The sequence below is a fragment of the Hemiscyllium ocellatum genome, chromosome 45, assembly GCF_020745735.1.
Source record: "Hemiscyllium ocellatum isolate sHemOce1 chromosome 45, sHemOce1.pat.X.cur, whole genome shotgun sequence".
NCBI lineage: Eukaryota > Metazoa > Chordata > Chondrichthyes > Orectolobiformes > Hemiscylliidae > Hemiscyllium > Hemiscyllium ocellatum.
Window position 1 is genome coordinate 4,286,923 of NC_083445.1, and position 71,930 is coordinate 4,358,852.

Here is a 71,930-nt window from a genome sequence, read left to right on the forward strand (position 1 = left end):
GGTTCATTTCCAGATGTTTAGTTGCCCTACAAGGTAACATCTTCAGTGGGACTCAGGTGAAGCAATGCTGAAAATTTCTGCTTTCTATTTATATGTTTGGGTTTCTTTGGATTGGCGATGTCATTTCCTGTGGTGACATCAACCCAAAGAAACGCAAACATATAAATAGAATGCAGGAATTTTCAGCATTGCTTCGCCTGAGGCCCACTGAAGATGTTACCTAGGGTAGGGTAATGAAACGCCTGGAAGTGAACCTTCCAGCTCAGTGAGCAAACCTACATCCAAAACCTCAACCTGAGCTACAAATCTTAACTCGTGGGTAGCTAGTGTCACGTTACTGAAGAGCTGAAAAATGTGTTGCTGGAAAAGCGCAGCAGGTCAGGCAGCATCAAAGGAACAGGAGACTCGACGTTTCGGGCATAAGCCCTTCTTCATGATTGATTCCTGAAGAAGGGCTTATGCCCGAAACGTCGAGTCTCCTGTTCCTTTGATGCTGCCTGACCTCCTGCGCTTTTCCAGCAACACATTTTTCAGCTCTGATCTCCAGCATCTGCAGTCCTCGCTTTCTCCTCACGTTACTAAAGACCCCTGTTTCTTCTGCTGTTTCAGGCGCTTTGCGGTTGTACGGTATCCGTCCCGACACTGGATAAGAAAACCCACATGATGGCTTTCAAGGATGTTATTCAGCCTGGCTCGCAGAGAAGGATAGCGTCCGAAGGACTGCCACTGCCAAAACAACCAGACCGCCGCGGCGATTTGGTGATCGAGTTCCATGTGCGATTCCCCGAAAACCTGTCGAACACCACAAAGGAAAAGCTCAAGGAGCTACTGCCACTGTAACTGTGACAGAAACCTTAGAGCCCAGTGATTTATGGGAATGGGGCAGACAAAGAAAGATCTAGTATTTTAGTGGACTGCAGCTACTAGCTAGTGGTCTTAAAGTAACAACCCTAACTTGAAAGGTTTACTGTTGAGCGAGTTGCTTGATGGGCTTTTTTTTAAAAAAAAATCTATATTCAAGTCTTTACATAATTGAAAACTGGTCTACAAATTGTACCTGCAGAAGACTGCGTCACCAACTGTTCAATCCCATATGTTCTGTTCAGTGTAAATAATGCATCTATTTGTAATCAAATAATATGCAGCATTATAGTATTTGCCATTCTATTCAAATGTTGACTATCTGTAACTCTTTGTTAAAACAATAAATCATTTTTTCTTTTTATCAAAAAAACGAATTGGTTTTTTTAGTCCCGTTCCAACATTTTTAACCAAAAATAGGTTTCCCTTTCAGGTAAGCGAAATGCTGGACATGGTTTTATTTTTAATTGCCCTTGATCATTTTGCAGGCATCTTTCTTGAAGATATTTCCTAATCAACCTGTTCAGAGATGTTCTGATCACCTGTGGAGCAAGGTGGGACTTGAATCCAGGTCTCCTGGCTGAGAGGTAGGCTCATTTACCACTATACCACAAGAGCCCAACTTTCCTGAACCACTGTACTCATTGTGGTGAACATGCTTCCATAAGGCTTATTAAGAAGACAGTTTCAGTATTTTGATCCAATTACAAAGAGAACAACTTTCATCAAGCCAGGAGAGAATGTGACTTCCAGGGGACAGTTTGAAGGTGATGCACCTGCTGCCCTTGCCCTCTGAGGTGTTGGAGGACAAAGGTTTGGAAGTGCTGTCCAAGGAGTGTTGACAAATTGCTACAATGCATGTTACAAATAGTACATGTTGTTGGCACAAAGGAAAGAGTGGGATTGTTTAAGATTCTTCAGAACTGTACCCATTCTAAGCAAATGGAGAATATTCCATCACATTTCTCATTCTTGCTTTGCCAGTGGTGGACAGGTTTAAGAAGGGCAGGAAGTTATGCACTCACTGCAGATTAACTAGCTTCTCACATATTACAAGAAAATGGTGATTTTTGTCTTTTTTTTTAGAATGCAATGAATCTATGGTGTTTTACCTTTCTTCCTCAAATGAAGGGAAGAACTTGCTTTCTGTATTGCAGGAAGAGGTAGCTGTCCCACAATGATGGAGGGTGGAGTGAGAAAGTAGTTTGAGAATGATTTATCTAGGTCAACTGCTTCAGTATCACCATGTGATCTTGCAATCCTACAGTTTTGGCTCTTTGTAGGAGTGACCAAGAAAGTTTCATGGATGGTGTCTCTGTCGCCTTTTCTAGGTATCAATAATAAATGCAATATCAGTGGAAGTAACTTCATTTCAAAAGCTCTTTTGCCAACCTCCACTGTTTGGGCTTGAAGTTGATTAACTGTTCAGGTATACAAGTTTACCTGTCCACTGTTGACAGAGCACATAGCCTGTCCATAATTTACAAGGCACAAGTCAAGAGTTTGGTGTGATACTCCCCACTTGGCTGGATGGGTGCAGCTCCAACAACACTCTAGAAGCTTGACACCATCCAGGACAAAGCATCCAGCTTGTTTGGCACCACATTCACAAACATCCCCATTCCTTCCACCACCGACTGTCAGTAGCAGTAGTGTACACTATCCACAAGATCCTTAAGACAGCACCTTAATTTCCAAATCCACAACCACTTTCTTTTAGAATGAAGAAAATACATGAAAACCACCACCTGCAAGTTCCCCTCCAAGCCACTCATTGTCCGGACCTGGAAATATATCACTGTTCCTTCACTGTCACTGGGTCAGAATCCTGGGATGGTAGGTCAACTGACAGCAGGTAGAAGGCAGCTCACTATCACCACCTCAGGCAACTAGGGACAGGCAATGCCAATGTTCCACAAGTGAATAAACAAAGAATACCTGACGCAAATGTTGACAATTCATGTAAATAGCTCAGTGGTTACCACTGTTGCCTCAGTGCCAGGGACTGGGTTTGATTCCTGCCTCTGTCTGAATGGTGTTTGCACCTTTATCCCAGGGTTTCTGACTAGCGCACCGGTCTCCTCCCATAATACAAAGGCATCTCTGACTTTCTGTGCAGGTTGGGTGGATTGGCCATGGAAAATTGCCCTGTAGAATCCAGAGATGTACAGGCTAGATGGATTAGCCACGGGAAACGAAGATTATGGGAGAGAGTGGGGGGCTGGATCTGAGTGGGATACTCTTTAGAGGTGATGTGTGGATTCGATGGGTCAAGTGGCCTCTTCCTGCATTGTGGCGATTCTGTGATATACCAGTATCATTACAAGGAACAAGGGATTATGGCATGTAGATGTGAATATAGTTAACGGTTTACTTGTTCCAATGTGTAAGAGAAACTACATTTATTCTAAAGCACTTATGCTAATCTAACCCTCTGATCTACTTCATTGCAATTTATAGATTTAAGGCTAACCTGTGTTTTTAATCACAAAGTTTGAGCCTCTTTTTATTCTGTACTGTCTGCTGACTGACCAACACTGGAACAACAGTGCATTATCAAGGATTAGCACAATACTTGGGACTGGTCTTTTAAATTTGATGGATAACATTGCCGTGATACTCCCAGTGATCACAAACCAGCTTGATATGTGCTATCCTGTTCAAAGTGGCAAGAGTTGAATCTGTCAGGATTTTAAGTTTTTTGTCTATAGATACTTGGGAACAGGAGCAAGTTAGAGAAAGATGGTCTCTACAAAGTGACACCATGACATAATGGGAACTTCCAATCCACGTAATTGGGAGAATTTGGATGGGGTGAACTTAATTTTGTAAGTACTCTCTCTCAAAAGTTTTTAAAAAATTAATTTTATCTACAGACTAGTGCAAGATATGCAGGAAACGTTGATAATGTCTTATATTATTGGTCTTTATGAGATTGCTTGTACAGTATGGTGAGCAGAGTTATAGTCATACTCCGAACACTTTAAAAGCGCTGGTGTTGTGACAGAGTGGGAAATGTCCCTGCCTCAGTCAGAAGTACCAGGTTTGAGTCTTACCCCAGGTCTTGAGGAGGGGCAGTTAAATGGGCTGAGTATCAACCTGCAAATCTGATTGTGGGTGGTGGCAGGAGCAGTTCCTGGTGATGGAAAGAGATTGGAGACTTGACCATCACTCTGCATGGCTCCAGAATACAACATGCAGGTAAACATCAGCGTTGGTTCAGCTGCTGGACAGCCATTGTGGATCAGATCAGCTGGAAGGTTCAATCCCCATTCTGCCTGGGCCGGGCTTGACCAGCGTTTATTGCCTGTCCTTAGTTACTGTTGAAGGTGGTGGTGGTGAACTGTTGCAGTCTATGTGCTATTGGTTGACCCACAATGCTGTTAGAGAGTTGCAGGATTTGGGGACTGAATAAACAGTGACATTGTCCCAAGTTAGCACAGTGAATAGTTTGGAGGGGAACTTGCAGGAGTGGTGTTCCCATGTATCTGCTGCCCCTGTCCCTTCAGATGGAAATGGATGAGAGTTTGGAAGGTGCTGTCTAAGGTGGCTTGGAGAATTTCTGGAATGCAATTTGTAGCTGGTGCACACTGCTGCTGAGTGTTGGTGGTGGAAACAGTGAATGAATGTGGATGTGGTGCCAATCAAGTGGGCCGCTTTTACTTGGAGGTCACGGCATTTACACGTCAGCCTTGCTTTCAGCCAGCAAACTTGAGAAGCTGAGCATTACCATTCTGTTAAAAGAAATATTTTCAAAACACTACTAAACTATTGGAAAGTGTTACTATTCTAGGGATGTTGAAGAAAATGAGAGACTTTACAATTGCTCAAACCATTTTTTAAAAAAAAGCTGTCCCTCCTTCAGGACATACAGAAAATGGGAAGAGGCGAAGGAAAGTATACCAACAAAAAAAGGGTGGATACTATAGTTTGACAGAAGTTTGTTATCTACAACACAGAGGTAATTCAGCCCACAGGCTTTGCTCTATTTAGTTCCCCACAAAGCTGCTTTTTCACTCAATTCTCCCATTTTCCTTTTGAAAATTTCTATTGAATATGCTTTCACCACTCCTTCAGAGTGTGTGAAGGTCTTTTCCAGGACTGGACTGGACTTGACAATGATAGAGGTTTTGTTGTGTTGGCAGTGCTACTTGTTTTAAATTGGCAGAACCAGCAGCCTGGCATTTTTACAACCAACGCCCAGTGAAGCCTGCCTGTTCATGCAATATGATAGAGCTCATGCTGTGCCTTTGCGTTACATTGAATTCAGAGCATAGGAACAGGCCATTCAATCTAACTGGTTCTGTACTATTGTTACACATGAACCTCCTTCCACTCTGTCTCAAGCCAACAGCATATCTTCTAAATCCTTGGATATGTAAAGGGATTCCATGGTAAAGACAAAGTGGCTGGAGCCCACAAACAGGAAATTCTGAAACTGTCATAAAGTGTCAGAGGAATTGTGGACAGAAGGCATTTGGTACGCTTATCAGTCAGAGTATTGAGCACAGGAGTTGGGAGGTTATGTTGCGGCTGTACAGGACATCAGTTAAGCCACTGTTGGAATATCGTGTGCAATTCTGGTCTTCCTATCGGAAGGATGTTGTGAAACTTGAAAGGGTTCAGAAAAGATTTACAAGGATGTTGCCAGGGTTGGAGGATTTGAGCTACAGGGAGTGGTAGAATTGGCTAGGGCTGTTTTCTCTGGAGCGTGGGAGGCTGAGGGGTGGCCAAATAGAGGTTTATGAAATCATGAGCATGGATAGGATAAATAGACAAAGTCTTTTCCCTCGGGTCAGGGAGTCCAGAACTAGAGGGCACGGGTTTAGGGTGAGGGGGGAAAAGATATAAAAGAGACCTAAGGGACAACCTTTTTCACGCAGAGGAATGAGCTGCCAGAGGAAGTGGTGGAGGGTGGTACATTTGCAATATTTAAAAGGCATCTGGATGGGTATATGAATAGGAAGGGTTTGGAGGGATATGGGCCGAGTGCTGGCAGGTGGGACTACATTGGGTTGGGATGTCTGGTTAGCATGGATGAGTTGGACCGAAGGGTCTGTTTCCGTGCTGTACATCTCTCTGACTCTAAGTGGGCAGGGACTGGATAAGGGGAGAAAGACCATGTCAAGATACTAAGAGATGAGTATGACAGAAGCAAGCAGAAACAATGGATCAGCCCAGTCTCTCCTGTTTGTGAAACATCCATCATTAAGGTTCTGATGGAGCTGTACGTCATGTTACTAAGGCCACAGCTGGAATACTACGTGCAGTTCTGGTTGCCACACTGAGTACATGGTTGCACTGGCGAGGGTGTAGGAGATGATTGGATGTTACTGGGTTGGAATGATTCAGCTATGAAGAGAGACTAGATAGACTATGGTTATTTTCCTGAGAGCAGAAAAGACTGGGGAGAGGGTGACTTGCTTTGAGATGTACAAAGTTTGAGGAGTGATCAAGAACCAGGGGACACAGTTTTAAGGTCAGGAACTTGAGGTTTTAAGAGGGGGTTAGAGGAAAATATCTTTTCACCCAGAGGGTGGTGGGTATCTGGAATTCACTGCCTGTAAGGGTGGTAGAGACAAAAAGACCTGCAGATGCTGGAATCCAAGGTGGACGAGCAGAAGGCTGGGAGAACACAGCAAGCCAGGCAGCATCAGGAGGTGAAGTTTGGTAAGTGTGGTAGAGGCAGGATGCCTCAAGACATTTAAGTAGTATTTAGATGAGCACTTGAAATGCCACAGCGTGTGCTGGGAATTAGGATTAGAATAGACAGTTGCTGGATGAGCAGCACACGTGATGGGTCAAAGGGCCTCTTGCCATGCTGTAATGACACTATAACCCACAAAAATGTGGTTGACTCAACTGTTGTCTGAAATGGTTGAGCAAGCTATGTTGTTCAGAAGCAATTCAGACAGTCAGCAAGTCTTGGCCTTGCCAGTGACCCTACATACCACAAGAAGACAAAATGTCATCCATGTTCTTACTGGGTGAAGAGGTTTCTCTTGGATTTCTGAATGAATTCATTAGTGGCAATCTTATGTCCTTTTTATCCTTCGCTTTGAGATGACACAGAGCTCAGTAGTGCTATTCAGAGTAGCCACTCTGCTTCACCATTATGTCGAAGCAGCACTCTGGAGAGTTTTAATTTTAAGATCATTTTGAGAAAGAAAGGAATTGGCGTGGCAATAATCTCTTGTTGACTGACTCCCAGGAACTGTGTGTTAGCATAAGGGAGTGGTGAGATGATGGCAGAGAATATGAAGATGCACTACTGTGGTTATAAAGTGACTCTAGCTTTGCAGTAAATTGAAAACCCTTTTACGAAAAGTAGTGACTGATCTCCCAGTAGAAGTCATTAATGTTGATGGTCTGTTACTGTTCACTTTGTGTCTGAGTTGCTCCGGTAGTATGCATTTTACATGCTGTCTGGAGCTACAGATGAAGGTCCAACTTTCTCCTCTTCTCGCAATTAACCAGGAACCTGTCTGGCTCTTTCTTCCTTCATTATTCACATTATGAATGCACCTTCCCCAGTCATCCAAGTCCCAGACTGGCAATCAAACCTGGAGCTTCTCGTTCAAAGACAGAGACACTACCCACTGCACCACCAGACCTTAATTTTATGTTGATGGACCACTGCAGCTCCAGTGGCGCAATCGGTCAGCGTGCGGTACTTGTGCAGCTCCAATGTGCAGAAAGCCAGCTTTATGAGAACAGTCGCTGCTCCAGTACTTTCACTGGAATTAATGTGTCTCGGAATTGATGGAATGTAATTTTCTGGAAAGTGACAAATGGCTTATCCAGATATTAGGCATATAGGCTAAAAACAAAAAAATACTGGAAGTTACAGCGGGTCAGGCAGCATCTGTGGAGAGAGGGCAAGCTCATATTTCAAGTCTAGATGTTGGGCATACAGCTTTTGTTGTGAAACTTTGAGGAGTTCCAAAAAAAATTTACAAGGATGTTTTGAGGGTTGGGGAGTCCAAAACTAGAGGGATTAGGTTTAAGGTGAGACGGAAAAGATTTAAAAGGGAGCTGAGAGGCAACATTTTCATGCAGAGGGTGGTGCATGTATGGAATGAGCTGCCAGAGGAAGTGGAGGAGTCTGGTAAGATTGCAACATTTAAAAGGCATCTGGATGGGTATATGAATAGGAAGGGTTTAGTGGGATATGAGTAAAAAATGAGGTCTGCAGATGCTGGAGATCACAGCTGAAGATGTGTTGCTGGTCAAAGCACAGCAGGCCAGGCAGCATCTCAGGAATAGGGCAGAACCAGGTGCTGGTAAATGGGGCTACATTAAGTTGGGATATCTGGTTTGCTTCCATGCTGGAGAGCTGTGTGATGTACATTGCGACTCCAAAGTGTGGTGGACACTGGGACGGTAAATTAGATGGATTTAGTAGGTTAAAGGGTTATGGGGAGAAGTGAGGAGCACAATCAAATGGCAGAATAGACTCAATGGGCCGAATGGCGTAATTCTACTTCTACGTCTTTCGACATATGACCCAAGGGATCGGATCCATTGCTTTGGTAGTGACCATTCTTCTTACATGGGAAGAGGAACACACAACTTGCATTTATGTACAACCTTTCTTAACCCATGATCCTTTACAGACACAGAACTTTTATAACACAGAGAAGGGCCCTTCCCTTCTGCCCATTGTATACGTGCCAGTCATCTATTCTAATCTCATTTTCCATCACTTGGCCTTTCAAGTGTTCACCAAAATACGAGATAAATGTCTTGAGAGTCTCTTTCCCCCCAGCCCTTCTCTCTCTCTCTCTAAACCCTTTTCCCTGGGGCTGACCCAACCTGCCCAGAATATTAGTCTTTAAATTATGTATGCACCTTATTTGCAATTCCAATCCTGATTGGTCGGGCCGGCTAATTAATTATTAATATTTGTTTAATATGCATAATCTGCATATCGCGATCTGGTTAGTCGAAGGTGACAGCTCCCGGCTTCCTAGGGGTAGACAGCCTTATTAAATATTCATAGGCGGTCGGCTCCGTTCGCTGATTGGCTGGCACCGCTGTCAATCACACCCCTCCGAGCTAGGGTCCCGTCCCCTGGGCGGCCGTTGCCCTGACAGGAGCCCGCGAGCTCCGCGGGAGCCGGGCCAGTGCTGATCCGAGCCGAGCCGAGCCGAGCCGGGGCCATGCCGCTGGGTCGCTGGAAGAAGGCTGCTCCCTTGGTGGGAAACGACGAGGCGGATGCCGAGAGCCAGCAGCTGGAGCCAGAGGCGGCGGGCGGGGAGCCGGGCTCGGGTTCGGCGCCGGCGTCCTCCTGTTGCTCCTCGGGCCCCCCGCTGCGGCCGCGCCTGGTCTTCCACACGCAGCTCGCGCACGGCAGCGCCACCGGCCGCGTGGAGGGGTTCACCAACGTCCGGGAGCTCTACACCAAACTGGGGGAGGCGTTCAACATGGAGCCCGCGCAGGTCAGTCAGGGGTCAACATGGGGCCCGCGCAGGTCAGTCAGGGGTCAACATGGGGCCCGCGCAGGTCAGTCAGGGGTCAACATGGGGTCCGCGCAGGTCAGTGAGGGGTCAACATGGGGCCCGCGCAGGTCAGTGAGGGGTCAACATGGGGCCCGCGCAGGTCAGTGAGGGGTCAACATGGAGCCCGCGCAGGTCAGTCAGGGGTCAACATGGAGCCCGCGCAGGTCAGTCAGGGGTCAACATGGGGCCCGCGCAGGTCAGTCGGGGTCAACGTGGGGCCCGCGCAGGTCAGTCAGGGGTCAACGTGGGGCCCGCGCAGGTCAGTGAGGGGTCAACGTGGGGCCCGCGCTGGTCAGTGAGGGGTCAACATGGGGCCCGCGCAGGTCAGTCAGGGGTCAGCATGAAGCCCGCGCATGTCGGTGAGGGGTCAACGTGGAGCCCGCGCAGGTCGGTGAGGGGTCAACGTGGAGCCCGCGCAGGTCGGTGAGGGGTCAACGTGGGGCCCGCGCAGGTCGGTGAGGGGTCAACGTGGGGCCCGCGCAGGTCGGTGAGGGGTCAACGTGGGGCCCGCGCAGGTCGGTGAGGGGTCAACGTGGGGCCCGCGCAGGTTGGTGAGGGGTCAACGTGGAGCCCGCGCAGGTCGGTGAGGGGTCAACGTGGGGCCCGAGCAGGTCAGTGAGGGGGGAAGGGGTCAACGTGGGGCCCGCGCTGGTCAGTGAGGGAGGGAGAGGGGACAACATGGGGCCCGCGCAGGTCAGTGAGGGGTCAACATGGAGCCCGCGCAGGTCAGTGAGGGGGGAAGGGGTCAACGTGGGGCCCGCGCTGGTCAGTGAGGGAGGGAGAGGGGACAACATGGGGCCCGCGCAGGTCAGTGAGGGGTCAACATGGAGCCCGCGCAGGTCAGTGAGGGGTCAACATGGGGCCCACGCAGGTCAATGAGGGGTCAACATGGGGCCCGCGCAGGTCAGTGAGGGGGGAGGGGTCAACATGGGGTCCGAGCAGGTCAGTGAGGGGGGAAGGGGTCAACGTGGGGCCCGCGCTGGTCAATGAGGGGTCAACATTGGGCCCGCGCATGTCAGTGAAAGGGGTAGGGGTCAACGTGGGGCCCGCGCTGGTCAGTGAGGGGTCAACATGGAGCCCACGCAGGACAATGAGGAGGTGGAGGGATCAATATGGGGCCCGCGCAGGTCAGTGAGGGGGCAGGGTACAACATGGAGCCCGCGCTGGTCAGTAAGGGGGAGGGGAGGGGTCAACATGGAGCCCGCGCAGGTCAGTGAGGGGTCAACATGGGGCCCGCGCAGGTCAATGAGGGGTCAACATTGGGCCCGCGCATGTCAGTGAGGGGGGAGGGGTCAACATGGGGCCCGAGCAGGTCAGTGAGGGGGGGAGGGGTTAACATGGAGCCTGCGCAGGTCAGTGAGGGGGGGAGGGGTCAACATGGGGCCCGAGCAGGTCAGTGAGGGGTTAACATGGGGCCCACGCAGGTCAATGAGGTGGGGAGGAGTCAACATGGGGCATGCGCAGGTGTGTGAGGGGTCAATATGGGGCCCGCACAGGTCAGTGAGGGGTCAACATGGGGCCCGTGCAGGTCAATGAGGTGGGGAGGGGTCAACATGGGCCCGAGCAGGTCAGTGATGGAGGGGAGGGGTCAACATGGAGCCTGCGCAGGTCAGTGTGGGGTCAACATGGGGCCCGTGCAGGTCAGTGAGGGGTTAACATGGGGCCCACGCAGGTCAATGAGGTGGGGAGGAGTCAACATGGGGCATGCGCAGGTGTGTGAGGGGTCAATATGGGGCCCGCACAGGTCAGTGAGGGGTCAACATGGGGCCCGTGCAGGTCAATGAGGTGGGGAGGGGTCAACATGGGCCCGAGCAGGTCAGTGATGGAGGGGAGGGGTCAACATGGAGCCTGCGCAGGTCAGTGTGGGGTCAACATGGGGCGCGCGCAGGTCAATGAGGTGGGGAGGGGTCAACATGGAGCCCGAGCATGTCAGTGAGGAGGGGGGGAGGGGTCAACATGGAGTCTGCGCAGGTCAGTGAGGGGTCAACATGGGCCGCGCGCAGGTAAATGAGGGGTCAATATGGAGCCCGCACAGGTCAGCGAGGGGGGGAGGGGTCAACATGGAGCCCGTGCAGGTCAGTGAAGGGTCAACATGGGGCCCGCGCAGGTCAGTGAGGGGCGGGCAGGGGGAGGGGTCAACATGGGGCCCGCGCAAGTCAGGGATGGGGGCGGGGGAGGAGTCAACATGGGGCACACGCAGGTCAGTGAGGGGTCAACGTAGGGTGCACGCAGGTCAGTGAGGGGGAGGAGTCAACATGGAGGACACGCAGGTCCGTGAGGGGTCAACATGGGGACCGCGCAGGTCAGTGAGGGGTCAACACGGAGCCTGCGCAGGTCAGTGAGGGGTCAACATGGGGTGCGCGCAGATCAGTGAGGAGTCAACATGGGACCCGCGCAGGTCAGTGAGGTGGGGTGGGGTCAACATGGAGCCCAAGCAGGTCAGTGAGGGGGGGGAGGGGTCAACATGGAGCCTGCGCAGGTCAGTGAGGGAGGGGAGGGGTCAACATGGAACCCGTGCAGGTCAGTGAGGGTTCAACATGGGCATGCGCAGGTCAATGAGCGGTCAACATGAGGCCTGGGCAGGTGAGTGAGGGGGGGCAGAGGGAGGGGTCAACATGGGTCACGCGCAGGTCAGTGAGGGGGGGTAGTGTCAACATGGAGCCCACGCAGGTCAGTGAGGGGGGGTGGGGTCAACATGGAGCCCGTGCAGGTCAGTGAGGGGGAGGGGTCAACACAGAGCCCGCGCAGGTCAGTTAGGGGTCAACATGGGGCCCGCGCAGGTCAACGAGGGGTCAACACGGAGCCCGTACAGGTCAGTGAGGGGGGGATGGGGTCAACACGGAGCCCGCGCTGGTCAGTGAGGGGGGGAGGGGTCAACTTGGAGCCCACGCAGCTCAGTGAGGGGGGCAGGGGTCAACATGGAGCCCGCGCAGGTCAGTGATTGGGGGGAGGGGTCCACACGGAGCCAGCGCAGGTCAGTGAGGGGGGCAGGGGTCAACATGTTACCCGTGCAGGTCAGTGGGGGTGGAGTTGTCAACATGGGGCCCGCGCAGGTCAGTGGGGGGGGGAGGGGTCAACCTTGGGCCCGCGCAGGTCAGTGAGGGGCCGAGGGGTCAACATGGAGCCCGCGCAGGTCAGTGGGGGGGAGGGGTCAACCTTGGGCCCGTGCAGGTCAGTGAGGCGGGGAGGGGGCAACCTTGGGCCCGCGCAGGTCAGTGAGGGGCCGAGGGGTCAACATGGGGCCCGCGCAGGTCAGTGGGGGGGAGGGGTCAACCTTGGGCCTGCGCAGGTCAGTGAGGTGGGGAGGGGGCAACCTTGGGCCGCGCAGGTCAGTGAGGGGCCGAGGGGTCAACATGGGGCCCGCGCAGGTCAGTGAGGGGTCAACATGGAGCCCGCCCAGGTCAGTGAGGAGGGGAGAGGGGTCAACAAGGTGCCCGTGCAGGTCAGTGAGGCGGGGAGAGGGGTCAACTTGGGAGCGGTCAGTGAGGGAGAAGGGGTCAACATGGGGCTCGTGCAGGTCAGTGAGAAGGGCGCAACATGGAGTCTGTGCAGGTCTGGGGGAGGGGTCAACATGTGCCACGCTCAGGTCAGGGGTAGGGCTCAACATGGGGCCTGCGCAGGTGAGTGGGTGGGGGAGGGGTCAACATGGAGCCCGCGCAGGTCAGTGGGAGGGGTTGGGGTCAACATGGATCCCACACAGGTCTTTGGAAGGGGGTGGAAGAGGAGAAGGGGGTGAACATGGATCCCGCACAGTCAGGGGGAGGGGGGGGTGGAGTGAGGAGAGTGGGAGAAGAGGATGAAGGAAGGTTAGAGAGAGTATGAGGGAGAAGCATTCACTATTGAGTCGGCCAAGTTCAGGGAGGGAGAAGGGGAGATAGGGAGGTAGTGCGTGGGAAAGGGGTGAGGTGGAATGGGAGGGGAAGGCGGAATGGGTAGGGAGGATAAGGAATCGGGCATCAACATCAAACTCGCCCATGTCAGGGGAAGAGGGGAGGGATGAGCAGAGAAGTGTTGGGGCGGGGGGGTAAGGAGGAAGGGAAGGGTTGGAGAAAGGGCAGTGGAGGGAAGGGATTGGGTGGGAAGGACAAGTGGGGAGAAAGCATGGGAATGGACAAAGAGGGGGTACGTGGAGAGTGTGGGTGTGAGCACAGCGAGGAGTGGTGGAGGAATGAGGGTGAGAATGTGAGACTGAGGAAATCTGGGGTTGTGTTGTTGAATGTGTGGAAGGAAAGGAAGGCAGTGGAAGATTTGATCCTTGTTGATGGCCTTGTAGGTCAACCAGCTGTTGAGGAATGGACACTGTCTGAGAGAGACATGTTCTGCACCCTGGTGGCATCCTGGAGAGGCAGGGAAGAGCAGCAGAAACACACTTGGGAATCATCAGCCTGGGGAAGAACTAGAGTGCACAGGGTGACCTTGGGATCTAGGAAAGGCAACCTTTGGGGATGAAAAGGGATGGTACCTGGAGGGATGGTATGGTGAGAAAAGTCTTGTGTTATAAAGACCGGCATTGACTTGTTGCAGTGAATGGTCTGTTTCTGTGCTATATTTGACATCAGCATTAATATCTGGCACTGTACTGTTGTCTTGTTCCTGTGTTTCCTGCAGTTGTTGCATCTTAATTCCTTTCTTTTAAAAAAAATCCATTAAGAATCCTGGATTGAACAAAGTCCATGCATTGCTGCATTGATGTAATGTTATTGGGTACCAGGGAATAGTAATCTGTGGCGTATGGTTGGAAAACTATAGGAAGATTTTGAGGACTTGCCATGCTAAAGTTCAACTCTGGGAGGAGGAAGAGTTATTCTGTGACAGTGTCAGTGAACCATATTTCAGTACAGGGAAGACACAAAGGAAACTTTCTTGAGACAACAAATTGCAAGCTGTCATGAGGGGGAAATAACATGAGAAATAGGCCACATGTCCCTGCAAACTATTCAACAAATTTGTAACTGATCCACAACCAGTGGGTTATAGTTTAACAATATGGGTTAAGCCATTTATGAGTAGAAATGTCTTCACTGGAAAGTGGTGAGTCTGTGGAATTATCTGCCAGAGAACAGTTGAGGCCACAACATTTACAGAGCAACCTCGATTATCCAAATGACGCAGGAGGCCAGTGTTTTGTTTGGATAATCAAATGTCTGGATAATCGAGTGATCGGATAACACAGTTTAGCAAAGCATTGAGATCTTGTTTGGACATTCGATGTTTGGATAATCGAGGTTGTCTTGTACTATTTTCATGGGGGAGTGAGGTATACTCTGGGCGAAAGGGATCAAAGTGTATGGGGAGAAAGCGGGACCAGGGTTTGAGTGGGCTGATACAAAAACAGAAGTTGCTGGAGAAACTCAGCAGGTCTGGAAGCATCTGTGGGGGTAGAAAACAGAATTTAGCAGAATTGAAGAAGAATCACTGGACTTGCAGTGTTAACTCTGCTTTCTCTCCACATGCAGTCAGACTTGCTGAGTTCTCCAGCATCCACAGTTCTTTGTTTTATTTATGTGAGGGGCTGGGTTTGATGATCATATTGAATAATGGAGCCGGCTCCAAGGACCGAATGACCTATCCGCTCCTGTTTATTGTTTCCCATGTCATTTCCTGTTCTAATCCTCGATTTTCTCTCAAGCTAACGAGCAAACAAAACAAAGTCTTAAACGTGCTTAATGGCTGAGCTTCCACAGCCTCTTGAGTAGCGAGTTTCAAAGCTTGATTCTTCAAGCGAGGAAATTCCTCCTCATCACGTTCCTAAATGATCAACTCTTTATACAAGGATGGTGCTGTATAGTCTGTGACTCTTGAGCTGGGAAAATTGGCTCATCCAGCACCATCCTGCGGGATGAGGGATTTATCTAGGGTTCTGTTTTCACCCTTGGTTCAAATAAAATGTTTGCTGTTTGGCCATTGCCATGGAATGCTGCTTCAAACCAGTTGCTGAGCTAACCATTTCAAAAGGAATGTTGTTCCTGAAATGTTCACATGACTGTCCTATGGGTGTAGAACCAAACTCATTCTCCAGAACAAATATAATCTTCTTCCAAAAGTGAGAGGAACGATGAAACAATTCTTCTGTCATCCCAGGTTCTATGACAGAGCCCCAAAATTGTTTCTTATCCCTTCTTTATCTGTTCATGGGTTAAGAGCGTCACTGGCTAGATCAGCATGAAATGCATGTTCTTAATTGGTCAAAAGGCAAGAGTTTGCCCCATCATTGTGGACTCGAGTCATGTATCAATTGACAGTGGCTAGGCCAGTTTTAATTCCAGATTTTTGTCAAAATCAAGTTTCCCCATCTGCCATGGCGGGTTTCAAACACATGTTTCTAGAATGTTAGGCTGGTGTTCTGGATTACTAGTCCATTGGCATTAGCACTGTAACTCTAATGCGTTGCAGTGCCAATGCCACAGGTGTGCATGAGTTGTGTTGATGATTTTTGCAGTGAGCCGAAAAGCAAAATTTTAGGTTCAAGTTTCCCCAGAGAACAGGACAATCAACAACAGCATCTCCCAAAGAACATTTTTACCAGCCTCTAGTCTGGTGACAGCCAGTATTATGTACCAGGCTTCCAGTAGGTAACTGTGCTTCTTTGAGTTGCTTAAGGTTTTGCTTGTTTAGACACGTGGCTGTAATAACACGTTGCAAATAGATTCCTTATGAGGGTTGGTCTCAGTGGATCAGCTAATTGTTATACCATGCAACCTCCAACTTACCTTTATAACATCTTCATGAAATATGATTGGGTATTTCACAGGGACAGTTATCCTTACGTGGCTCAGTTCTATTTGATATGTTGGAACAGCTTGGTCAAAGAGGGAGATTTTTCTAGAGCTTATTCAAAGGAGCTGAAGTTTAGGGAGGAGAATTCAGGGTTCAGGGCCTTAGAAATGGTATGAGGGCTATTAGTGATGGAGCCATCGAAAGTTAGGGATGTATCAGGATTAGGGGAGTTGCTTGTTACTCCGTGTATCATCCAGTTTTGATATTTTGCCATTTACTTACGTCTACCCTGACTTAATAAGCAGTTTTTGTACAGAGACTTCAATTATGCATCCTGCTGGTATCGACTGTTGATTGTACAAGTTTATCTCCGGTTGCCGTTTGAGACATTGCAGTGTGTTTATTCACTCTTGCACTTCACAAGGCTGTTGCATATTCTGGTGTACAGCTGCTGTACTGTGGAACTGACTATCTTTTTCAGGGCTGCAGCAGTGATGAATGAGTTCCTAAGGGAAAGGTAATTAAAAATACAAACAGCCTTGGAGTTGCAGTTCGGATTAGGGACCAACAACACAGTGATTGCTTGGTCCTTTTCCCTTTCGGAAGAGCGACTTTTAGCAGCAGTGATACAACATTTGCTAAACTGGCATTGGAGCCCCTGGATGAAGGAAGAGAAAATGGGATCAGGTTCCCATTCAGCGTTCCCTTGCTGAAAATGAACAATGTCAGTAAATAATAAGGATGTGTGAACTTAGTTTGTGATGCTTCAGAATCAAGAGTGAATCTGATTTTGAGGTGTTTAATGTAGTCGGATGTTTGAATAGAGCTGGTTGAGGGAAACATGCAAACCTATGAACATATGAAGTTGGAGCAAAAGTAGACCATTCAGTCCCTTGGGTCTGGTCAACCATTCAATAAAATGATGAATGACCTGCTTGTGTTTCAAATTCCATGTTTCCATCCCTGATAACCCTTAATTCCCCCCTGCTTACCAATAACTTATCCAGGGTGGTTTTAAAAATATTCAGTGGAGGATTAGTTTTTCAGCCCCTGCATCTGTTCTGCATTTAGCTGGATCATGACCTTTCTCTTGCCTCCATCTACTCATCTTGGTTCCACATCCCTGAAGATCAATGACCAGCAATCCACTTTTTCTGGGGAGTGGGAAGAGTTTCAGATTTCCATTACCGTTTGTGTGAAGAATGGCATTCTGACATCACTCCTAAAAGACCTACTGCTAATTTTGATGTGCATAGCAATGGTTTTAGACTTTTGGTCTTCTCCAAACACATCAATTTTACCTTATTGTTTCAAACCATAAAGTTGACAGTTTGTGTCTCCCATGCTCAGATGTCTGTTCTAATGTTGATCTTGGATTTTGTGGCAATAGGCTTCCCTTGATCCCGAGTCTTGAAATTAAACAAGTCATCTTGGCTGGTCTAGAGAGTGCCCTACTATCTTTTTGATGATGTATTAAACCAGAATCCATTTTTAGCTCTTGATTGATTTTATTGTTGTCATATGTACCGAGATATTGAGTGTTTTGTGTACTATACAGACAGTACCATACAAAATGTAGAATTCGGTGTTACAGCAACAAAGAAGATGCAGAGAGAGAAAGAGATCAGAATTGCGTTTGAGAGGTCCATTCAAAAGTCTGATAACAGCAGGGAAGAAGCTGTCCTTGAATCTATTTGTGCGTGTAGTCAGATGTTTATATCATCTGCTCAAAATAAAAAGATGGAAGAGAGTATAGCTAGAGTCGGAGGGGTCTGTGATGATGTTGGTTGCTTTCCCAAAGCAGCAGGAAGTATAGATGGAGTCAATGGATGGGAGGCTGGTTTGCGTCATAGACTGAGCTGTATTCACTACTCTGGGTAGTTTCCTGTAGTCTTGGGAAGAAGCAGTTGCCATCCCACGCTGTGCTGCATCCAGGTAGAATGGTGCATCCATAAAAATTGGTTAAGAGTCTTTGTGGACATGCTGAATCTCTTTAGTTTCCTGAGGAATCAAATCATTGTTGTGCTTTCTTGACTGTCACATCAACACAGGTAGACCAGGACAGATTGTTGGTGATCGTCACTTCCAGGAACTTGATGCTCTCGACCATCTCCACCTCAGCACCATTGACACATATGCCCTCCAATCCGCTTCCTGAAGTCAATGAACCGCTCCTTCATTTTGCTGACGTGGATGGAGAGATTGTTGTATTTACACTGTGCTGCACTCAATCTCCATCCTCCACTCTATCTCATCATTGTTTGTGATCTGACCTACAACGGTGGTGTCATCAGCAAACTTCTAAATGGAGTTGGGAGGGAATTTCGCCATATGCTTGAGAGTGTATAAAGAGTATAGTAAGGGGCAATCTCTGCAGCTTTTTGGGACACCGGTGTTGAGGATTATGATGGAGGAGGTGTTGTCGCCTATTCTTACTGATGGCTGTCTGTAGATCAAGGAGTTGAGGATCCAGTTGTAGAGGTGGGAGCCGAGATCTAGGTCTCAGTTTGTTTGGAATTAGGTGTTGAAGGTGGAACTGTAGTCAATAAATTGGAGCCTGATTGCAGGTATCCTTGTTATCAAGGTGTTCTAGGGATGAGTGTAGGGCCAGAGAGCTGTCGTCTGCCTGTTGTACTGGTAAGCGAATTGCAAAGAATCAATAATTATTCCTAAAGATTCATAATTATTGAGATCAGAGCCACAAGGTGGTCCACCCAGGATCTGAGTGCACAGGTGGAGCCTCCATCCAGGCCATTCACTTGCTGTGGGTTCACTCTCAAAAAGGCCAATCTAACATCTGTGGCGGTGACTGTGGGTATAGATTACATCCGAGGCTGTGTGAATAGGTCTCTCTCCCAGCCAATCCATCTGTCAGCTGACATGCAAAACACGTTTGTGATTCTTACACGATTTTCCCAGCATTGGAAGCCACAGGTCTTCCTTGACACCTGGCCTTTTATTTCTCCTTTTGTTATTTACTATCAGCTCTGCATTGCCTTTGAAGTATAGGTGCGCCCTTATACATGTAACTGGATGTTGTACTTGGAGAAAGCGAGGATTGCAAATGCTGGAGGTCAGAGTCGAGTGTGGTACTGGAAAAGCACAGCAGCTCTGGCAGCATCCAAGGAGGAGAATCAACATTTCGGGGCATAAGCCCTTCAGGAATGGATGAAGCCATTCCTGTTGAAGGGCTTATGCCCGACATGTCGATTTTCCTGCTCTTCTGATGCCGTCTGACTAGATTAGATTCCCTAAGGTGTGGAAACAGGTCCTTCAGCCCAACCGACCCTCCAAAGAGTAGCCCACCCAGTCCCATTTCCCTCTGACTAACACTATGGCCAATTCACCTGGCCTGCATATCTTTGGACTGTGGGAGGAAATCCACACAGACACTGGGAGGATGTGCAAACTCCACACAGATAGTCACCTAAGGCTGGAATTGAACCTGGGACCCTGGTGCTGTGAGGCAGCAGTGCTAACCACTGAGCCACTGCCCACACTCTCGACCCTGGATGTTGTACTTGCCCAGGATACAGTGTACAAAACTTCCAATAAGACTTCACTGGCTGTGAAAGAATCTGGGCCATCCCAATGACTTTAAAATTGCTGCGTAATTGCATGTTCCTTCTTTGTGGTTAACCACAAACTGATACTGCAGGCTGGTGTGTGACCTATATCCTTGCTTTCTGTATGAGAGCTAATTCTGAATTGCTGTTTGTTCAATATTGAGGGGAAGGTATGAATCTGAGTGACAAGTAAACCAATCAGTTTATTAAAGTCTGTTGTCCGTTCATATACTCTTTAGTAAAGGATTTGATAAGGTAGGTACAAGGATGTGTCTATTTGTCAGTGGGAAGACAGAGTCCTGAACAAATCTAGTGAGGCATTTGAGAGCATGTTCTCTGTTACAAGTGATTATTAGACTTTGTAATTAGCTACTGCAGGGAGTGGTGGTTGAAAATCAAACATGTGTTAGAGGTAGCTAGATAAATGCATGATAGAGAAAGGAATCCCGGGATGAAATGATGGCATGGGAGGAGGTTCGTATGGAAAATAACCAACAGCATGGACAAGCTGGTTAAACATCTGTTTCTGGCCTGTCGATTCTGTATAATTCTATGCAGTACAATATAACTCCAAATCTCTACCAGCTGAATGTAACCCTGTGTTGTAAGGAGCACTTCTCTAGTCTCTCACGCCTAATGTCAATTTCTTTCTTTTTTGAATAAAGGCACCCCACAAAACTATGGAGAAGTGTCTGTCATGTGCCTGCGCGTGCACATGATATCTGCACAAGACCAGCCTAACTGCATGTTTCCTGTATTCCCCTATAGATTATGTTCTGCACTCTGAACACCCACAAAGTGGACATGGACAAACTGCTAGGTGGGCAAATTGGCCTCGAAGATTTCATCTTTGCTCATGTCAAAGGGCAGAAGAAAGAAGTTGAAATCTACAAATCAGAAGATGCTCTGGGTCTTACCATCACTGACAATGGAGCAGGCTATGCATTTATCAAGGTAACTCTTGAAAACATTTTTGTGTGAAATAGTGGGGAATTGGATTCCTAAGCAATTAAATGGGCTATACATATAAAGCTTGCGAACAATGAATTTTGGATATTCTGGCTTCGAGAATACATGAAGTCCAATCTAATCTAATCTAACTGAGATGGATAATTAGCTTATGTCTGACTATGGCTCTCTCGTTGTACAAGGAAATGAGGGACACGCAACCTTATGAGCATTTCTTTCAGCTGTTAAAATATAGTTGAGTTTACTGTCTCACCCAAAAGGGAGTTCCCTTTGGTAGGATGGCACTCCCTCTGTACAGTGTCTGGGAGCATAAACCTTGTTTCTGAACTAAATAATGTAGGGGCGGTTGAAAACGTTGTGCCCTGTTGAACCTGCTCCACTGTTCAGTATGATCATGCTTGATCAGACTTCAATTCCACTTTTATGCCCACCAATAATCCCTAAGACCTCTCTCTTCCAGTTTTTGATTTGTTAAACCATGGAGCATTCTCAACCCTTTGGAAGAGAGAATTCCAAAGATTCCCAAACCACTGACTGAAGAAATTTCTCATCTCTATCCTAAAATTCTGCCTTCTTAATCTAAATTCCCCGGTGGCGGAAACACCTCTGTATGTACTCTGTCAAGCCCCCTTCATTACCATGAGCTTTCCACTGAGATAATTTCTCCTTTCTGTAAACTCCAGAGAATATAAACCCAATTTATTCAATATCTCATTCACACCAACCCTCTTTGAGGTGGGATTTGATTCCGCGGCATTCTGACTTGAATGAGCATGCTATCCACTGAGTCACACCTGACTCCAGAAGTGAATTCCCCAGTGGAAACATTGATTTGGGGATCCACCCAGAACTGAAGGGAGCAGTTATGCAGGTTTCACAAGCCTAACTGGTACTGATCTTTAAGGGATGGATAAGGTTAGGGAATGTGAAAGTTGCCTTTGACCTTTTTCAAAGCATAGCACACCCCAGAGAGTTGCAAATATTCTCCCTGTCTTAAGGGGCTACTAACTTGATTGAGCATGATGCACCTACCCAAGAAAAGCGTGTTTCTTTCTTACAAGTCACAATTTTCAAGATTGACAATGAAAGAAAGTGGATGGGAATTTTAAATGTACTGAATTGTTGTGATCTGGAAAGTGCTGTCTGAAAGGATGTTGGAAGCAAATTCATAGTAACTTTCAAAAGGTAATTGAATATATACCTGAACAGAAAACTATTAGGTCTACAGAGGAAACGGAGGAGTAGCGGGACTAATTGGATATTTCATTCAAAGAGCAAGCACAGGCTCAATGGGTCAGATGACTTCCTCCTGTTTGTTATTCTGATATTTATCAAGAAAATCATAATGAACTGTATTAAGCTGGGCAAATGGTTGGTAAGAGTTTATTACAAACACTGAAAAGAAAAGAAATTTAAATATTCCTTTTATCCCAACAATATTCTTGCAAACATCTATCTTTGAGCCAAACATTCATCTTTCTAATCCGATGTTCTCTATGCCAATTTGCATGTGGCTCACTTTGTAATGAAGAGATTATTTTTGAGATTCTGCCTGTTAAGTTGGTGCCTAGCTTGTCGTACTAATTGTATAGAACCACCTCCTTTGTCCTGCTAATGTCATTGTTATCTACATGGACAACAACAACTGAATCCTCAACCTCACACTGCAAGTGCCCCTTCAGCCCTGAGCAGACTTCCCAAACCCTGACTCTGAGCCATCTGGATCTGCAGTCTTTACTGTAGAGAACAGCGTCCGTCCCCATACTATCTGTCCAATACTACCCGTGCATTCCTCCTCAATCTTCCCACTTTTCATGCGCACAGATATACACGTGCCTTACCTGACTGGCTTCCTGAACCATGGTGCCAATCATGCTGCTGTCCTCTCCTTCATCCAGAAGGAACTTTGAACCCGTGAGGCAATTGCAAAAGCTGAGGCCTGAGTCTCTGGGTCCCCTTACCTGTCTTAATTGCAATCACAATTTCCTGTCCCTGAAAACTGACCACATCAAATGATCCACCTGCAAGAGGTGTGACTGCCTCCTAGTACAAAGAATCTAGGTAATTTCTCTTTCCCAGTACATTGCAGTACAGCCTCCAATCGAGTTGTGGCTGCTTGAACTTCAAACACTTGCCGTAGGCATATTTCCCCTGGACCAAACTGACATTCAGGCGTTTCCACCTTCTGTAACTGTGAAACATCACTTATCCTGCTATCCTTAATGTTTTTTCTCGGAACTGCTGAGTTATTTTGTTGAATTTTATATTTAGTTACGTTTTATATATTGCAGGGAGATGGTGGCATAATGCTATTATCACTGGACTAGTATCACAGACTAATCTTCTGGTCTAAATAAAAACTGAAAGAACTTCGGATGTTGAAATCAGAAGCAAAAACAGAAATTGCTGGAAAAGTTCAGCAGGTCTTGGCAGCATCTGTGAAGAGAAATCAGAGAGACCCTTCTTCAGAACTGATGTAGTTGGGAAGAGGTCGGTTTATATGCATTTTCCAGCAATTTCAATTCTTGTTTCTAATATTCAGGTCCACCTGCTGCAGGAAAGGTGTTGTTAAACTTGAGATGGTGCAGAAAAGATTTACAAGGATGTGGCCAGGGAAGAAAGATTTGAGCTATAGGGAGAGGCTGAATAGGCTGGGGCTTTTTTCCCTGCGGCATCATAAGCTGAGAGGTGATCTTAGAAGTTTATAAAATCGTGAGGGCCATTGATAGGGTGAACAGCCAAGGTCTCTTTCCAGGATGGGAGACTCCAAAACTAGAGGGCATAGATTTAAGTTGAGAGGGGAAAGATATAAAAGGGACCTAAGGGGCAACATTTTCACTCAGAGGGTGGTGGATGTATGGAATGAGCTGCCAGAGAAAGTGGTGAAATTGGTACAATTACAGCATTTAAAAGGAATCTGGATGGATATATGAATAGGAAGAGTTTTTAGAGGGATATGGGCCAAATGCTGGTAAAAGGGACTAGATTAATTTAGGATATAGATGAGTTGGACCAAAGAGTCTGTTTTTGTGTTGTACATTTCTATGACTGTATAACACGGTTCAAAATACAACCATGACAGATGGTGAAATTGGATTCTACTAAAAATCTGGAATTAAAAAGGTTGGCCTAATAGTGACCATGTAACCACTGTTGATTGTTGTAGGAATCCATCTGGCTCACTAATGTCCTTTTTAAATGAGTTTATCATCCTTGTCTGGTCTGTATGTGACTTAACGGCAGTATTGGTGATTAAAATAAATGCTGGTCTAGGCAGTCACACAATTTGTGATGCTAATTTGCATCTTAGTAATAGAATAAGTGTTAATCACTGATCACATAGTCACCGAATAACCAGCTATTTTTCCTGTAGTAGAATAAGAATTAATTTCTGAGGCTGAAAAAGTTTGTGAAAAAGCAAAAAGCCACAGAACATATCATTCCCTCCTCCTCTTAACTCAAATCACTTAACATTAGCATACTATTTTAAATTGGCTAGTTTTACATACTTCTACAACAACATGCCTATCTGACACACTTAATAAGAATTGAGTTTGAGCTTTTTCTTTAATAAGCTGCTCTTTTGTACCCCTGTCTTCTGCAGTGACAGAGGCCTATCCCAGCCAGTGCTGTACTCTCATCTTGTGCAGTGGCAGAGGCCCTGTCCCTGCCAGTGCAGCCCCGTGGCAGAGGCCCTGTCCCTGCCAGTGCAGCCCCGTGGCAGGGGCCCTGTCCCTGCCAGTGCAGCCCCGTGGCAGAGGCCCTGTCCCTGCCAGTGCAGCCCCGTGGCAGAGGCCCTGTCCCTGCCAGTGCAGCCCAGTGGCAGAGGCCCTGTCCCTGCCAGTGCTTACCCCAGTGTTGTGCATTGGTAGAGGCCTCTCCCCAAGTTACCAACTACCTCTGTATGTGACCATAGTCAGTGCCATTGGTACCCCAGACAGGCTATTCAAAAATCCTTTTGCTTTATGTTCTCTTTCCCCCCACCATTTCCCTAGTAATGAGTCTGACAACAATACAAAATGGAGATATGAAACAGCCCCACTTTTAAAAATTGTGATTTAATTGCCAGAGAATCAAAGAAGGAAGCCTCATTGACCGAATAGAGGCAATCAAGGTTGGGGATCTAATTGAGTCGATCAATGGCCAGAGTGTCATCGGTTTTCGCCACTTCGAGGTTGCCAAGCTGCTGAAAGGTTTGGTGAAGGGACAGCTGTTTACACTGCGTCTTGTGGAGCCTCTTAAGGCTTTTGGTGAGTCAGTGGCTCTCTTGTGTAAGTAGAATGTTACTGGATTCCTGCAGAGTTTCTTCCTATTAACACTTCCTGTTGAACCCTGACCTTTCTGAGCTAACAAATCCCAAGGGCTTCCTCTCTCCAAGGTTTGTTTTCTCCTGAGCCCATACACTTGATGTCATCCCCATGAAAACAGGTGGCTTCTGCCCTTTTCTGTACAAGTCCCCATCTTCTTACACTTTTTGTCTTTATAAACATATTGTCTTAAACTCTTAATAATGTCCCCATCTTCTTCTTTTCAAAGTAATTAACTCCACAGCTTTGAATAATAGAATCCTGACACTTATCCCAGCTGGCTAGATTTTACTTTGGCAGCCAGCATTTCCTGTTCCTTGGATGCTGCCTGACCTGCTGTGCTTTAACCAGCAACACATTTTCAGCCAGCATTTGGACCAAATAGTTTTTGAAGGTGTTTGTTCTTCATGAACCATACCATTATCCTGTGTTCCTTTCATCCTGTGTTCGAGCTGATTCCTTTTAAATGCTTATGTACTGTTCGCCACCTCGACCTGTGATTTCCCCACTTTCACCATTCTCCGGGCAAAGAATCTGGCTTCAGCACGGAAAAGTAGCTTTTTGTGCAGTTTATGATACAACATTCCAACTCATTATAAAAAAAAGCTTGCTGTCTGTCCTTTCACACTCCATGAAAGCTCATGGTACTTGTAATTGATGTTAAATGTGTCTCCTTTTTCTAAACTGGGATGAGTTTTGCGTGGAGCCTCTCGTTCCGGGCATGTTGCAAAAGTGATTAGAGCTTTCCTCCGGTGCATTCATTACATAGAGAAGGACAAGGCTTGCATTTCTATAATACGATTCAGACCCCTAGGCTAAACCAAAACACTTGACAGCTAATGAAGTGTTTTTGGATTGTCGTTGCTAGCGAGATTTGAGAAGATGTAGTTGCTGTTATAGCATAGGAAATGCAGCAGCTAATATGGGGCATAGCAAGATGCTACGACATCAATCATATAATGACGAGATAATTTCTTTCAAAGAAACTTGCAGAGGGAGAAATAATTGTCTATGACTTCAGGGAACAATCCTCTGCTGTTCTGTTAAATAATGGCATGAGAACTTTTGCATCCATCTCAGTGGACAAGGTGGACCTTGTGTCAGAGATTCATCTTTCAAATGAGGCATTAAGCCCTATTGTAGTATTGCATGTGGATGATGGCGATGCAGTCTATAAGCTGGTGTTACTGCTTTTAGAACCACAAATTTTGGTGGTTATCTCAGGAATTTCAACGTGATAGGGAAAATTTGCAAATTCCCAGGTACTTGAACTTAGAAAATGCAATGTCATTAAAACACTTTTATTTCTGAAGACTGCTCTGTGCAGTATTACTGAAGGAAGTTCTGAGGAAGGGTTACTGGACCCAAAACATTAACTTTGAATTCTGTTCACAGATGCTGCCAGACCTGCTGAGCTGTCCCAACAACTTCTGTTTTTGTTTCAGTATTACTGAACACTGACCAGCAGGTGGGAGTGTAGCACAAGTCTAGGGCAGAGAGAAAAAATAAGAGTAAAAGTGACTGTAAGCCAAAGAAGCTTTAAACAATTAGTCTTTTAAAACATCTCCTGTTCTAGCAACGTCAGTCTGCAATTTTATTTGCATCTTTAATGTGCTGAACACCCCATTTGCTTTATGGAAGCAATTTATCATGACAAAATTCATTACTGAACCATTGAGACACAAAGACGTGATCAAACATGTAGATCTTGAGTAATATCCTTGAGAAAAGATTTATTGGGGAAATTCTGAAGCTTGGGATGCGCCCCCATACTTTTCAATCTGCCACATTGGCCAAGCCTTCAGCTGTTTGGGCCCTAATTTCATGAATTTCCTGTCTTAAGTCTCTCCACCTCCCTTTCCTCCTTTCTAAGACATTCTATAAGTTCCACATCTCACCTGTGTTATGATCCCAGCTCTGGTTATTACTGGACAAGTCAGATTCTAGATTGAATTTTGGTTTGATAGATCATATATGTTTTATTAAACATAGTCTTTAACTGAAACACAAACCAGAGATCTTGTTTTACTACTAATAATTTACTAATATTTTACTTTATTCTGAGAGAGAAAGGAAGATAAAATAGACTAAAACAAACTGTCTACATGTACAATACAGAAGTTGAAACATAGTAAACTACACAGCTCTTCTTTATAGCGGGCGGCACGGTGGCACAGTGGTTAGCACTGCTGCCTCACAGCGCCAGGGACCTGGGTTCAATTCCCGCCTCAGGCGACTGACTGTGTGGAGTTTGCACGTTCTCCCCGTGTCTGCGTGGGTTTCCTCTCACAGTCCAAAGATGTGCGGATCAGGTATGGGTGGGTTGCGCTTCGGCGGGTCGGTGTGGACTTGTTGGGCTGAAGGGCCTGTTTCCACACTGTAAGTAATCTAATCTAATCTAAAAAAGTAATCTAATCTAATAGTACTAGCATGAAAAATGTTGAAATTATAGATCCGAGTCATACAGCACAAAAACCGATCCTTCAGTCCAACTTGTCCATGCCATGTTTTGATGTATCAGATACTTCAGTTCCCAGCCCCTAAGAATTTCGTAGTCTCTTCTTTGAGCCTTCATATAACTGAGCTTAGACTTTCTCAGCGTCACTTAACCACTTGCTGGTCTAGAACCTTTAAACTAAGCCCCATACACTGAAGTAATTTGTTAACAGTTCTAAACTATTTCACCTTTTCAGGAACTACTGCTTTGCAATCCACCTTCAGCCGAGACGTCCGCAAAGCTGTTTAACTGAAACTGAAAGCTTTTTTCGGGCTGTGGGTGTCTCCCCTAAACAAAAGGAAAAGATAAATCTTGGATTTTCCAAACTGAAAGCCTGATGCCCAACTGCTTAGCAGTAAAAACTCTCCCATTGTAAGTGCCTTTCTACTACCTTCCAAGAAGCACCTTTCACAGATTGAGCTTTTTTTTAAAGAAACCGCCATGGCTGCAAAAATACTTAAGTTAGTCATTAAAACCCTTTAGACACACTGATCAAAACTACATGCTATTGGCTCAAATCTAAAGTTTAAAATGATATTATAATGTAGCCAAGTTACACCTTGCATCTCACCTCTCCTAATATGTCTTCTTATGTGGCTCTGCTAGATCCTGCTTGATAACTGCACCGTGAAATGCCTTTTTACATTTTACTGTAGTAAGGATGCCACATGAATGAGAGTTTTATGTATCTAAGTCGAATTTGGAATCCTTCCCCATTAACAAACCAACTGTTGTATCTCATTGTTATTCACCAACACACTCCTCCAACTCCTCAAATTTACCTTCCTCATTCGCATATCACTGCAATCCCCAGTTTTCAAATAACCAATCTGTTGTAAACAGAGGCATTGGACAAACAGGCCTGCTGATTGACAAATATCCATGGTACCAGCTTTTGCTCTATCCAGCTGTGGTCTATGGTGTGCATAATCTGCAAAAGCGCTGCGGCAACTCACAAAACCCCCTTTGGCGATGCCTTCTAAACCCAAATTCCTTTCTTCTAGAAAGGCAGTGTCTGTAGTTACGTAGGGACACCATTGCTTACACGTTCATCTTCAAGCCACACACCATTCTGACTTGCAACAGTATTGGTGTTTCTTGACTGTCGCTGAAGCAAAGTCCTGAAACTCCCTTCCGAACCCCACAGGGTGTCCTTGCACTAGCTGGATTGCAGCAGTTCTGGAGGACTTCCTGTCACAACATTTTGTTCAAGTTCTGCTAGTGATGGGCAATAAATGATAGTTCTGTGGGGAATGTATTAAATAGCAACTTGCTCCAATTTTCCTTTCTCTGATGATTCTTGAGAACTGAGCTCTGAACTTTGAAAGTGTTTCGATCAGAATGTCTCTTGGCTCTAAAATTTGAGTCTCTCCTGTGGAATCCTTAGATGACAAATGAGATTCAGTTTGATGCCCAATGCTCACCTTTTATGTTTCTCCTGCAGACATGATAGGGCAGCGTTCCAGAGGAGGCAAATCTGCATCAGGTGGGCAGGTGGGCACTGGAAAAGGAACACTACGACTGCGGGCGAAAGGGACTGCCACTGTAGAGGAAGAGGTAAGCTGACTGCTTGTATTCTGTATCTAGAAAAGCCCTGTAGGAAAATGTTACTCGTTAAAGGCAAGTTTTTATACTGGGGTTTATTCATCATAAAACATGCATTCTATTTCTCGCTTTTCCATCACATGTCATTCAGGTTGAATTGACCAATTGTTGCTTAATTGTGGATTTTGCTAGTGGCCTGTGCCCATCCTTGTCAAAATCTGAAGCTGTGCTTTCTATAGATGTTATCTTTCCATGGAATTCTTTGTGTGGCAACAGGTCATTCGGCCCATTGAGTCCATGCCAACCCTCTTAAGAGCATCCCACCCAGAAGTGCCCCTCCCACCATTCCCTGTAACCCTGTATTCACCATGGTTAAGCCACCTAATCTATACATCCCTGCTCACTCTGGGCAATCCAGCATGCTGTATGATTTCATTCCACATTGGATTTTTATAGTCTTGGTCCTAGTTCATGTAAACAGAATTAAACCTGGTTCCCAAGGCAAAGTATCAGTGAGTTGATAAAACTGGCATGTTACAGCAACAATTGACCTTTATGACATTCCTGATGAAGGGCTTATGCCCGAAACATTGAATTTCCTGTTCCTTGGATGCTGCCTGACCTGCTGCGCTTTTGCAGCAACACGTTTTCAGCTCTGATCTCCAGCATCTGCAGTCCTCACTTTCTCCTCCTTTATGACATTGAACGTGGAAGCAAATGGATTTTCAACAATTCCCATGCAGTCAGCTTTGAGTTAAAGCTGTTGATTGCGTTGATCCTCCTGTACAACCTGAGACATATTGGGCTGGCAGCAGAGTAACTGAGCACTTGATGTTTCATGGGTTGAGGAAGTTGACAATAAGAACAGTAAAGGCTGCAGAATAGGAATGCACACGAGTTCTCCTTGTGGCAGTCAAAGCCTCAAGCAAATATTTACATGTGGAAAATAATATTGTACGGAAGCCCAGGTTATGATTGCTCTACAGGGGATGAGAATATCTGAGCCAATTATTTGTTTGTGTGGAGAGTTTAGTCTAAAAGCAGCCATGGTGCCAATTTGTTCCATGAGATTGTCCAGCTAAAGCTTGGCTGTATACGTTCACAATTGCACAAAGGAAACAGTCAGAAAACCAAGATCAAAGTGCCTCTAAGGAGTGACAGGAAGCCAAATTTTGGATTTGGCCAGCCTGGCCTGGATGATGCCCTTCCTTGTTGAATCGAGTCTCGTGCGAGACTCAACAGGATCAAGAATTTTAAAGTTAATGGGCGTTACCAAATTTCTAAGGTCCAGTGAGCTAAGCTGTTGTTTAAGAGAAGAACTTAGAACAGAAAGGGCATAATCTCTATTTGATAAATTTCTGTTAGGCAAAGAATTAAAGTCATGGAGACGTGTGGTGAGTTTGGACAGAATTGGACAGTTACAGAATCATACAGGATGGAAACATACCCTTTAGTCCGATTCATCCATGCCAGCCAGGTATTCTAAACTGAACTAGTTCCATTTGCCAGCATTTGGCTCACACCCCTCTAAACGTTTCCTATTCATGTATCTGTCCGAATGTCGTAAAGTCTCGGCTTGTTAACTACTGTAAAAGGGCGCAGCAAGGTAATTAACTAGTGCAATGCAGTTTAACCTGTGCTGAGTAAATAGGTCCCTTTACCTAAACATGGCTGACCACCCGGAAGGAAAGTACACCTATTCATTCTGATTGGCAGGTTACATGATGTTATACTTGCTACAGTGTTAGGAATTGGCTTAATGAATGTGCTTAACTATGTGACAATACTACAGCTTTAAGAGGTGTATTTTATCCTTTTTTTAATAAAGAAAGGTGGGATAAATGTCCTAAGGAGTTTGCTCAAAGCCAATAAGTAACAGCTTATGACACCTTGCATTTTTTTTTTAAAAGTTAGAATAATAGAAGCAGCCTGAATGGGTGAGGTCAAGCTCCCACAGAACCAGGATTTTTACTTTTAGCTTTCAGCAGTTGCTGGGGTCTTATAACTGGATGTGGAAGCACTTATTCTCCTCTCTGTTATAGCTAAAAGCTGGGACTCTCTTCCTGCCTCTAGAATTGCACGTGAGACAATCTGTTTTACTGAGTCGGCCCTTGTCAGGGGTGTTCATGAAATATTGCTATAATCTAACTGTTAATTAAGTAGTTTGACCAATTGAACTGCATCTGGACTGCAACATCTTACTCTTACCTTTTAAAATAAGAGAAAGTTAAGCTCTGGGCTATCTTCTTAATACATTTTGAGGTGGTTTGGTCTCATCCATAACAACTCTACATTAAATAGAATAGCATACAGTGTACAGCACTTTGGCATGACTGAGTTATGCTGGTATTTATGCTTCATAGCAATCTCCTCCCACTCCAGTTTGTCTCATCCTACTTTACTGTGACACTGTACTCCCTTGTGTTGCTTAACTTGATGCTTTTCACTAAATTAAAAAGTAATGCGTTTTCATTTAACCTGTTTAGCTTATAAATGTAGTGCATGTTCTTTTGACTTGTGTTGAGCTTGTTCTGCTGAAAGGATATTCCCCCTTTAGCCTCTGGAGGGTCATTCATTAAAACCACCCTGATATTATCCAGTTATTGAGCTTTCATCTGTCTGTTTACCTGTTCTAATAAAAGAAATGCAAATGACAGAAATATGCAACTAATAATGGCTTCAGTGTGACCTTCCTTCAAAAAGAACATGAAGATCTCCCAAGTGTCTGATTGTGATTTTTTTTTAAATGTTGTTTATTTACCTTGCAAATAGTTGATGTAAGTGGCCTGATTCTATATTTCCTATTTTATAATTTTGGATCAGGATGAATACTTTTGTAGGAGGCATAATGAGCAAGGGGAACAGAGAGAGAGAAAGAGAGAGAGAGGGAGAAATAACCTTGCATTTGGATGTATCCTTTCACAGCCTCATCTCAAAGTGCTCTACAGCTAGTTATTAAAGTGTGATCGCTGTTGTACTGTTGGAAATGTAACAGCCAGTTTCTGTAAGGTGAGCTCCCACCCGTAAGAATGTGATACAACAGGAGAATTAGTATTGCTGGTTGCTGAGTGACTATTGGCCAGGACATCCGGAGAAGTACCTCGCTTTTGACTATGACAATGTTTACTTACACAGAGCAGAAGGAACCACAGCTTAATGTCTCGTCCTGTCCCACAGTGCAACACAGACTAAAGTCAGGTGGCCTGAGTAGCCTTCCTCACCTGTTGGGTGGGTGGTTTTATGATTGTGCTTCAGATGTGTAGTATAGTTTTTGCTTCCTTTTGACATTTATTTCGTTCTATCTGCCGAATAATGGTTGGAGGAAACAAAACTGATGACATTTAAATTTGTTCCACAAATTTGTTGTCTTTCTTGACCCAGTTTTCAATATTGACTTTTTATTCTTGTTTAATGACTTAATCCAAAAAAACGTGCTTTGTTTTGATCCTAGCCATCAGCATTTGAAGAGAAGGCCATTGAGAAGGTGGATGACCTGCTGGAAAGTTACATGGGTATCAGAGACACTGAGCTAGGTGAGTAAGACACTTGGCGTTTAATTAATGTCCTAGTACATCTAAATATTAAACCATGATTCTGACATGACGTGATGCTGCTGATCTATTGCAGTTTGACACTGTGACTTCTGCATCGTGTGCTGGAAATTAATTACTTTCAGGTTTCCAAACTGCAGTACTGCGTAATTGTAATGTAGGAGAAAGTGAGGACTGCAGATGCTGGGGATCAGAGCTTAAAAATGTGTTGCTAGAAATGCGCAGCAGGTCAGGCAGCATCAAAGGAGCAGGAAAATCGACGTTTCGAGCATAAGCCCTTCTTCAGGAATAAGTAAATGTAATGAAGACAGCATTGACAGATGGACCACAGTAGGACTGTGCTTGCAAGGGTCTTATGGTGCAGTGGTAGTGTCCCTTCTTCTGTCCCCTCTGCTCAGAAGTGTATCATAGCATGTCAGGACAGGTCTGTGCTTAGTTAAAATAACTAGGTCTGTGCTTGCAAACCAAAGGATAATGAAGCAATTGGGAGAACAGTACAGCCTGAAGGATAATCCCTGCTCAAACTGTTGTCATTGTTTTAAAATCCCTCTGTAGTCTTGCCCTCTTGATGCCTCTGTAATCTCCTATAGAGTCCTACTGAAAAATCTCGAAACCTCTGCATTCCTCAAATTTCTGTCCTTTTGCAATTTTTGATTTTCATCACTCTGCTATTGGCAGCTTTAACTCTCAGGGCCTCAAGTTCTGAAATTTCCTCATTAAACCACTCTGCTACTCCTTCCTTTCATATTTGATCTGACTTATTGTTGTCACATGCACCGAGACATAGTGAAAAGTGTTTTGCGTGTTTTACAGGTAGACCGTGGTGGAACAGAGTGCAGAATACAGTGATACAGTCACAGGGAAGATGCCGAGAGAGAGAGATCAAAATTAGCATTTGAGAGATCCATTCAAAAGTCTGATAACAGTGAGGAAGAAGCTGTTCTTGAATCTGTCTGTATGTGTATTCAAAGTTTAATATCTTTAAAGGGGTGTGTGTGGAGGTGGTATCTTTGATTATGTTGGTTTCTTTCCCGAAACAGTGGGAAATGGAATAAAGTCAATGGAGGGAAGGCTGGTTTGCATGATGGACTGGGCTAGGCTGTGTTTACAACTCTCTGTAGTTTCTTGCAGTCTTGGGAAGAGCAGCTGCCATACCAGGCTGTACTAATCCAGAACGGGTACTTCCTGTGATGCATTTTCAACAAGATTGGTAAGGGTCTTTGTGGACATGCTGAATTTCCTTAGCCTTCTGAGGAAGTTGAGACGTTGTTGTACTTTCTTTACTGTCGCGTTGACAAGGGTGGAGTAGGACAGATTGTTGGTCATCATTCCCAGCAACTTGACGCTCTCAACTATCTCCATCTCAGCACCATGGATGCAGACAGGTGCGTACCCTAAAGTCCACTTCCTAAAGTCCGCTTCCTAAAGTCAACGACCAGCTCCTTTGTTTTGCTGACATTGATGGAAAGATTGTTGTCTTTACACCATGCTACTAAGTAATCTATCTTTTTCCTGTATTCTGTCTCATCATTGTTTGAGATCCGACCCACAATAGTGGTGTCGTCAACAAACCTGCAAACGGAGTTGGAGCGGAATTTGGCCATATAGTTGAGAGTATGTAAGAAATATAGTAGGAGATTGAGTGTGCAACGTTGCAGGGTACTGGTGTTGAACATTGAGAATTATGATGGAGGAGGTGTTGCCACTTATTCTTACTGATTGCAGTCTGTGGGTTAAGAATTTGAGGATCAGCTTACAGAACGGGGAGCCATGACCTAGGTCTTGGCGTTTGGTGATGAGTTTGTTTGAAATTATGGTCTTGAGGGTGAGCTGTTGTTAATAAGTAGGAGCTGACCCAGCTTCCTTGTTATCCAGATGTTCCGGGGATGTGTGTAGGACCAAAGAGATGTCACCTGTCATGGACATGTTGCGCCAGTAGGCCAATTGCAAAGGATATTCGTCATCTGGGAGGCTGGAGCGATGTGAGCCATGACTGACCTCTCAAAGTACTTCATAATTATGGAGGTCAGAGCCGCTGGGCAGTACTCTTTGACATGATTTTTCTTTGGCACAGGAATGATGGTGGTCTTCTTGAAGCAGGTGAGGATGTAGGAAGGAGAAGTTAAAGATATTAGCGAATACTCCCACTGACTAGTATGGTCTGAGTGCATGGCCGGGGACTCCACTTGGGCCAGCTGCTTTCCATAGGTTCACTGTCACATCAGCTGTGACTGTGTACAGGTGCATCTGAGGCTGTTCAGCCAGGTGACATCACTTCACTGACCTTCTGTTCAAAGCAAGTGTAGAATATATTGAGCTCATCAGGTAGGGATTTATTGCCCATGATTCTGTTTGATTTTGCTTTTGTTACAACGTGGTGGTTGAACCCCTCTGTTAATTAAACCAAATACCCAGAGAAGCTTGCCTCACCTCGTAATCTCTTAAAATATGAGTGTCAAAGAACTCCTAAATTCCACTATTTAAACAAAAATAACAATTTATTTTCTTAACTCTAATAGCGAACATTAAACAAAAACTATTCCCAAATACAAGCCCTCTTTTCTTAACTACTTACTATCTGACCCCAGTTCTATTTTCATAAAAAATAGAGTTCCAATAACACACTTATTAAACATTATGTTAACTTAATCTCAAGACCATACAGTCTCTGTCATTGCTATCTTCAGTCTTCCAGCTGCTGATCTCCTTGGGTCATCATTTTCATTTTTTAGTGGGAGTATGTTTTACATGAAAAGGTACCTTTTGATAGAGAGTGTTTTCTAATATCTTTTGAGAGCAAGATGTTAGATGGGCAATTAGCTGTCCGAGTGTATGGCAGTTGCTCGGTTGATCGTTGGCAGTTTTCCTCTGACAAATTTCTAAAATACATGTGTTTCTTATAACCTCCCCCCCACCCCGTGACACATTAAATTCTTATAATTTAGTTGGTTTCTGGGAGTCAAAACAATAAAATTCAAATTCCACTGGGTTTTAGTACCCTGGGCATAATTTAAACTAATTGGTTAAATTCAAATTGTCAAAACAGCAATCAAAACTCAGGTATCCAATTAACAACTTGCTATGTGTATCTATTTTGGAGCAACTCATCTCCCAGCCTTTCCATTTGGACAGCTGAGCCTACACTTTAACTTAAACTTCAAAACTCAGAAAATATTTTCACTTTTAAAGTGAACATATGTGCTTTTGTCTTCATAACACTTGGTAACCTGTCATATAGTCTAAGCCTAAGTCTCTGGTTGGTCTGAGTCTCAGTTTACTTTGTCTTTTGATGTCTCTGATGGCATTATGAAGGTCGTACCTGATTTTCCTGCAGAGATCAGAGTTACTCGACTTGTAAGCCTCAGACCTGAACGTCAGTAGGGAGTGAATCTCCAGGTTCTTCCATGGTTGATTTGGGAGTATTCTGATTAACTTCATCAGTAGAGGCATACTCATTCAGGTTGACTGCTAAGTTTTTGAATATCGAACAGTCCCCTCTTGACCAGTCTTATGTAAGCTCTTCCATTGTTTCAGACCAACACTGTTCTAAGTTCTGCACTGCGTCCTCACTTTTCAATTGCTGCTTGTAAGCCAAGAGAAAGAGCACTTTGTTGTGATTTTCCAAAATGCGGACGGAGGCTGGAGCAATAGGCACCTTTGGTTGTATAGCAGTGGTTGTGGAAATAAAATACTGAAATATGCCCATTAAAGCCTGCCTCTTTGATTAAGCTTTTGGTTGTACACCCTAATATATAATTAAATACCAAATGTGATTAAGTTAAGCATGATTATAAATGGTGAGCTAGGATTTCCCCAACATCACCATCCCTTCCCCATTTTGAGCATAAGTTTGGGAATTTTCTTCCTTTAAAAGTTGAGCTTTCCTTTCTACTCACTTTCTTTCCTCATGGTGCTTGTTCTGTGATAAATGCCTCTGTTGACCAGCCTCCTGTCTCTGTCCTCTGCTCATACAGTTCCAATTCTTTTCATTCGTTCACCTTCTCCCACTCTCTGTTCCTCCAGACCCTGGATCTAAGAAGAGCTTTCCATTGTAATACTCTGCAGTTTAATTCTAGACTCCCAACATAGACACATGCTACCCCCAGGAAGTGCCAGGGGATGTTTCACTATGTTTTAAGTGTATAGTGTAGTTGAGAATAGCTGGTCTAAATTTGGGAACTGCTTGAGGAATGTTTTGCTGTGAACTTTAGCTGGGGTTGAAGTTTCCTCCTTTGCCCCAGGGATCATGATAATTCATTCACTGTGATCAGACAGATGTGTTGGATAAGCTGAAATCTGTGGTATTATCAGCTTAATTATTTTGATCCTACTCAGCTTCTTGTCACAGGTAGTCAGTAACTTGGTAAGTTCCATCATGTTTGAATCCTTTGGTTTCAAGACACCAGGAGGTGATACGGATAAAATATTTAGTATTTTATTAATAAGTTCCCTTGTTCTGAGGATGTACAGAGAAAGGAATTTGAGCACAGATGCGGCCTGTATGTCTCTTGATGGTTGCCACGAGAGATAATATCTAGTTTCTCAATTATTGCTATAAAGTTCTAATCCCTACAGCTTTGTTGTCAACTTCAAAAGTAGTTTGTATCATCATTAATCTGCATTAAAATATATCAGATTTCTAAAAGTATTTTAGGAAATTTAGGAATTGCAAACTCATTTGTTTTGAACTGAAAAAATAAACAATTAACTTTCCTAAAATAGTAAAGTTTTTGGTCATTAGCTGTGCTTTCCTTCCCTAAGGCATGAGGGAGAAGCTAACTATTTCCATTGCAGTCTTAACATATTTGTGCTAGGGTGGAGCCAACTAGGTTTTTTTTTCAAACCGATTAGTTTTTGGCATGTTGAGGTATTAGCATATCTTATCAGCATCCCAAGAATGAGAATTGCTTTTAAGTGTCGTGGCTGCTGGACTGTCTGGTCACTGTAGACATCAAACTGCAGTTTTCCTGGTTGTTGTGATGGCAGTGTTGACCAACATGTTGGGGTGGAGTAGGCGGGCGAGGGAAGACTCCTGGCTCATCATCTATAATCATGCTCAAATTAACCACAATAACATAGAAATGTAATGCCTCATTCCAGGTTGACCAGTTCAATCCACAGATAACGCACTCCAGTCCTGAAGCAGGGTTTTGAGCGTTTGGCCTTTTAATTTGGCGAGGCTTATTACCGGCTAGGCTAATCTAAAAACAGGATTGGGAAATCAGTCAAGACCCTTGTTCCTTATCGTTAGTGTTTGATAACATTCATAAAAACAAAGATTTTCCATTTCTAGGTCCAATAAACTCGGTGGATGGGATTAAATCGTGAGAAAACTTTTAAATTTAGTTTTATTTCTTTCCCGACCACTTGGAAACTGGCTGGTTCCCCAGTAATTTCCAAGCCAAGTTTGTGGTTTGCCACCAGCATTGATTTGTTTGTTACGTCACAGATGACCAGCAATGTAATACGAAAACCAGTGGGACAGATTGATCAGTAGTCCCTTTCATTTTCGGACTTCAGAAAGAAAATTCAGCATTTAAGTATCTGGACATAGGTGGCAAAACGTCTCAACTCAGCGAACAAACCTATATCCAGAACCTCAACCTGAGCTACAAATCTTCTCAAAACTCGCTAGCGTTTAAGTATAATTATACGGGATCATTTGTATAATTTGTGCCTTTTCTCTCTTCCTCTTCCAATCTTTTCACTTGCTAGTTCTCAAAAGTATAGTTTTAGTTATGGTTTTTGAGAGTGTCCGGATCCTCTCAGGACCTCATCAATGTTGATATTTCTTGCACCGGGCTGTTGCGTGAATGTTGGTAAGACATTTTAACCCGGTTACTGGGAAAATATTAGTCCTGGCGCCTAATTCTGTCTTCTCATGTCCTATCTTTGAGACAATTGTTAGGAACAATATAACTTTAGATTTTATGTGTTAAGAAGAGGGAGATGTGATTTTTGAGTTTTTAAATGTATTTAATTCCAAGAATTCTGGAGACTATTCACATTTAAATGAACCCTTAGTATGATTTTACATCCCTCGAAGTAAAGAGATGGATGGCTCGTGGCTTATGACACTGTAAAGGTGGGGTGACTGCTGTTGCCCTGCAATAGGAGTCCAGGAATACAAAGAAAAATCTAGAAGTTGGTCAATCAATGGGTGTGTGCATACACAGAGATGGTTAGAAACTGAGCTTGGAGAGCTGTTATGTTTGTTCTGAAGTTAAAGTCAATAGTGAGTTTAGTTTGCAGTTTAACTTCCAGAGAGATCGACTGAAGAACAAGCTGTGAACGGATGTGCAGATACTTGCTGGAATGAAACTGGTTGCAACTGTGCCAGCCTAAGCAAGAAGTCTTTGTGTGAAGTTGTGGGGTTTTTAGCATGTTTGCAAGGATATTATTGGGATAAAAGGAATGGCGTGAATTTGAAACCTTTAATGTTTTTAATGAACTCTTTTTACAATCTTTTGTCAGTGTAATATAGTTTATTATGATTTAATTGATAAATATCAGGATAACGAACAGAAGGAAGCCATCTGCCCCATTGGTCCTGTGCTGGTTCATTGAATGAAATATCCAATTAGTCCCTCTACTCCTATTTTTCCCCAGTGGACCTAACAGTTTTCTGTTCAGGTATATGTTCAATTACCTTTTGAAAGTTACTGTTGAATTTGCTTCCAACATCCTTTCAGACAGCACACACTCCAGATCACAACAATTCAATGCATTTAAAATTCCCATCTACTTTCTTTCGTTGTTAATCTTGAAAATTGCAACTTGTAAGAAAGAAACAAGCTTTTCTTGGGTAGATCATCATGTTCAATCATGTTAATAGCCCCTCAAAACAAGGAAAATATTTGCAGGTCGCTGGGGTGTGTTAAGCTTTGAAAAACTCTAAAAGGCAGCTTTTACATTTCCTAATCTTATCCATCCCCTAAACAGTACTAGTAAGGCCTGTGAAACCTGGCTAAGTGGTAGATCCCCAAATCAATGTCTGGGAATGATGTGACTCGGGGGTAGCATGCTCATTCAAATCAGAATGCTGAGTAAGTATTCCCACCTCAAAGAGGGCCAGCATTGAATGGGATATTGAATAAATTGGTTTTGTATTCTCTGGAGTTTAGAGGACTGAAGTGCTGTGAAAAGTTTACGATAATGAAGTGGGCTTGATGGGGTATGCACTGAAATGCTTCCCCTGTTGGGGAATCTAAGTCAAGGGTACAGAGTATCATGGTAAGGGGCTGATCGCTCAGGATAAAGATGAGAAATTTATTCACTAAGTGAGTTGTAAATCTTTGGAATTCTCTTGCCCCAAGGGTTGAGGATGCTGTATTGTATACAATATTAAAGGCTGACATAAAGGTGTCTCAGAATATTTGGGGCATTAAAGTGAAATTGAAGCCTGATCAACCATGATCATACTGAACAGTGGTGCAGGTTCAACAGGACATTCACCTGCTCCCCTAGTTTAGAGACTTCACAACAGGATTGAACTGATACTCCCAGACACATTGTACAGAGGTAGTGCCACACTATCAAAGATAGCTCCATTTTGGGTGAGACAGTAAACTCAGCAGTACTTCAACAGTAGAAAGCATTCTGTATTACAGGGAGTGTATTGCTAATTTCCTTGCACATAGTTGGGCATACAAAGAAACTTCCACGAGTTACCTTGATAAATCTGTAGTCTGCTATTCTGTCAGTAATGGTAAACCCCAAAACACCTGACTTGTAAAGTTTCCACTTCTCTCTGCTGCCTTTGACATGAGCAAAGATGATATTTTTGAGGCCAGCCTGCCCACTTATCAGTTTGTCCATCTCCTATTTGTGGGTGTTCAGAGTGTGGGACATAATCTATGGAGTAACACAGCAAAACATGCACGGTTAGGCTGGTCATTGCCGACCACATGTTTGTGTTAAATAATGACGTACATGTCTGTGCCCCTGTGTGATGAGGGGGTCGGCTTAATCAAAAAAGAATATTTGATATCGGCTACTGCAGGCCAGGGTTAGACTCACTGCTAGCATGAGGTTACATTCAGCTGGGTGAGGTTTTGGGTTACGATGTACTGTGTAGAATTATACAGTAGTCACAGTCCAGAAACAGATATTCAATCCAGCTGGTCCGTATTGTTGCTTATGCTCCACATGAACCTCCACCAACTGGCTGATCCTTGGATTCCTTTTTCCCCCTGTGTATATCCAACTTCCTCATAACTACATCTTTATAATTCCCCTCAACCATACTCTGTAGTAGTGGGTTATAAGTTTCAGTCAATCTTCTAATAAAGACGGAACAAATTACTGCAGATGCTGGAATCTGTACTGAAAACAAGAAATGCTGGTGATTACAGTGGGTCAGATAGCATCCATGAAGAGAGAGCGAGCTAATGTTTCATGTCTAGATGCCTCTTCATCAGGCTGAAGTAACGTGTGGAAGAGATAGCATTTATGCTATAGTTTGTGGGGAGTGACGGGGTAGGTCTAGGGTGCTGTTGGTGAAAATGATAGTTCAGATTAAGTGATCAGAATGTAAGAATATAATAAAGAACATTCTCCTGAATCCCTACTGGATTTGTTAGGACTATTGTTATGGGCTTCCTTGTGACAAATGGAAACACCTCTGCACCTGCTTAATCAAATCCTTTATTAAATTTTGAAGAGTATACGAACAAGACTTTTGATAAACCACTAATTTCACCCAATATTCCAGAATCTCCCCACCTTTTGAAAACAATTCAGAAGTAGGTTTAGTACAGAATGAAAAGATAAAGTTAGCCTGTCACGGTTGACCATAAAGAAGGAACATGTAATTACAAAGCATCTTTAATATCAGTGAGATGGCTCAAAGGCTTTCACAATCAGTATTATTGGAAATCTTTTCACTGTACAACATGCAGTTTAAAGTACACTGAATTCAGACTTCAGTGAGTGTGTTTTTAACAAAATAGATGCAGTTGGGTTTTACCAAGCTAGGTTTCATGCTGGGATCTGACTTGTGCAGTGTCACTTTCAGCTGAGATTACAACCCAAGTCATGGAATTGTGATTCTGAACAAACATCCTGGCTGTGTGAGATAAAGGATTTGGGCAGAGATGGGAAATGAGCATGATTTTTCATTAGAATACATATTGGCATGTCAGGTGGATATGCAATCAATGTTCATGGGTCAGTGGCTGTTTGCCTTTCGTGATGAAGAGAAAAGAAGCGATGCAGTGCACGGCATCAAATAAAATAATCACTGAAGGTAAATGATTTGGTATTAACTAAAATTATACTTTTCTCGTGGGGAAGTATCAGTTGTGAAATCATTCCCTTGAACCTTAAGCTAGGTAGTTATTAACCTAGAGGATTGGGAATAAAGTTGGCTTCATAGTTTCACAAGCTTGATGGTTCCAGGTGTCCGGAAAGATTCTGGAAGTTTTAGGTGATGTTAACAAAAATATCCCTCCGGTTTCCCCAACCTCAATTTTTCTATTCGATTAGTTTGCAAAGACATCTCCCAAATGTTCTGTGATTTTGACTCAATATTTTGAAGCCAAAGGCTTTTTTTTGGGAAGTAGGAGCATTGAGCAGTGCTTAAAATGTTTGTTGAGGCACAAACTTGTGATCTTCAGAAGGGATTTTCAACAGAGATTATATGTTACAAAACCTCCTGGAAGGGCCCTTGGGATATAGTTTCAAGGAAAGTTCACAAAACAAGATAGAATCTTATCACTGCTGGCTTGCGTATATCTTGCTTCCTTCTCAATCATTTGACAGTAATGTATAATCAGTAAGATCAACCCACTTCTCAAACTAAAATGTTTTGTTTTGTTTCTTTGGCTTGAATGAACTCTGAAGCCTAGCATGTTTGTGCAGTCGGTTCATGACTGATTTGTAAAAGTCTTTACATTCCCTAGCCCCACACAAAGCACCACCTTGATTTAAAATTCTCACTCATGTTTTCCATTTGGCCTGATCCTCCCATTTCTGTAACCTCCCCTTCTAGTCTGATGCCCTGTTTTGTATACTCATTTTAATTTCTGTCGATACCAGTGAATTAAATTGCCCTAAAAGCTGAAATTACCTCCCTTATCCTCTCTACCTGTCTCATTCCTTTTTAAAGATGTTCACTGGAGGCCTGTGCAACTCCCGATTTTAATTACTGCTTCATCAGTGACTGTATCTTCAGCTGTTTGAACCCCAAGCTCTGGAATGACCTCACTCTAGCTTCCTTTTGTTTTGTAAGGTTGTCCTCAGAACCTACATCTTTGACCATGATTTTAGCCATCTCTCCTAATATCTCTTAAGTAACTTGGTGTCATACTTTGTTTGAAAATGTGAAGTACTTTGCAATGATTTATGTTATTGAAACATTGAACTCTCTCTCTCTTTCACATAGCTGCTACCATGGTTGACCTTGGCAAGAATAAGAAGAATCCAGATGAGTTTGCACAGGCACTTGACGAGGAGCTTGGTGACTTTGCATTTCCTGATGAGTTTGTCTTCGATGTCTGGGGTGCTATTGGAGATGCAAAGGCTGGGCGATAATCACTGGACACAAATGCTGAGACTGTATGAAATCAGAGGAAAGGGCATTTTTAAAAAAAAATATATTTATATGCTAATAATTTTAGGACACTGGGTCCTGGGTTACTTTTCATAGGAATATTTCCAGATGATTTTGTACAGTAAGACTGACCAATAACTACTTGTTTCTAGACTATCTGATTTTTGTAAGCATTTAATTTGAGCACCTTTGTAGGTGCCATATTGTGGTGTGCTGATGGTGTATGCATATGTGGATGCCACAACCTTTGAAAGGGTTCTGCTGTGACACTATGCAGAAGTTATTTTAAATATATTTTTGCAGCCATGTTTATGGAAATTTTAAGATTGGGTTGGGAGAACAAAACTTCATATGAAGATGTAAATTCAGTCTACGTTGTAGGCTGCAATTAAAAACGAGCATAATTAAGTGCACACTGCAATATGGCAAAACACTCGGGGTCCTCTACACCACTGAAACACTTTTAAAGTTGTGGTCTTAAACTAATGAATTTTAGTAGTTTTTCAGCTTGTTTGTAATGATCTTCCAGTTTCAGATACCTGTTTAAGCAGAAGATCAGGAAGATGTGTTGGTAGGAAAGAAAGCATTCTTTAAATAATAAGAGACTTGCATTTTATACTCGTGCATGCTTGACCACCTCAGTGATTCCCTAGTAGAATATAAATGCAAGGTTTATCAAATTATTTCTTCTATTGTTTACAAGACCATTATGTCTGCAGTGCATGGACTAATGTTGTTTAAACTTCCCGATGCTGGTTTAAACAACTAACTTGCAGCCATGTGACTGATATTAAGATTGTTTTGCACACATCCAGTTCTTGAGGAGCACCTTTAATGATTATCTTAAAGCTGCCATGACTCAGACTTTGGTGAAATATAATGGTGGATATGTGAAATGTTCAAATTGAAAAGTGCGCACCACTAATTGTTGTCTTTTTAATAACTGTGATCATCCAACCTTTGTACCTTGGCAAAGTGTTCTAAAGCGCAAGACTTGGATTTCTGTAGCACCTTAATAACCTCAGGATGTCCCAAAGCACTTTACAGCCAATTAATAATTTCCTTTGAAGTAGTCACTGTTGTGATGTGAAGAAACATGGCAGCCAATTTGTACACCGCAAACTCTCAGGAACTGCAATGTGGTAATGATCAGATCACCTATCTTAATGATATTCGTTATTAAAAAAATATCCATTAGGACACTGGAGGAAAACTGCCCCACTCTTTTCAGACTATGATGCGGGCTGTTTGGTGTACACTGAAGAAGGTGGTTGAGGCCTTAATTTATGTGTGTTTTGGAAGAGGATGCCTCAGTCTGTGCTGCACTCCCTACGTGCATAAAGTGTTGGCTAGTTTTTTTTCCACTTGAGTGGAGGTGGATGTGACGTGTATGAATCAATGTTGGAGCGCTGTTGATTTTGCTATGACAAGAATTAAGGCATATTACATTTAAAGAAATGTTTCCCCTATTTCTTAGGTACCAAATGCACACCGAAGAGTCTTATTTATATCCATCAGCTGTACAGCTTTTTAAAAAAAAGAAATTGCTGGAAAATCTCAGCAGGTCTGGCAGCATCTGTGGAGAGAAATCAGAATTCGCACTTCAGGTCCAGTGACACTTTTTCAGAACATTCTGAAGATGGATCATTGGACCCAAAATGTTAACTCTGATTTCTCTCCACAGATGCTGCCAAACCTGCTGAGATTTTCCAGCAATTTCTGTTTGTGTTTCAGATTTCCAGCATCTGCCGCTCAATGGTTTTATTTCACTGTCCATTTTATAGTCTTGCTTCTTCAGTGTCCCAGGAAAAGGATAGGTATTATGTTGAGTGGGTTGGAGTAAAACAGCTAATGCTGCAAAACAAGTCTCTTCAGGTTAATTACCATTGTAAAGGACAATTGGACCAACATCCCATTAATGATTTTATTTGAATTCCATTAATTTTTAATGTAAAATTATAATTTACACTAGATTCTGCCCACTCCGTGCACTTTTTATTGTTTGAAAGGAATGTGGTTTAATCCATTAAAAATTAACTGCTAATTAGTTCAGATCGTCCTTCCATGCCCCCTCGGTTCATCTATTTGCATTTCTTATCTAAACTAAATTAACTTATCACAAGTAATGCTTTAGAGTATTGACATTTTTCCTCCCGAATGTTTTGAACATTGTTAAACTTGAACGATTGTTTTAGTGATGAAGACAGGAAATGTGACTCTGTATCACTGTCAGATTACCTGGCTCGAAGCTTTGCCAAAAGCAAACCGAATCCTACAATGTCATACAGGACTGTAAGAGACGTCTTGAAAGAGGTGTCCATTTAATCCCACTGCCCCACATGTTTTAAAATCTTTCCTCCCAAGATTTATTTAGCTCTCTTTTGAACTGAAGGGTTTCCTCAGTGTGTTCCTATTTCCTCCTATGGTCCAAAGATGTGCAGGTTAGGTGGATTGGTCATGGGAAATGCAGGGTTAGAGGGATAGGGTAGATCTGTGATGCTGTTTGGAGGATTGGTGTGAACTCGATGGGCTGAATGGCCTGCTTTCACATTAGGGATTCTATGATTTCTTTGATTCTGCCTTCATCTCATTTATGTGCAGCACATTTCAAATTATAACAACTCACTTTTTTTAGGTATAAAATCTCCCGTTTTCCCACTAGCTCTTTTGTAATTGACCTTGTCTGTGCCATTTTGTTACCACCCTACAATTTACATCTGTATAATTCTTGCACATTACAGACTCTTTTTTTGCTTTTCACTGGATAAGCTAATGTTTGGTGTCTTTGGTGCTTAGTGTTTCTCTTAAAACAACTAATTGTCTGTCCAGAAGCCACAAACCACTTTGTCTTTAAGCTAAACTTTGCCTAGCACTTTGTGATCTGAACAATTCACTGTGACAAAGTTACCATGCAGCTATGGAGAATCCTGCAGCACACAAACTGGCCATTTGGCCCATTAGGTAAATGACCGTGTCTAACCTGTTTGAACCAGCTCCCACTTTTGTGGAACTTTTTCTGTGTTCTTGAATTTAACATGAACCTAAGTTTAAAAGAAAATATTACTAACTTGTTATAGTGGGTGAATTAATCTCTTGCTCAGTTAGTGTTCTATTTTGTTATATTTTTGACTTTGCGTTATAAACTGACAATTCTTCAGAATTATTTTGAGTAAACTGATACAAAGCAAACATTATATTGGTGTAAACAGTCATTTGGTTAAATAGCATATTTGTAGTAAAGAGCAGATTTGCAATGTTTTGACTTGATATACTTTTAAAAGTCTTGAAGGAATGACCAAACATTCCGCACATGTGAGCTGTGTTGCTTAATGTGTAATCGTGAGAAATGCATATAAAAAAGGTTGAGTCGGCATTCCTGTTAATTGGTCCATGTCTGTCATTGCTAATGATAACTTTATTTGCTTATCAATGAAAAACCTTTCTTGAAGCTTCATAGAATTATACAAAACAGGTACATTTGTACCTTTCTGTGCTTCTTTGGAACAAACGTTTTGCTGTTTATCATGCTCATTTCCCACCATCAAGCATTATCTAATTATTCCTTTCTTAATGGAGTAGAATTGTGGGGGGTAGAACAGTGCTGCTGAGATGCACATGCAATGTAAATAATGCAAATACTTTTAGTTTTGACAATGGAAACTTATTCTACATCAGTTTGTTTGTACTGCAAGGCACACGTGTGGTACACATACACAATGATCCCTGCCCAGTTGATAAGCATTTAGCTGCCGCTGTCTGCCCTCACCACACCCGTTCAGTTACCACTAGATTTCGAGTAGCCATGAACAATGACATTGTAGGTGGACTGGTAGCACTTATATCCATCTAAGCTGTATGATATATGGGAACAACCCACTGCAAGTTCCTATTCTGACTTGGAGCTGTATCCCTGTTCTTTCAGCATTGCTGGGTCAGTTGCCAAATTCCCTCCCTCTTACCTGCCTATATTGCATCAATTATGACAATACAAGAAGAAGACAGATCACCACTTTTTCAAGTCTGGTTAGGGTTGGCCTGACCAGCAATACTGACATCCTGAGAATGTTTTTTTTCTTAATAGAACTGCCCATACTGCTTTAGCACTTGTACTTTGAAAGTGCAAGGCTGAGTAGGTATCATTATCTTTTGTAAAGGCACACATATTGGCTAGGTGTGACTCTCCTCTGCACTGTTGATCTGTCAGAGTTCATCAACCTAAGGGTGTGGTACAAGCTGGCTGTTTCTTGTTCACCATTCAACTGAATGGTTCAAAATATTTTTGGTGAGTACTCATTTGACACTATCCTATTCTGTCAACTGCTTCAAATGGGAATGTGCATTTTTATCATGTTTGAAGTTCTTTAGACCAGTACGCCTTGCTGCTTGGAGACTGGAAAGGGAACAATTCTTAGAATTAAGGGTCTTGTGCTGCCTCCAGGCAATTTATTTCTCTTCTGTAGTTGGGCAAATAGATTAGTTGTTCTTGAAAGGGGACATTAAAACCAGCTTGAATCTCTAGAGCCCTTTCACATCCTGAACTGGTCCTAGTAATGAATCATTTCTGTACTATAGACTCTGTGTAATAGTGGCAAATGAGTGCCAACCAATTTGCACACGAAGGTCCCATGAAGAGTTAATGAGCAAGAAGTTCATATGATTTAATGATGCTTGCTGAAGGTTCAATGTTGGCCAGGACACTGGGAGAACTCATTGCTCTACAATGTAGTGTTGTGGAATTAAATACGTCTAAGCCAATGGGCAGGAATACGTCACAGCTGAAACACAACACCTCTAGCAAAACAACACTCCCTCGGTCCAGCATGTTGTTGGAGCTTTGGAATGTGTTTGATGTATGACTCTTCTCAACTGAGACTACCACTGGACCAATAGTAGGAACAGAAGTAGGTCATTCAGTACTTTGAATTTGTTTCACCACTCAATTATCATTACTGATCTGACCACAGTTGTGAGGAATTTCACTCAATATTACAGTGCCACTCAAAGCCCACAGTTCCCACCCAATAGGACAACTTCTTTTCTCTAATTGCATATTTGTGCAATTTTTACCTTTACAGTTATAAATTGCTGCCAGAAACACTAAAGGTCTACCTCAGTCCTTTATATCTCTTCACCTTCTGTTGCTAGGAGAACGTAAGGACTGCAGATGCTGAAGATGAGAGTTGAGAGTGTGGTGCTGGAAAAGCACAGTAGGCAGCATCCAAGGAGCAGGAGAATTGATGTTTCGGGTGTAAACCCTTCATCTTCTGATGCAAAGCTGCCTTGAGATGTGACAAACTTTTGCTGTTTTCTTGTTTGCAAAACCCTTGATGTAAAACTCCTCGCTTTTGTAAGCCACTGCATTGCTAAGTTACCTTTCGTCTTAGCTAGGTGTGCAGTTAGGGACGTTGGTCTGTTAAAATGTTTGCACTCATGGTAATTAGCATTGTAATAGGGGTAAGATGTTGGAAGACTGAAGTGGGTAGAGCTGGGGTGCAGTTTGCTGTTTTGGGCCAGCAGGGAAGGGAGGTTTTTGGAACTGTGCTGTATTTGCATTGTTTTGAATTTGATACACTATTAAATGAACAATTTCCTGTTAATAGTTTGTTTTTCTTTGTCCTTTTGTGTAACCTGTAGAAGCTATTGTTACCTCGTGTTCAAGTAATGCATTTTTATATTGTGAAATGAATGTTGTTTTTGATCCTTCCCTCTGTTCACCCTCCCCCAATAATATTATTTTCAGTGCTATGGGTTTTTATGAAGTAATATTCCTTGACACAGGAAGTTTGTGTTTGATATTAGTAAGTTTGCAAATGACACCAAATTGGAGGTGTAGTGGACAGCGAAGAGGGTTACCTCAGATTACAACGAGATCTGGGCCAGATGGGCCAATGGACTGAGAAGTGGCAGATGGAGTTTAATTCAGGTAAATGCGAGGTGCTGCATTTTGGGAAAGCAAATCTTAGCAGGACTTATACACTTAATGGTAAGGTCTTAGGGAGTGTTGCTGAACAAACAGATCTTGGAGTGCAGGTTCATAGCTCCTTGAAAGCGGAGTCGCAGGTAGATAGGATAGTGAAGAAGGTGTTTGGTATGCTTTCCTTTATTGGTCAGAGTATGGAATACAGGAGTTGGGAGGTCATGTTGCGGCTGTATAGGACATTGGTTAGGACACTGTTGGAATATTGTGTGCAATTCTGGTCTCCTTTCTATTGGAAGAATGTTGTGAAACTTGTAAATCTTCTCTCAACCCTTTCCAAGGATGTTGCCAGATTTTGAGGATTTGAGCTACAGGGAGAGGCTGAATAGGCTGGAGCTGTTTTCCCTGGAGCGTCAGAGGCTGAGGGGTGACCTTCTGGAAGTTTATAAAATCAAAAGGGGCATGAATACGAAAAATAGACCAGGTCTTTTCCCTGGAGTGGGCGAGTCTAGAACTTGCAAGCATATGTTAAGGGTGAGAGGACAAAGGTTTAAAAAGCACCTAAGGGACAACTTTTTCACGCAGAGCATGGTGCATGTATGGAATGAGCTGCCAGAGGAAGTGGTGGAGACTGGTACAATTACAACATTTAAAAGGCATCTGGGGTATGTGCATTGAAAGGGTGTAGAGGGATAAGAGCCAAGTACTGGCAAATGAGACTAGATTAATTTAGGATATCTGGTTGGCATGGACGAGTTAGCTTGATGGGTCTGGTACCGTGCTGTACATCTCTATCAATTAATGCTGCATTGTGAAATTGTTTGAGTACCAAACTTGTTTATTCCAAAAGCTGAGTTATCTGGATGTTTATGTTGATACAATTACCTGGTGACTGCAAGTAAATACAAAATGATTCTTGCAACTTTTGTTTAACTTGGGGTTGTTTAAATGGTGCTTGAGCAACCTTCATCCCCCCCTTGTTAGTCACCTATTCCTGTTCCCATCCAATTGTATTTAAGTCTTTCACCGGATCTTGGGTCTTTCCGTCTCCCACTTTGTGGTTGTGTCATTTTATTATGAGTTTATTTATTGCCATATATCTGGAGAAATACAATTACAAGTTTTTTTGTCATCACAATCTGGTGCCACTTTAAGTTACAAAATGAATAAAATCAAATTTACATAAATAAAGTTCATCCTCTGTACAAGGGATCTTCAAATATAGCTCCTGGGCTTCAGCAGGGTCTCTGCAAGGAGTCCTCGTTCTGGGTATAATAATGACAAATCCACCAAGAGTCCACGCTTCAGGAATATTGCAGCTGAAGTACCCGCTCCAGGCACCACCACCACCACCACCACAGTTGGCAACCCATCATGTGCTATCCTACACAATGACCCTACCAATACATATTATCTTTGGCTACTGCCCTTGATGCTCCCATGTTCTTCATTGACTTGTTGATGTGTTGATTCCTGATTTTTGGCTTGTTATCCACACACCAATTTCAGCATCTACGTCTTGTCCGGTATCCGGTTGTTCCTCTCTTGTCACTGTTGCCCACGTTTTTGCTCCAAGACTTGCAGCTGTTTGATATTTCTTTCAATTTCAGTGATACCTTTTGTCACACTTCATTGGACATCCAATTGTTCCACCCAGGTGTAGATAAAGTTCACTGTAAATATTATTTCCCTGTTCTCTTTCTTAGAAATGGATTAAAAGTTCATGCTGTTTCAAGAGACCTTGTGTGTTAGTCATCGCTGGGCCAAATCTGTTTTGCGTCCTCATAAACTAACTCAGCTTTAAATTGCATAAATTGTTTAAATGTACATAAGTGGTGCAACTCTGTTTTCATGGCAACTCATCAACTTTGTGCTTGTTTCAGTGCAAGTAATGGGCAACTCACCTTGATTCACTTAGCAATAAAGTTTGACTACTAATTGACTGTATGAATAGAGCAAAGTGCAGCAGCATTACAAAATGGGCAGTAATTTCAAAAGGGCACCGCTAAAGTAAGAAATAGGATGCATGGGTGTTAGCCCTACATGTGCCTACTGTTAGTTATAAGATCATGGCTCTAAGTTAACCTTTTTGTAGGAGCCAGCGTTCATGCGAAGCAGGCAAATCTTTGTTTCAAAGGCATTTGTTTTTATTGTTCCCTGTTGAAAGATAATAAAGTTTTATGGACACAGAAATAGCCTGCAGATGCACTTGGAATAGGGCCATTCAACTCTTGCTTGATTAAATCAGTTTAACTATAAATTCCAAACAAATTAATGGATTAAAAGGATTCAAATTGTGTTATCTCTTCTTAAATCACATACTTGTATCTAAGTACAGTTCCACTGCTATTGCCAGATCTTTGGGTATTTACCCAAATGGTCTCTCCTGTGTGAACTTTGGCAATAATATAAATTCGGCAGAACTAGTAGCATCTGTGGAGGGAGAAAAACAGCTGTTTCAAATCCTAATATGGCTCCTCTTAAGACTGCTGCGATGTTTGGGCATCAGAGCAGTGCCAATTGATCAGTGTTTGTGCAAGTTAGATTTTCCAAAGAGCTAGGATCACCAGCTACTTCTTAGAACATAGAACAATACAGCGCAGAACAGGCCCTTCAGCCCTCAATGTTGCGCCGACCTGTGAACTAATCTAAGCTCATCCCCTGACACTATCCCATCATCATCCATGTGCTTATCCAAGGATTGTTTCAATCACCCTAATGGGGCTGAGTTAACTATATTGACAGGTAGGGCATTCCACGCCCTTACCACTGTCTGAGTAAAGAACCTGCCTCTGACATCTGTCTTAAATCTATCACCCCTCAATCTGCAGTCATGCCCCCTCGTACAAGTTGACATCATCACTCTTAGATGATGGTGTCTGCTGATGACTAAGACGGAGTCTCCGAACTCCCTGAATAGCACATGTTGAGGTTCTTTGGGTCTGGGTTTGGTTTTGGTTTCTCCTTATCTCAGTACTGCAGCCTTTTGATATCTCTGCACTCTGCCAGCTCGGGGGTCTTGTGCATCCCTAGTCATCTTCTAGCCATTGAAAGCTGTTTCAGTTACCCAGGCTCTTAGCTCTTGAATTTTGTAAATCTCTCTCCAGCTTCAAGTTGATCTTTAAATCCTACCTCACTGATAAAGAGTTTGGTCTCCCGAGGCCCAGTGTGGAGTTTGTTTGTGATGATCGTTCTCCAGATGCATGATGGGATGTTTAATGCTGTATGCAAATACTATTATTGTTTGAAGCTCAGTGTTTGCTGCTGTGTTTTACTTGGAAGCTTGCTGCATGAGGAACTTGTTTTGACTGACCCCATATTTGAATATGGCTGGCTTCTGTTTCTTTTTGTTGTATCTATCTTTTGTTGTAGATTTGAGTAGAAAATGAAGCTTTATTTACTTTCAGTGAAACAAACGCAAAACTGATAACTTGTTGAATGTAGAAAACCAATTGTGACGACCAGAAAATAGTGACAGCTCTGACGTCTACCCGTGCTATTTTGCTTCCAGAAGCCGAAATTCCCAAATCAACTTCATGTGAAGTTTCATCACATGACTACTCCTGCACCTGAATTCCCTCGATTTGGTCCATCCTCCAGGTTCTCTGCCTTCCCCCAGCCATTTGGATGAATCTGAACAAAATCCCACCTGCTCCACTACACCACCACTTTACAGTTACTGAAAAAATAAGGAAATTTCACTTCCCTATCAAATTTGACTTAATTGTATTTTGCTCTATTCTGGTCCTGTAAGCCATGAAGCCTTTTCCTTGAATGTTGACATAACTGAGATCTTTTTACATTGTCTTGACTTTGAACAATCTAGATTTCTGACCAAACACTCCTAATCTTGAAATTTGCACAAACTGTACTTCTTATCTGAGGTAACTTATTTCCTTTAACTGCTCAGAAGTCTTTTTTTTTTCTGTCCAGCAGAGCCCTCTCCTTGTATTGAACTTCAGTCAGATCTCCAGACTGTCCAGAATGTTTTCCCATCAGGTGTACCCTAGAACTCTCTGGGAAGCTAGGCAAGTGATTGTTGGTCCCATTGCTGAGATATTTAGATAATCAATAACCACATGTGCTCGAAGACTGGAGGTTGGCTAACGTGGTACCACTATTTAAGAAAGGTAATAAGGAAAAGCCAGGGAACTACAGACCGGTGAGTCTGACATCAGTGGTGGGCAAGTTGTTGGAGGGAATCATGAGGGACAGGATGTACATGTATTTGGAAAGCTGAAAATGTGTTGCTGGTTAAAGCACAGCAGGTCAGGCAGCATCCAAGGAACAGGAAATTCGACGTTTCGGGCACAAGCCCTTCATGTATTTGGAAAGGCAAGGACTGATTAAAGATAGTCAACATGGCTTTGAGAGTGGGAAATCACGCCTCACAAACTTGATTGAGTTTTTTGAAGAAGTAACAAAGAGGATTGATGAGGGCAGAGTGGTGGACATGATCAATATGGACTTCATGAAGACATTCGACAAGGTTCCCCACAGGAGATTGATTAGCAAGGTTAGATCACATGGGTTACACTGAACTAGCCATTTGGATACAGAACTGGCTCAAAGGTAGAAGACAGAGGGTGGCAGTGGAAGATTACTTTTCAGACTGGAGGCATGTGACCAGTGGAGTGCCACAAGGATCAGTGCTGGGTCCACTGCTTTTCATCATTTATATAAATGATTTGGATGTGAAGTAGGAGGTATAGTTAGTAAGTTTGCAGATGACACCAAAATAGGTGTAGTGGACAGTGAAAAAAATTACCTCCGAGTACAATGGGACCTTGATCAGTTGGGCTGAGGATGGCAGATGGAGTTTAATTTAGATAAATGTGAGATGCTGCATTTTGGAAAAGCAAATCAGGGAAAGACTTATACATGTAATGGTAAGATCCTGGTGAGTGTTGCTGAACAAGGAGATCTTGGAGTGCAAGTTCATATTTCCTTGAAAGTAGAGTCGTAGATAGACAGGATAGTAAAGAAGGCATTTGGTATGTTTACCTTTATTGGGCAGTGCATTATGTACAGGAGTTGGGAGGTCATGTTGCATCTGTGCAGGACATTGGTTAGGCCACTTTTGGAATGCTGTGTGCAATTCTGGTCTCCCTGCTATAGCAAAGATTATAAACTTGAGAGGGTTTAGAAAAGATTTACAAGGATGTTGCCAGGGTTGGAAGGTTTGAGTTATGGGGAGAGGCTGAATAGAGTGAAGCTATTTTCCCTGGAGTGTCAGGCTGAGGGCTGACCTTACAGAGGTTCTCAAGTCATGAGGGGCATGGATTGAGTGAACAATCAAGATCTTTTCCCTGGGGTAGGGGAGTCCAAAATTAAACGGTGTAAGTTTAAGGTGAGAGGGGAAAGTTTTAGAAGGGACTTAAGGGGCAACGTTTTCATACAGGGTGGTGTGTGTATGGAATGAGCTGCCAGAGGAAGTGGTAGAGGCCAGTGCATTTACAACATCTGAAAGGCACCTGGATGAGTATATGAATAGGAAGGTTCTGGGCAAATGGGACCAGATTAGGTTAGGGTATCTGGTCAGCATGGACGAGGTGGACCAAAGGGTCTGTTTCCATGCTGTACATCTCTATGACTTTATCTCTAGGTTTTTTTGAAACTAAAATCAACCCTCAACTATTCTAAGCATGAACAATCTTTCAATTTCTTTTCCCTGTCCTGTTTTGACCCCAAACAATGCACACTGTCTTTAAGACTCCAAGGAGCATATTGTGGTTTAAAATCATGGTTCCAAAAGACTGACCTAGTTTAAAATTAAACCCCTTCATAAAATTACCATAATGTCACTAATTTAATATCCAGGTTCTTAAGTTAGACTTAAATTTAACTCAGATTGTCCAAAAATTAAAACGTCTCCTTTTTCTGCAGCCAATATCTTTATATGATGCATTTAAGAGGACACGAGATAAACGCAGGAGGAAGAGAGCAATAGAAGGTTATAGTGTAGGGGTAACTGTAGGCATGGGAGGAGGTTTGTGTGGGCTGAAAATACCAGCATAGACCAGTTGGATTAATTATCTAGTTTGTGTTGTCATTTCAATGTACTTAATGTAATATTGCAGAGCAGTGTTAAATCCTGGCCACTTTTCTGGGACTAGCCCATAACAGTGTGGAAATTCTGATTAGAAGTTTGGGCTGAGCTATGAATGAACATGCACACCGCTGGGAATTTGTTTAAATGTACAGTGCAGTCTGCTCCATCTGTAACTTAGCTTGACTCTGGCCTCCCAGTTGAGATGTAACTGATATTCATAGTCAGGGCAATAACATTCCCACCATAAACAATGCCTGACCTCTAGCTACTCAAAGCTTTAACTCAGTCTGATTATATCCTTGAATCACATCCCCTCCCTCCACCAGTTTCTTAACTTGCAGCAGCCTCGCCTAATATAAGAAGTTGCTAATCACGAGTGAAAGGAGTGGAAGGATATTACCATAATGTGGGATGAAAGGGCTGGGGCTGGAGAAGGCATGTCTGCAGCATCCACCTTTTTTGCCCAATATTCTGGCATACCAAATGCTCTTGAATATTGAGTTTTCAGGCTCAGCCACTCTCTAATCACATCTCCATAATAGCTGTCATATTTATTTTGTTTCTGTTTATGCCATCAGCTCCTCTTGTTACATACATTTAGATAAAGAGTATTAAGCTTCAGGTTTTTACCATTATTACTCTGAGTTTAATTTCTTCTACCTATGCTTTCTACCCCTTCCTGCCACACTGATTATCATAACGTCTTTGCTATCCTGCACCTCTTGTTTCTTTTTGATTTTATTTAAACCTTCCTCTCTGTAATTCGTTGCTGAAAAAGCGCAGCCCTGATGAAGGGCTTATGCCCGAAACGTCGAATTTCCTGCTCCTTGGATGCTGCCTGACCTGCTGCGCTTTTCCAGCAACACATTTTCAGCTCTGACCCTCCAGCATCTGCAGACCTCACTTTCTCCTCTCTGTAATTAGTATAAAGCCTGACCTAGGAAGGGTTTGGAGGAATATGGGCCGGGTGCTGGCAGGTGGGACTAGATTGGGTTGGGATATCTGGTCAGCATGGATGGGTTGGACCCGTCCGTGCTGTACATCTCCATGACTCTAGATAAATGATTAGCCTGGATACTGGTCCCAGCAAGGTTCAAAGGATTGCCAAATTCACCAGAACAGCTCTTTCTGCAGTAATGGTGCCAGTGCCCCATTAATTGAACTGAAAACAAAAACAAATGCTGGAGATCGCAGAAGGTCAGGCAGCATCTGTGGCGAGAGAGCAATCTAACGTTTTGAGTCTAGGTGACTTCTTCAGAGCTGATGCAAAGTGTGGAGGGGACAGCATTTGTGCGGTTGTGTTGGGGAGGGGGGGGTGTGTGTTTGTAGTTCAGGGGGAGAAAAGATGCTGATAGTTCAGACTAAGTGATTGGAATGTGAGAATGGCAGAACAATGGTGTGTCGAACTGCCAGACTGGAAAGGACAGGCTGAATAGGCTGGGGCTATATTCCTTGGAGCATTGGAGGCTGAGGGGTGACCTTAAGAGGTTTGTATAATCATTAGGAACATAGACAGAGTGAATAGTCAAGATTTTTTCCCGTGGGTAGGGGAGTCCAAAACCAGAGGGCATAGGTTTAAGGTGAGAGGGGAAAGATCTAAAAGGGACCCAAAGGGCAACTTTTTCACATATGAGGTGGTGAGGGTGTATGGAATGAGCTGCCAGAGGAGGGTGGTGGAGGCTGGTACAATTACAACATTAAAAGGCATCTAGATGGGTAGATGAAGAGGAAGAGTTTAGAGGGCAATGGGGCACATGGGATCAAGTCAGATTGGAGTGGATGGTCTGTTTCTGTGCTGTATAATTCTATGACTCTCTCTCATTGAGAAGCTACTGTCCTGACTGGGAGTTGATTTAGCTCAGCTGGCTGGATGGTTAGCTTGCAAAGTGGTATGATGCCCACAGTGTGGGTTCAATTCCCACACCAGCTGAGGTTACTATAAAGGACTCTCTTGATCTCTCCCACCTCCATTTGTATGTCTGTCTCTGTCATGAACGAGCATCCCTATGGTCTGGTAAGACTAGTGGATTTTTACTGTATTCCATTTCCTTTTCCAAGTATAGAGTCTGCTTCTACAGGACATTTTAGCTCGCGATGCTTTCCAAATAGATTTCCTCATTACCTCTTGTTCAGTTGCCCCTTGCCCTCAATCCTCACTAGTTGGAGGGTTTTAATTTGCCTCCTTGCTGCTGATTTGTCTGGACGTCTTGTAAACTGTGAATATGTAGTATTCAGACTGCGCTGTCTAGTATGTAATGTCTCGAATTGACCTTTCTGAAAACAAAACTGCCTGGAATGCTAAATTACATTATTCTGATTCTACAATAACTCTGTTCACATTTACTACCTTTTTGCCCTTTTAATTCCTGTCATGTTCAGATGATCTCCAGCTGCGTAAGTAGAAAAAAAACAGATTAATTTTATTGCTGTTCTGACTCCAGGGCTGGAGCGCCAAGATTGGGCTCCAGGAACATCAGAGTTGCCTGTTAGTAACTAGGTCCTGCATGGAGCCTGATGCTGCTGGGCCTCTGACTGGTGCAAAATCTCACTTTCTGGGAATAGCTGTCAACATTAATTCTGAAATCGAATGACTCACATTTTTAGTAATTACTCACACCAGGCTCTCAAAATCTCAGAATTATTACAGTGCAGAGGGAGGCCACTCGGCCTAACATGCCTGCACCCATTCCATTAACCTAGTGCCAGTCTCCTGCCTTCCCCCTACCCCATGCTCTCGTATACTCTCCTTTCTAAATCATCTACACTGCCTCAATTGAACCTGGCTCGAACTCATGCCCAGGGCAGTGCGTTCCAGAGCCTAACTCTCGTTCTTTCCCCTCAAGTCACCCACGCTTCTTTTGCACCTCCCATTAAATCTGCACTCTCTTGTTCCTTTCCCTTTAACGGGAACAGCTTCTCCCTATCTACCCCAGCCAGCCTGCTATCAAATCTCTCGGCCGCCTTCTCTCTATCCTCACAGCTGAAGTTCCCTGGCATTTTTGTTTTTGCTTCCTCATACTGAGACAATGTGTCACTGCCTGCATGTGTTTATTATTTGCTGTCTCTGTGAGCTCACATTCCTCCCAAATAAAGATCTCCCATTTAATTGAAACAGAGTCTTGACTGTTTATTATCTCATTTGCATGGCACGTTTCTATGCAGTTAACTTAATTTCTGAAACCAGGGAGAGCCAGAAATATAAACAGGACCTCATGTTTTCATTTTCTCCCACTTTGCCTTCCTGATTCTGTGAAATAAACCTCCGAAGAGGTAGTTGTCGAAGGAAATGTGCTTTTGCTTTGCAAATGTTTACAATCTCAGGTTTCCATTGACAGAGAAAGCTGGGTGGCAGGAATCTGGGAGTCTCTGCCCAGAAAGGTGGGGAACAGTTAGACTTGGTGAGATTAGCTGCTATGGCAGACAGAGCAGCAGCAGTGTAAGATTTGTAAGTTGTAAGATCATAGCCAGTCATTTTAACACAGCGTCCTGCTCACGTGCCCACCTGTCTGGCCTCCCCCTGAATCACAGCCCAGCATCTCCTCTTCGGACCTCATCTCATCTCATTTTACAGCCTTCTGAGTTCAACACCTTCAGATTTTGAACACACTTCCATTCCTTCCCTTTCTTTTAGCTTGTTATAGTCTCTGTCACCATGTCTTCTCTCCCCTCCTCCCACCCCAATGAGACTGCCTGTTGTCTTTAGTTTGGTAGTTAGACCAACCATTGTTCTACCATTCTCACATTCCGATCACTCAACCTGAACTATCAACACTTCCTCACCCAGCGCTCCACCCCCACCCCCACTATTGCATGAATGCTGCCCCCTCCACTCTTTACGTCACTCTGATGAAGAGCCATTGAGACTCGCAACATTAGCTTGCTCTGTCTCTATGGATGCTGCCTGACCTGCTGTGATCTTCCGCATTTTTATGTTTTCAGTTACAATTCTAGACTGGTCGCAAAACTCAGTCTAAAAATGTACTAGCTCTGATTAGTTACAATATCTATTCCTGGTGCAAATGTTTTCACAAGTTTTACTGAAGTTAGCATTTATCATATTAAGTAGTATTTATTTGGGAATTATGAAAAGCAGTGGGTTTTCAGTCTGTCCAGGAAAAAGTGAGGTCTGCAGATGCTGGAGATCAGAGCTGAAAATGTGTTGCTGGAAAAGCGCAGCAGGTCAGGCAGCATCCAAGGAACAGGAGATTCGATGTTTTGATTCCTGATGAAGGGCTTATGCCCGAAACGTCGAATTTCCTGCTCCTTGGATGCTGCCTGACCTGCTGTGCTTTTCCAGCAACACACTTCAGCTCGTTTCAGTCTGTCCACTTCGGGATGTCAATTGGGGGACACTGACCCAGAAGCAGGTCTCCTGCTCTGTTCTGTTGACTTGAGGTTCTCTTCTTATCTTCACTCTTCACTCGTTGAACTACTCAAGCCCAGGCATTATTAAACCTGGCCAGCCATTAGCCCCTGTGCAAGATCAGAGGCACCCTAAACTTTCATTGGTTTATGACTATTTTTGCTGATAGACAGTTAGTGGTCAATCGTGGATTGGTTAAGAAATATCTGTTTATTTTGATTCCTTTTAAAATAATCGTCACCATAGTGACTTCACTTCCTACTGCCTGTACTGCTGTCTGACCCAGCAGAGAATCTGCACAGATGCCAAATGGATATATGAGTAGGAAGGGTTTAGAAGGATCTGAACCAAATGCTGACAAATGGGGCTTGATTAATTTAGGCTACTTGGTCGGCAAGGATGAGTTGGACCGAATGGTCTGTTTCCGTGCTGTACAGCTCTGTGACTCTATGACAAAGAATTCGCTGAAGGAAGAGTTGCATCGAATGTGAAGTTACCTTATGCTCCAATGATCTAACGAGCAACACTTAGTGGACACATCCATTTGGGGGTGAGTTTCTGGGATGTGATGGTGCCACTAAATTAAAGGCGATGATTTAGTAATGCTGGCAGCTGAATATAGGTCAGTCCAATTTAAACTTGTAACTACTAACCCCACCTCAAAGGAGGCATTTTAGAGATTGAGGGAGAGGATTTTTTTTAATAAACGGTTATGTATCACAAGTTAATGGGAAGAATCAAGTGGGTTTTAAAGGAGACACTAATTTCAACCCAGTGATGTGCTGTGCTGAACTTTCACTGCTCAGTTCCAATCTATGCTGTTGCCTGCCTGATATTATTGGTGTGTTCCTGAAACATGCTGTAAATCAGGGCCAAAGAACTGAAACTGTTGACCTCCTCACCTGTAATAAGGAGAATAGTTTGGGACTTGTTGAGACATGAGCACAAAACAGTTGGTGCAGCTATGTTCAGGACTCCTTGTCACCTCTGTGAAAATGTTGCAAAAATACCTGTCAGCTTGCCTTCACCGGCAGCTAATTAATCCTGGGGCAGTGAGTGAGATGCACACCTTACCATACTTGGAATTAATCTTGGCTTTATTTAGTTGCAGCTTTCAAAGTGGAGAGCAAGTTTCCTTTTGGTTCCTATGTTTACCTTAAAGAGGCATGTCCCTTTCTAGTGCCTCCTATCCCTCCTGATTTACCTTCCCATTAAACCCTGGGGGGAGCAGCGGTTAGCTCAGTTGGCTGGTTACGACATCAGCATCGTACTTTCAGTCTCCACGCTGGCTGCGATTGCCATGAAGGACTCTCCTCAACCTCTTCCCTTGCCTGTGGCATGGTGGCTCTCAGGTTAATCTACCCCCAGTGTCTCTCTCTCTCTCACTCCCTCTCACTCTCACTCTCTCGCTGTAATGAGAGAGCAGCCCTATGGTCTGGTAAGGCTATGGCGACTTTACCTTTCCATTGAATTCGCGCAAGCATCGATCTGGAGTGTTCAGCATGAAGACAAGGCTGGCGCTGCAGCATGTTTTATAGCCAGTGCTTTAAACGCAAAGTGTGGTCACTGTTGTAATGGCAAAAATGCATCAACCAACTCGGGGTCAGCAAGATCCCGTGGGCTGCGATGTAATAGCGAGTTTTGAGAAGATTTGTAGCTCAGGTTGAGGTTCTGGATGTAGGTTTGCTCACTGAACTAGGAGATTCATTTCCAGATGTTTCGTCATACTACTAGGTAACATCTTCAGTGTAGATGATTCCTGCTTTCTATTTATATGTTTGGGTTTCTTTGTGTTGGTGATGTAATTTTCTGTGGTGATGTAATTTCCTGTTCTTTTTCTCAGGGGGGTGGTAGATGGGGTCTAACTCGATGTATTAGACATCAGAAACCCACCAACACACTAAAACAACAGCTAATGAACTTGAAAAGGCCCTATACAGACAACAGGCAAAACGAATGTCATTTACAAAATACCGTGCAAGAACTGTAACAAACACTACATTGGACAAACAGGCAGAAAACTAGCCACCAGGATACATGAACATCAACTAGCCACAAAACGACATGACCCTCTCTCACTAATATCCTTGCATACAGATAAGGAAGGACACCACTTTGATTAGGACAACACATCCATCCTAGGACAAGCCAAATAGCCACACACGGGAATTCCTAGAAGCATAGCATTCCAACCGGAACTCTATTAACAAACACATCGAGTTAGACCCCATCTACTACCCCCTGACAAAAAGAACAGGAAATGACATCACCAACCAAAAGAAACCCAAACATACCAATAGGAAGCAGGAATCATGTATAATGCTTCGCCTGAGACTCACTGAAGATGTTACCTAGTATGGTGACGAAACATCTGGAAATAAACCTTCCAGCTCAGTGAGCAAATCTACATCCAGAGCGATGTAACAACGAAAGGGATAACCTGTGTCAGGGATATTGGTTGCAGGATAAATATTGACCAGCACACAGGGAAGAGGCCACCCACGTGCACTTGCTCAACTTGGTACCATGGGATCTTTTACCTGAGAGTTAATAGGGTTTAACATCTCAGGACAGTGCCTGTTTGTCAGTGTAGCACTCTCTCCATGGCATGCTGTGAAACACTGACCTGGAATTTCTTTTCTTTTTTTCATTCGTGGGATGAGGGTGTCACTGGCTAAGCAGCATTTATTTACCCACCCCTAATTATCCAGAGGGTAGTTAAGAATCAGCCACATGGCTATGGAGTCACATGTAATCCAAACTAGATTACAATGGCAGTTTCCTTCCCTAAGTGATATTCAAGAATCGGATGAGTTTGCTCAACATTCAGTCATCATCAGATGCTTAATTCCAGATTTTTTTTTTGATTTCAAATTCCACCATCTACTGTGGTGGGATTCGAACCGAGATCTCCAGAACCTTACCTGAGTCTCTAGGTTAACAGCTGAAAATGTGTTGCTGGAAAAGCGCAGCAGGTCAGGCAGCATCCAAGGAGCAGGAGATTCGACATTTTGGGCATAAGCCCTTCTTCAGGAATCCTGAAGAAGAAGAAGGGCTTGTGCCCGAAACGTCGAATCTCCTGCTCCTTGGATGCTGCCTGACCTGCTGCACTTTTCCAGCAACACATTTTCAGCTCTGATCTCCAGCATCTGCAGACCTCACTTTCTCTAGGTTAACAGTTGAGCAACAATACCACTAGGCCATCACCCTCAAGGATTTTATGCTCATGTCTGAATCTGATCCGAACCTATAGCATTCTTACCTGAAAGTTGGCAGCTGTACTCATTGAGCCACACCTGACCCCATTAGACACCTTTTCTTTAGAAGGAACTGGGGTTCCAACTCTGCCAGTGGGGGAGGCAACAGAAATACTTTAAAAAAATAATGTTTTACCATTTTTCTTGTTTGGGTGTCACTGGCTGGGCCAGCGTTTACTGCCCATTCCTGTTAGCTGGGTCATTTGGTCTGTTCAAGATTGAGACAGATTTGGAATCAATGGAGAAATGGCAGACAAGTGGATGTAACAATGATCAGATTAGCTACAACCTCATTGAATGGTAGAGTAGAATCGATGGGCTGAATGGTCTACTTCTGTTCCACATGTTGAGGAGGTGGTGGTGAGCTGCCATCTTGAACCACTGCAGTTTTTGGGCTATGGGTTGATGCACAATGCCCTTGGGGAAGGATTGCCAGGAATTTGACCCAGTGATAGTGAAGTTAGAATGGAGAGTGACTCAGGGGGGAAGCTGCCCCTTGGATCTGTTACCTTTAGACTCCAATGATTTAGCTTGCGTGCAGTCAGACCAAAACAAAGTCTAATTTGAATCTGCAGCTAGATTCACTGTGTTCATTGTTAGTGGCACAAAGCAATCAATTCTGTCAAATTATCTCGCTGTTTACTTTGCCACCTGTGAAGTGGCGTATTCACCCTCTTTGTCTTTCTTTGTTCCTGGGTCAGGAAACAGACTCTTCAATCTTTTCATTGGCTTTTTTCAACAAATGCTCATTTATGTAGCACCTTTGTCACATCACCTCGCAATCCAAAATTATTTCACTGCGAATGGTTCATTGCTTCAAGGGGGAATGCATATTGTTTAACCTTAACCTCAAACTTAGTGACTGCGGTTGGTGTGGCAAGGTAGTTGCGTGTCTACCAAGAGTATGGTCAGCTCAGGAAACCTGGCACGGGATGATGGTGGGAGTAGGGGTGGTGGTCTGAGATGACTCTTGTTCGGTGTGCGAACACAGGCAGCATGACCTGGGATACTGCAGGCACTGGGTTGAGGGCAGGTCAAGAGAAGAACTCCGTTCTCCCTGAGAAATTATTGTGGAATTTTCTTTTTAGGCACAAAACCCCGTAAGGTGTCCATTTGACATTTCGCCTGACAAACAGTATCTCTGACAAGGTGGCTCACCTTCGGCCCTGAGTTCAAGTCCTTCCCGAGACAACTCAGGCCAGGTTAAAGCAAGAATGTGGGAGGGCTGTGTTTTAAAAAGAATTCTGTGAATACTGCTAGCTGGGCCACTATTTATCCCCCAGCCAGTAATTGCCTTTGTGAAAGGGATGGTGGGTCTCCTTCGAGAATCTTTGGAAAAGCATAAGAATTGTAACCTTCATATGGACTCATCCCGCTGCCTCCCATTGAAGTGAAATGCTTGCAGACTTAAATTGGTGTTAGCTGCACTACTTCGGTTCAAGAGGGCAGCTCATCACCACCTTGTCCAGGACTGAAAATCACACAACACCAGGTTACAGTCCAACAGGTTTATTTGGAAGCACTAGCTTTCGAAGGGCTTGTTGCTTCTTCATCGCAACCACCAGATGAGGAGGCAGCGCTCCGAAAGCTAGTGCTTCCAAATAAACCTGTTGGACTATAACCTGGTGTTGTGTGATTTTTCACTTTGTCCACCCCAGTCCAACACCGGCATTTCCAAATCATTTTCTCCAGGGGCAACTAGGGACAGACAATAAATACTGGCCCAGCCAGTGACACCCACACCCTACAAGTGAATTTTAAAAAGTGTTATGGATCATAACAAAGGCTGAGAATCATGAATGATTATGGGCATTTTTTAAAAAAAACTTAATTCCAAAATGTGTTTTGAAAAGAGGACTGTGGTTGTAAACTCAGAGTTGTCTGGCAGGCAGACTCCTGTATGTAACCCATGGAAGATTGCCCCTCACTGAGACCGAGGTGGGTAAGCTCTGGCTCACTCAGGGAAAGGGTAGGAACATGAATGTGAGGAGTGTTAGATCAGCCATGATCCCATTGAATGGTGGATATAAGACAATAAAGTTAGGGATAATTATAACGAGGAGAAACCTGTTTACACAGGACGATTGAAAATGGGAACCTATTATAGGGATTGTTGAGGTGAATGACAGCAATGCATTTGCAAGGATGGCTTGATAAACAGATGAGGGAGAAAACAAGGGGATATAAATTTTGATGAGGCTACATGTTCATTGTGTGTGAAACGTAAATACTAGCACAGACCAGTTGGACTGAATGGCCTGTTTCTATGTTTTCTGTTCCGTGTAGCTCTTTGGTTGGTGCAATGAAAGCTTTAGGTTCCATTTTGCTAATCCCCAGTTGGATGCGGCAAGTTTATGAAAGGGCTATTTAGGACAAAGTATGCAACAGCTTTTGTGGAGGCTAAATAGTCTTCTCATGAATCCTGCCGTGACATTCTAGGGTCAGGAATGGAATCATTTTGAGTTAGAGCTGCGGGAGCTGCTAAAGTGAATTATGTATTATCTCCTGTTCACGCATTACTGAGTACAACTGAGTGCCTGACTTAGCTGTTTCACAGGGCAAGCAAACCAGCCAAAGAAAACGGTCAGTATTTTGTTCATAACTGTTGGACTGAATTTTAAGACTTTTGTCCTGCAGCTCCGCTTATTTGATGAAAACTCTGGATCTGGAGTCACATGTAGACCACACCAGGTAAGGACAGCCTAGTCAGAGAGATGTACAGCATGGAAACAGACCCTTCGGTCCAACCCGTCCATGCCAACCAGATATCCCAACCCAATCTAGTCCCACCTGCCCATGTCCCCCCAAACCCTTCCTATTCATATACCCATCCAAGTGCCTCTTAAATGTTGCAATTGTACCAGCCTCCATCACTTCCTCTGACAGCTCATTCCATACATGTACCACCCTCTGTGTGAAAAAGTTGCCCCTTAGGTCTCTTTTATATCATCCTCTCATCCTAAACCTATGCCCTCTAGTTCTGGACTCCCTGACCCCAGGGAAAAGACTTTGCCTATTTACCCTTTGTGAAGCTTTTGGGGTTTTGTAATAACCCAATAGCTTTTAATTGCTTTTCTTCCTAGTTTTAATAAATGATGATGCACAACACCAGGTTATAGTCCAATAGGTTTATTTGAAATCAGAAGCTTTTGGAGTGCTGCCCCCGCCCATCCAACACTGACATTACCACATCATAATAAATGAATTGTTTATAGTTGAAATCTCCAGCTATTTCTGGATTAGTAGTTATGGTTTCTGGATTACTAGTCTCATCACCTCTATAACTGGTCTAACTACTGGATCATCTCTATTTGAAAATGTGTAGTGCTGGAAAAGCACAGCAGGTCAGGCCACACCTGAGGAGCAGGAGAATTGATGTTTCGAGCATGCTCTTCATCAGGAAGGGCTTCCCGATGAAGGGCTTATGCCCGAAACGTCGATTCTCCTGCTCCCTCGGATGCGGCCTGACCCTGCTGTGCTTTTCCAGCACCACACTCTCGACTCTGATCGCCAGCATCTGCACTCATTTTCTTCAGTTTGAAAATGCCCAATTTGAATCATGTTGAGGATGAATCCAAACCAATCTGGGTCAATACCTATCTGAATATGCATCTGAATCAAACTGAAACTGAAGCTCAATTTGAATGTAAATCCAAATCAGTTTGTAGGAGCAAATTTCTGCGGGTGCTGGAATCCGTACTGAACACAACAAATGCTGGAGATCACAGTGGGTAAGGCAGCATCCATGGAGAGAGAGAGCAAGCTAACATTTCGAGTCTTCAGCAGGTTCTTCTTCAAATCAATTTGTGTCGGATTTTGAAAATTTATCTGACACAACCTCAGGATGAATCAGTTTGTAAGCGAATCTAAATCAGAAAGTGAATCTAGATGGGAATATATATTGGAATCAATCTCTGCAAGAAGCAATCATTCAGGGTGTGATTGTGAGAGACTGAGCCAACCCTTGGTAAACATTGGGATAAATCAATGAATAGGAAAGGCTTGGAGGAATATGGGCCAAACCCAGACGGTGAGGCTCGTGTAGTTTGGGAACTACACTAGCTTGGTGTGGACTAGCTGCATACCAGAAAAACTGAAGGAAACAAAGAGACATGTTCATTAAAAAGTTAGGACATTCTGACCGATGAGAACAATACATTCTGTTTATCTGTGAGTTTCAGCAATTCACTGGTGACTTTAAAGAGATTTTACATGAGAGAGAGAGGAGATAATCTGCCTGATACAATACTGGAACTAGATTTATAAACTGATGGACTGAAAGTATGCCAAAATGGGTTCAATATCCGCACTCCAATCAGAATGCGTAACAGGTAATAAATATCCAGCTTTCCTGGGATTATTCAGGAATGTGTGAGAGTTGATTGTCTCTAGGACACTTATGTTCGAGAGAAATTCTCAAGGATGCTTATAAAAAACATTTCTTGTTAACAATCTTTTTTATTCTAATGCTAGAAATGGAGAAAAGTTAGAGACAAAAAAAACCCCCGCAGATGTTAGAATCCGAAGTAGACCAGCAGGAGGCTGGGGGAACACAGCAGGCCAAGCAGCATCAGGAGGGGGAGAAGTCAACGTTTCAGCTGTAACCGAGTATAAGTCCTGAAGAAGGGTTCCACCTGAGACGTTGACTTCTCCACCTTCTGATGCTGCCTGGCTTGCTGTGTTCTTCCAGCCCCCTGCTTGTCTACTGAGATGGAGAAAACGCTGCTGTCACGTCTGATGAATAGTCACTGGATTCGAAAAGGTAACTCTGCTCTCTTTCCCCACAAATGCTGCTGGACCTGCTGAGTTTTTCCAGCACTTTGTTTCTGTTTGAGGAAACAGGGTGGTTTGACCGACGGTCAAGCGTTATCCTATTGGGTACTGAATAGTCTACTTGCTTTCCCATTGGCTGAGGTAGGCAGAGCTCTTTGTGAATGGATAATCAGAGTGTGGAGGCGGAGCTCTTGGAGTCAGGAAGTCATATGATGAAGCTTCCAGCTCAGTACACTAATAAGCCATTTGAGATAGCTTGAAACTTGGCTCACATACTCCTGCTGTAGGAGATGCACCCTCATTCACAGGGACCCATCCTCTGGAAGCATAAGGAATAAGTTCAAGCCTTACAGCATGTTTAGAATTATCCAGGAGCTTGGGGAGCTGACAATTCCCTGTTGCTCTCTCCATAGCAATACCACAGTCTGCAGATGTTCTGACGACAAAGAAAGGCTGGGTTTGCTGGGACATTTTTATACTGGAGCATAGGAGGTTGAGCGATTACCTTACAGAAGTTTATAAAATCATGAGGGATATAGATAGGATTAGTGGGAGTTGTCTTTTCCCGAGGATGAGGGATTTCGAGGCTAGTGGGCACATTTTTAAGGTGAGAGGAGAAACATTGAAAAAAGTCAATGAGAGGCAAGGTCTTTACAGAGAGGGTGGTTTACGTGTGGAATGAACTTCCTGACGAAGTGGTGGATGTGAGTATAATTACAATGTTGAAAAGATGTTTGGAGCAGTACATGAATAGGAAAGGTTTGGAGGGATATGGACCAGAAACAGGCAGGTGGGCCGAGTTTAGTTTGGGATTATGGTCGGCATGGACTGGTTGGATTGAAGGGTCTGTTTCTGTGCTGGATGATTGTGTGACTGTATAACAGGGTAAAAAATGAGGTCTGCAGATGCTGGAGATCACAGCTGAAAATGTGTTGCTGGTTAAAGCACAGCAGGTTAGGCAGCATCTCAGGAATAGGGAATTCGACGTTTCGAGCATAAGCCCTTCATCAGGAATGAGAGAGAGTAGCCAAGCAGGCTAAGATAAAAGGTAGGGACCCTGTGCACTAATATATATAGCTCCCAGTACAAGCAAGTGCACCACCCTAGGAGCCTGACTGACAATCTGAAAGCTGTCATCAGTGTAATTCTTTGCACACACAGTATTACTAGCAATTGTCCAATTGTGAAATTATGTCTAATATTAGGCACAGTCATGTGAGGTTTGCAAGTGTGGGCTGGTTGGTCATTATGTTGCCAAAGGGATCTGCTGTTCAATATAGAATCATAGAGATGTACAACATGGAAACAGACCCTTTGGTCCAACCCGTCCATGCCGACCAGATATCCCAACCCACTCTAGTCCCACTTGCCAGCACCCGGCCCATATCCCTCCAAACCCTTCCTATTCATATGCCCATCCAAATGCCTCTTAAATGTTGCAATTGTACCAGCCTCCATCATTTACTCTGGCAGCTCATTCCATACACATACCACCCTCTGAGTGAAAACGTTGCCCCTTAGGTCTCTTTTATATCTTTCCGCTCTCAGCCTAAACATATGCCCTCTAGTTCTGGACTCCCCGACCCCAGGGAAAAGACTTTGTCTATCCTATCCATACCCCTCATGATTTTACAAACCTCTATAAGGTCACCCCTCAGCCTCCGACGCTCCAGGGAAAACAGCCCCAGCCTGTTCAGCCTCTCCCTATAGCTCAAATCCTCCAACCCTGGCAACATCCTTGTAAATCTTTTCTGAACCCTTTCAAGTTTCACAACATCTTTCCGATAAGAAGGAAATCAGAATTGCACGCAATATTCCAACAGTGACCTAACCAATGTCCTGTACAGCTACAACATGACCTCCCAACTCCTGTACTCAATACTCTGACCAATAAAGGAAAGCATACCAAACACCTTGTTCATTATCCTATCTATCTGCGACTCCACTTTCAAGGAGCTATGAACCTGCACTCCAAGGTCTCTTTATTCAGCAACACTCCCGAGGACCTTACCATTAAGTGTATAAGTCCTGCTAAGATTTGCTTTCCCAAAATGCAGCACCTCACATTTATCTAAATTAAACTCTATCTGCCACTCCTCAACCCATAGGCCCATCTGATCAAGATCCTGTTGTAATCTGAGGTAACCCTCTTCGCTGTCCACTACACCTCCAATTTTGGTGTCATCAGCAAGCTTACTAACTGTACCTCTTATGCTCGCATCCAAATCATTTATGTAAATGTCAAAAATAGAGGACCCAGCACTGATCCTTGTGCCACTCCACTGGTCACAGGCCTCCAATCTGAAAAACAACCCTCCACCACCACCCTCTGTCTTCTATCTTTGAGCCAGTTCTGTATCCACATGGCAAATTCTCCCTGTATTCCTTGAGATCCAACCTTGCTAATCAGTCTCCCAAAGGGGTAAATCTGCCAGACTTTGGACCATGTGGTCTACATTTCTGGCATCACACCATCACTGAAACTCATATACCACATCATATCATTAGTGCCATTGACCAAATGTGATTGTAGTTTGATGGTTGCTCAGTCACTGGTGCAGTGCTGTCCAGAGCCCTGCACTGTCTTTCAGTTGAGTTTAAATTGAAGGCCCTGTCTACCATCTCAGATCTTTGTGAGCATTCCCAGGGCACAGTTCTGAAGAAGAAAAATGAGAGTTGTGCCTGGTGCTCTGGCCAATCTATATTGTGAAATCAAGATCAATTAACCAGACCATCAGATTTTCACATTATTACTGTTTGTGGGATCTTCCTGTGCACAATTTGGTTGCTGTGTTTTTGACATCAAAACAGCAACCCAACTCAAAGATAATTCAAACTTTTAGAAATGTATAGAGTTTTTTAAAAAATTAAAATAAACTAAGGTAAAATTCAATAATAATGTAACTGCTTGGAACGTTCTGAGGTAATAAGAGGCATTGTAGAAATGCAAGTCCTTGTTTTATTGGAGTAACTAAGGTCTTGTTGGACTGATAATGTCAGTGGCAGCCCCCTGAGCTTTTCATCTCTTGAACATGTGAAAATTGTCTTTTATTCCAGGGTAAGGTATGATTTTCTCTTTGTATTTTAGATATATCTCAATGTCCCTGATTAAACATAGGCAGTGTTCCTTTCTCTATAGATGCAGCCTTGACCCAGGGTTCCATTGGTTAATAAAACAAGCCCCTGTGGACTTGTAAGATCTGAAATAAGGAATGAGAGTTCTGGGAATATCCAGCCGAGCGGAGAGCAATTGTGGAATGAGGAACAGAGAGAATGCTTCAGATCAAAGACCTTCTATCAGACCCTGGAGAGATATTGCCCGGGTCACCATGTACCCTGGAATTAACATGATAAAACAACCAGCAAATTCAGAGAATTAGCAATTACATCATGAACCTCAATGGTCAGTATGTGTACCTCTGCTGTTTGCTTTACAAAGCAGCTTCTTGACTTCAGCTTCTCTGCTATTTTTAAGAACTCGCTGCATTTACATCATTCATTTCTCATCAAACAAGGGCTGGAAAGTTAAAACTAACTTCCCTGGAGGTTTTAGTGGTTCGGATTTGATGCTCTCGCTGTTGCAGCCCAGGTTGGATTCCCAATGAGTGAGTGAAGGTTACCTGCTCTCCTGGGAACTGTCCAAACCAAATCTTCTGAAGTATAGCGGGGCAGAAAGACCAAGTTCAAGTCCTGCCTGCTCTAAAGAACCACACATTCCAACTCTATCTGCTGTGTGTGAACCAGTCCCTTTGCATACTAATACATTAGCCCCAATGCCCCCCATCCACTCCAATCTTGTGCAAAAACCTTTTACATGGCACCTTATCAGGTGGCTTTCCTTTATCCAAATACACTACCTGCATCCCTTTATCCAAATACACTACCTGCATCCCTTTATCCAAATACACTACCTGCATCCCTTTATCCAAATACACTCCCTGCATCCCTTTATCCAAATACACTCCCTGCATCCCTTTATCCAAATACACTCCGGCTTCCCTTTATCAACTCTGTCTGTTGCATCCTCAACAGCACTTAGCAAATTTGTCATACAAAAAAAAGTGTATGATTGCATTAAGCTTTTCTGTTTCTTTCTTAATATAACAATATGTGTCTTTTGGAGAGACTAGTTTTGCCCTGTTTCTCTTGAAGAGATGTGTTGTAAGCCGGGTGCTGAGCTGTCTGCTCCGTGGAAAAACAGAGCAAATAGCTTTGGGCTTTTTTAAACAGAAGAAGCAGGAGTGGGAGGAGTCAGAGTCACACAGACCCAAGGTTTTAGTTTTGCTTTCAGTTGTTGAAATTGGGTTTTGTTTTGAAGAGTTGAAGCTGCTGGATACGGCTCTCTTTCTGATGTTGCTACAAACATCCTGAGCTCTCTCTCTCTCTTTCTTTGTCTCTCTCGCTGATGCTGCTAGATTCATTCTGTCAGTGCTCCTTCTCCTGCATTGGGGGCGATGGAATGTGAGGGGAATCTGTTTTGCTGAATTTGCCTTTGCTACATT

General features: G+C 43.6%; 2 protein-coding genes across 9 annotated transcripts in view; both read left to right on the forward strand.

Annotated features, from left to right (window-relative positions):
• LOC132835802 (dnaJ homolog subfamily B member 1-like) overlaps window positions 1–1,204 on the forward strand; it is a 19,072-nt gene extending 17,868 nt beyond the window's left edge. For all 5 annotated transcript variants that reach the window (XM_060854881.1, XM_060854880.1, XM_060854879.1 and 2 more), the window contains exon 4: window positions 610–1,204. In XM_060854881.1, the coding sequence (XP_060710864.1) occupies window positions 610–840 (231 nt within the window). In that variant the 3' untranslated portion in view covers window positions 841–1,204. The remainder of the gene's footprint in view (window positions 1–609) is intronic.
• A 7,722-nt stretch (window positions 1,205–8,926) lies between these two features.
• Window positions 8,927–44,645, forward strand: LOC132835812 (PDZ domain-containing protein GIPC1-like). Of its 4 annotated transcripts, none has more exons than XM_060854896.1 (6): window positions 8,927–9,302; window positions 20,414–20,599; window positions 24,684–24,864; window positions 28,863–28,975; window positions 32,415–32,496; window positions 42,899–44,645. In XM_060854896.1, exons 1-6 carry the CDS (start codon window positions 9,024–9,026, stop codon window positions 43,045–43,047), a joined length of 990 nt encoding a protein of 329 aa, XP_060710879.1. In that variant the 5' UTR covers window positions 8,927–9,023; the 3' UTR covers window positions 43,048–44,645. The 4 variants fall into 4 exon arrangements, with proteins under 4 accessions (XP_060710879.1, XP_060710880.1, XP_060710883.1 ...); XM_060854897.1 differs by lacking the exon at window positions 42,899–44,645 and adding an exon at window positions 33,328–33,434; XM_060854900.1 differs by lacking the exon at window positions 8,927–9,302 and adding an exon at window positions 12,104–12,110.
• Window positions 44,646–71,930: the final 27,285 nt, after the last annotated feature.

Excerpts from the sequence above, each read along its gene's own strand:
- LOC132835812 (XM_060854896.1), top strand. The coding sequence starts at position 9,024 with ATGCCGCTGGGTCGCTGGAAGAAGGCTGCTCCCTTGGTGGGAAACGAC. Across the intron at positions 9,303-20,413 it reads TCAACATGGAGCCCGCGCAG|ATTATGTTCTGCACTCTGAA; the intron begins GTCAGTCAGGGG and ends ATTCCCCTATAG. Across the intron at positions 24,865-28,862 it reads GGAGCCTCTTAAGGCTTTTG|ACATGATAGGGCAGCGTTCC; the intron begins GTGAGTCAGTGG and ends TTTCTCCTGCAG.